This window comes from Bos javanicus, chromosome 14 (genome assembly GCF_032452875.1).
Source record: "Bos javanicus breed banteng chromosome 14, ARS-OSU_banteng_1.0, whole genome shotgun sequence".
Taxonomy (NCBI): domain Eukaryota; kingdom Metazoa; phylum Chordata; class Mammalia; order Artiodactyla; family Bovidae; genus Bos; species Bos javanicus.
This window is the reverse complement of record NC_083881.1, coordinates 53,903,456-53,975,544: the sequence shown is the minus strand read 5'-3', so window position 1 is coordinate 53,975,544 and position 72,089 is coordinate 53,903,456.

Sequence of the window (72,089 nt, the reverse complement as noted above, 5' to 3'; positions counted from 1 at the left end):
AAAGTGTTTTGCAGGTTCAATAAAGGAAAAAAACACAGTCCCTGACTTCTGAAAATTGATCTCAGGCTCACATCTATACCTCAGTGTTATTACAAATTTATCTGATGCTTACAGCTAAGCCACGTTATTCTCCTGTTGAAGATAAACAAGCTCACAAAGCATTTTCTTCGGGCAAGGCAAGAGTATTTTGTAACCCACAAAACATCAAACATCTCCTTTTCCCACTAAATGAGAAACCACTGTTTTTTTTTTTTTTTTTCAGTTACAACTATAATCTAGTTTTTCCTGCTTATAGACAAGAATAATTTAGCAAGACATGGTAGACTTTCTCCAGCCTTCTGACAACAATTAGTCTAGAGGGAAACCCTGTTTCCTTAGATCCTCCAAAATTACCCAACCAAAGCTGAAAACCTTAAGTGTTCCCTAGAATGCTTGCTTACTAGAACACCCCAAGTTTCCCCATGGTGTGGGTTTTCCCTCAATGAGATGAGTAATAAACCCACCTTGTTTAACTGTTACAGACATGCACCTGGTGGTCTTTGGCTGAAAATTACTGATAAATGTCTTTCAGAGTAGATGGCTGGCTGACTACAGACTGGCCCCAGCAGATGGAATCACTTGATAAACTCATTTATTTTAATTAAAAGTTTTAATTGGAGTAGAGTTGCTTCACAATATTGTGTTAGCTTTCACTGCACTACATCGTGAATCAGCTATATGTATACGTGTATCCTTTCCCTCTTCAGGCACCTCCGGTACACACCTCCTCGAGCTCATCACAGAGCATGGAGTGGAGCTCCTGTGCTCTACAGCAGCTATAAATAGATAGCTAGTGAGAAGCAGCTATATAGTACAGGGAGCTCGGCTAGGTGCTCTGTGATGAGCTAGAGGAGAGTTATATGGGAGGTGGGCTTCCTTGGTGGCTCAGACGTTAAAGAATCCGCCAGCAATGTGGGAGACCTGGGTTCCATCCCTGGGTTGAGAAGATCCCCTGGAGGAGGGCATGGCCATCCACTCCAGTATTCTTGCTTGGAGAATTCCCATGGACAGAGAAACCTGGTGGGTTATACTCCATGGGGTTGCAAAGAGTCTGACTGAGACTAAGCACAGCACAGTATGTAAATACACTTTAATCTTGCAAATTCAGAGACCACAAAGTTGCTCACAAAAATTATTGACCTTATATCAGTTGCAGTCCCTGTCAATTGACAATTCATGACAGTGAATCCTAGGATGATCCCTAGGATGATCCCAAAGTACCTGAAACTCAAGTCCTCTGGCTAGCTGCTTTTTTTTTTTTTTTTAGCAAGCAAGGTTCTATGGGGAGCTGAACTACAAAATTTTACCTAGATGTTTTGATAAAGCATGAAATAATACACAGTAGAAATGGGCATGGGAAAAGCATGCTTAAAAGCATCAAGGAAAAATATAGTCTGACTATTAAATCCTTTGAATGGAGGACACTCTTCTTTGGACATTGCTTGAAAGAGAACTGTCACTATTTTATGTTGAGATTTCTTCCTAACCTTGCTTTCCTTTCTGATTGGTGTATTTTTCTTTAGACAGTAATGCATGGTCAGGTTAATTGAAATATCACTAGCTTAGACACATGTATTTATCTTAGAAGATTTACTCCTGTCTTCTGAAAATCATTATGCATTGATTTATATATTAAATCTCAGCAGGAATATTATTTCTTTGAAGACACCTAATTTTAGCTATCTCTCCCTTTCATGCTCTATAGTTAAAAAGGATTTTATACACATTATAACTTAATGTAGTTTGAGTCTTTGATGTTTCTTCTACTAACCTGATATTTCACTAGACATTTACAAAATTTTTCTCTCCTAGTGTATGTGTCTACTATGTCAAACTCTAAAATACACAACTGGTTCTTTCAGACTGTTCAATCAAGAAATATATTACTATATGTGCACACAAAAATATGACATGTTTCTTATTTATCTTTCAGTGTATATAGACCTAATATCCGTTATTTTCTTTCTCTGGTCACCTTTTATTTTTATGTCCACACAGAGTAACACTCCATCCTATATGACTGGAAGAATTTTTAATTATTTTGCTTTTCTCTGAGCATGTTAATATGCCCTAGTTATCACATTTCACTTTTACTTCATATTGTTCTATGAGACATCCTTCTGATTATGCATAGCAATTTTGTTATAAGGTCTCTTTTTTTCTTATAATAAAATTCTTCTTTACCAAGAAAACTATATATAATCAAATTCAAAATATCTACATAATTATCTTGGTTTAGCAAGTAAGAAGTAATTGCAATAGTGTATATACATGCACACACACATATATATATAGTAACTTCACTCATGATAGAGGAAATACTTAGTAATGTCACATAGCACTGACATGTTGTAAGAGATTTTCATACATTCCATCACATTAAATGCTTCTGAAAACTATGAAAGGTACTTTTTTCATTTTACAATTAATATAGCTAATTGATTGATCAACCCAATTACAAAGTTACCATGAGACAAAACTTGGATTTTGAGTCAAATGAATTAAATTACTGATTTGTCATAATCACAACAATTTTAATTAATTATATAAGAGAATCACACATCTTAATAGGGAAATAGAGGAACAAAAGACCAGTATAAATAAATGCATAACAGAATAGCTAACAATTATCATTATTATTTGTTTAATGTATATGATAAACAGAACACAGTGCTGTGTTTTACATTAGTTATCTCCTTTAATCCTAAAACAAAAAACAAAAAACTAGTGTAAGCTATTTTATAGGTTAAGAAAGTAATATTTAGAGATCTTAAAGTACTTAAATGTCTACTATAATAAATTTGTGGATTTGAAATTTAAATAACATTTTTTTTATTTTTCTCTTTTTAAATTATGAAAGTATGATAATATATTTAGAGGAGACTTGGAAAATACAAGACAAAGTTATACATAGTCCCACCATATATCACAATATTTTTAAGTAGATAAATTAAGATTTTTAGCTGGAGTTTCAATATCAAACTCTCAAAAATTAACAGAATGAATATATAAAAAAGTAGAAGGATATGCTGGGCTTCTCTGGTGGCTCAGATGGCAAAGAATCTGCCTGCATTGCAAGAGACCCAGGTTGAGTCCCTCGGTGGGGAAGATTCACTGGAGAAGAAAATGGCAACCCACTCCAGTATTCTTGCCTGGAGAATAACATGGACAGAGAAGGCTGGCAAGCTATGGTCCATGGGGTTGCAAAGAGACATGACTGAGCAACTAAACACACACAGAAGGGTATGGTAGACCTGAAAAGCACTATGACCCTACTTAACACAATTAAGATTTATACAATTTTCACACAACAGTACAATACAGATTCTATTCAAATTCCTATAGACTATAAACTAGGAGATACTGGAACATATCCAGGGAAATAAGACAAGATGCAAAAATTTCATGGTTTAAAGGTAATGAAATCATACAGAGTCCTCAACATTTCTAATCCCCTAATTTGAGCACTAAAGCACAATGGTTAATCCCTGTGATTCAGTGTGAGCAATGACTTAGACTTCACAAGGAGCCAGGCAAATACACAACCAGTTTATGCACAGCTGGTTAAAAGTAACAAGCACTGTACTGAATACCTTAAATGCAGTATTTCAGCTAATTCTTAGAATTCTTACATTCTGTACTATATAGAGATACTGTTTAAAGCACCATTTTACAGATGAACAAACTGTACATTGGGGAGCTTAAATAAATTGGTCAGAATCACACATGGCATATGGGGGAATTTGTATGTGAACCCAGAAGTTTAGACTGGAAATTATCTAATCTGTATAACAAATATGCTAAATGACATCCTAATTCCAATGACTTACATTGAAAGGATGATTAAAAGTGAAAAATATGTTCCAGATTTAATGAAATCACTATAATGGACAAACCCATTTACTTTGGTTTATATATTTATTGGTTAATCCAATATTAACTGAGTACCCACTACATGTCTGAGTACTAACAGACCGATGCCAGTCACTCAGTCCTGTCCAACTCTTTGTAGCCCCACAGACTGTAGCCCACCAAGTTCCTCTGTCCATGGAATTCTCAAGGCAAGATCTCTGGAGTGGGTAGCCATCTCTTCTCCAAGGGATCTTCCAGACCCAGGAATCAGACCTGGGTCTCCTGCATTGCAGTGAGATTCTTTACCATCTGAGCTATGAGGGAAGCCTCCCTAGACACCAAGCACAGGTATTACAAGTGATTCAAATAAAGAGAGGCCAGATTTCTCTCCACATGGAACTAATACTTTACTCAGAGAAAACTGATAATAAAAAAATAAACAAAATGATTGTATAGGGTGAATAATAATAATACATCAAAAAGAGTAATTCACACAAAATTGCTAATAGTTTGAAATAAGGAGAGGGGGAAAAAAGATGGAAATTAAAAAAAAAAAATCTAGACATAGACCTTGAAAGGAATTTGTTGACTGACCAACTGTGGAGGTAATAGGAAAGTAAGATATGTCAAGGATGATTTCCATTTGCATTGAGCAAATGAATGGATTATAGTTCCACTTAGTAATATGGAAGAGCCTAGAAGAAAAACCAGTTTTAAGGGAGTGGCAAATTAAACATTTTGAAGAAGTTACGTTTTAGATAACACGTGTAAATTGTGGGATCAAGTAAATATTTGGGATAGGAGACTGGAGGGCAAAAGAGAGGGCATTTTTGAGATATGATTTTTGGAGTCATCAACATAAGACAGTTTATGTTTATATCCTTTACATGGTTTCTCTAACTACATTATTTTTATACCTAGCTTTCATTTGGTAATCTGCTTTCCTAATTCTCCTTAGAGAACTTTCTTAAAAATTTGGTAGATGGAAAGACACTAGTCTAGGATTTTTATTTTCATTTTTAGCACTTAATTGCACTCTGGTTCCTAATCTAACCAATCAAAGACCAATTAGAATAACTTGGAGGAAAAAAAAGGAAAAGGTTAAAAATGGGAAAACAAAAACAACACAAAATACCAGAGCTTGCAGATAAACTCTAGATTTTTCTTCTTTTGGGAACAGATATAGTAAAGACAATTTTCCTTTGTTACAACATGTGGATCTAGATCCAAGATCTACACTCATACATTTAGAAATTTTCTGGTTCCTCTCACTTTTATCTGTAATTTACATTTACAAATCAATATAATGATGTCATTCTTTTGTCTGTCTTTGAATTAGTTGTTATCTTGAAATAATTGCTATTTAATCCATAAACTAATTCTCTTTCCATGTGAAATGCAAAGATCAGTTCAGTTCTGTTCAGTCGCTCAGTTGTGTTTGACTATTTGCGACCCCATGGACTGCAGCACCCCAGGCCTCCCTGTCTATCACCAACTCCCGGAGTTTACTCAAACTCATGTCCATTGACTCGGTGATGCCATCCAGCCATCTCATCCTCTGTAGTCCCCTTCTCCTCCAACCTTCAATCTTCCCCAGCATCAGGGTCTTTTCAAATGAGTCAGTTCTTCACATCAGCTGGCCAAAGTATTGGAGTTTCAGCTTCAACATCAGTCTTTCCAATGAACACTCAGGACTGATCTCCTTTAGGATGGACTGGTTGGATCTTCTTGCAGTCCAAGGGACTCTCAAGAGTCTTCTCCAACACCGCAGTTCAAAAGCATCAATTCTTCAGCACTCAGCTTTCTTCACAGTCCAACTCTCACATCCATACATGACTACTGGAAAAAACACAGTCTTGACTAGATGAAATTCAAAGATAGAATAGGCTTAATATTTAAGGTAACTGAGAATGAATAAGACTGCCAGGTTAATATTATAGTCTTTTTGAGGAGACACCGATAAACTATCCTCGATGTGAAAATGTAAACTCAGAAATTCTGTTGTCCCTGCTAATATTTTGTTGAATACAAAGCATTCATGAGTATGATTAGAGGTAAGTAAGCCTATGCACTGACCTACCTTATTAATCAAAATGTGTTAGTATACAAACAATAAATACTAGAAAGGGTGTGGAGAAAAGGGAACCATCTTACACTGTTGGTGGGAATGCAAACTAGTACAAGCAACTATGGAGAACAGTGTGGAGATTCCTTAAAAAACTGGAAATAAAACTGCCATACAAACCAGCAATCCCACTGCTGGGCATACACACTGAGGAAACCAGAATTGAAAGAGACACATGTATCCCAGTGTTCATCGCAGCACTGGTTACAATAGCCAACCTAGGCTAGAAAGCATCATAGCTTCCTAGGAAGCAACCTAGATGTCCACTGGCAGATGAATGGATAAGAAAGCTGTGGTTCATATACATAATGGAATATTACTCACCCATTAAAAAGAATGCATTTGAATCCGTTCTAATGAGGTGGATGAAACTGGAGCGTATTATACGGAATGAAGTAAGTCAGAAAGAAAAACACCAATACAATACACTAATGCATATGTATGGAATTTAGAAAGATTGTAACAATGACGCTATATTAGAGACAGCAAAAGAGATACAGATGTATAGAACAGTCTTTCTGACTCTGTGGGGAGCAGGAGAGGGTGGTATGATTTGAGAGAATAGTGTTGAAACATGTATATTATCATGTATGAAACAGATTGCCAGTCCAGGTTTGATTCATAAGACAGGGTGCTCAGGGCTGATGCATTGGAATGACCCTGAGGGATGGGATGGGGAGGGAGGTGGGAGGGAGGTTTAGGATGGGGAACACATGTACACCCATGGCTGATTCATGTCAATGTATGGTAAAAATCACTACAATATTGTAAAGTAATTAGCCTCTAATTAAAATAAATAAATAAATAAATAAAAACAAAATATTTAATTTGTTTTTTGAAATAAATGAATATGAGACAGCAGTGAACATACCTCTGTAGCCTTAAAGTTGTATAAATTAATTAAAATATTAAATAACTGGCTGTATATTCTTCTATTTTTTAAATATAAAAATATATTTATTTAATAATCTGATACTATTTTTCAGAACTATTAATGTAAATTGACAAACAGTTTTTTAAAAGATCACAGGCAATATAATTAAAAACTGGCTTAATATTGCCAAATAATCAAACAGCAGATGTTTTTTATAAATATATATGCATGTATACATATATATATGTATACATATATAAAGAAAAAGAGAAATTTTTAAGCCAAATAAACTCTTTATAAATATTCTGAAGTTCTGAAGGCCAATTTACTATTATGCTTTATGCTTCATCACAAATGGAACCAACAGATTGCTGCAGGAAATCAACTGAATAGAGAACTATTAAAAACTGAGAAATTCTTTACTACAATTCTACTTAGCTCAGGTGTCTCTCTAATTATGAGATATCATGAACATTCACAGCATTCAATATCTTTCAATATTGTCTTTGAATGAGTTGGGACACTCATTAAATATTATTAAGACAGGATGAAAGTGTTCTCAGTGAATTAACACTTTTAAATTACACTTATCTGTGGGTTCATTATTTGATTATTGGGAGCACTTTTATTTCCAAGCAGCTTATTAGTAGAAGAACACTCTTAAATATATGAAGAAATGAACTTCGATCATCATGTATTAAAAAAAAAAATGAACTCCCTGTCTCATTCATTCTAAGACAATTTAAAGACTCCAAAGTGGGGTTGAATGCTACAATTACTGTTGGCCAGACATAAGACCTACAATAGTTTTCTTTGTACATATGCTCACATTCAAGCTTGCAAACAGTTATCAGAGGCTGCTTGGAAGATAATCCTGGAGATGAGAGTGGAGCATTATTTTAAGAAATGTTGCATCATAAACTCTTTAATGATGATGAGGTGTACTGAGGAACAACTTGAACTTCCATTATCTAAATTAAAATGAACTCTTAACATGAAGAAGATTTAGAAATACCTTAATTTATCTTTCTTTATACGTATGTCCCAGTAAATAAGTTTTGGCAAAGATGTGGAGGAAAGGGAATTGTGCACTGCTGGTGGTATGCAATTTGGCAAAGCTATTATGGAAAATGGTGTGAAATTTCCTCAAAAAACTAGAAACAGAACTATCATATGATCCAGCAATCTCACTTCTTGGTATATATTTGAAGGATGTGAAAAATGCTATTTGAAATAGATATCTGAATCTCAATGTTTACTGCAGCATTATTCACAGTAGCTGAGACACGAACAGGATATAAATGTCCATCAAGAGATGTCGATGAATAAAGAAGATGTGATATATAAACATAGAATATTATCCAGCCATAAAAAAAGAAAAGCCTGCCATTGGTGTCAATATGGATGTAACTTTAGGGCATTCGCCTAAATGAAAAAAGGTAGACAGAAAAAGACAAACACCGTATGACTTCACTCACATGTGAAATCTAAAAAAAGCCAAACACAGCAGTACAGAGGAGAGAGGTGGTTGCTAAAGGCTGTGGGGTAAGAGAAATGACGATGTTTGTCAAAAGATATAAACTTCTAGTTATGAGATGAAATAATTCTGGGGAATCTTATGTATAGCATGGTGACTACAGTCAACAATACTGTATTGTATTCTTGAAATCTGCTAAGAGAGTCCATCTTAAACATTCTCACCACACACACACACACACACACACAGGTAACTGTGTGAAATGATGGGTGTGTTAACTGACCTTATAGTGGTAATCATCTCACAATATATAAATGTGTTAGATCATCACATTGTATACATTAAACTTAAAAAAATATATTAACTCAATCTCAGTAAAAGGGGAAAATAAGTCTTGAGAACTGTTTCAATACGTATAAAATAAAAATTTTAAGTAACAAGAAAAAACTGTATTATTTTTAATTGGCAGTGCTTTTTATTTATTAGTGGTATACACAATAATGAGTTTATGACTAATTGAGTCAATAAAACAATTAAATGTGGAATTTGATTAGATAAAACTCTTTCTCTTCTTCTGCCTTGTCCTTCCTCTGGCAGAACATACAGCCCTGTAAATCTGGACCCTACAATTTAAGTTGAAGCATGCTGGAAAACTCTGTCAATAATTACTATTGTTTTCTTTTTCCATAGTTTCTCCATATCTGTTCCCTGTTTCAGTACTTTTAGTGTCCACATGTATTTTTAAATTTATTTTCCATAACTTATGGTAAATTACAAATTTAGTGAAAGAGATTAATTAAATTAAATTGAAAATTTTGCAGAATAGTTATATTTTCTGTCTTTGAGTAATCTACTATTTTCTCCCTCACAATTTGCTTGTATTTAATGATATTTTAAATATTTTGGGGGCCACTAGGATATGTGTCTGTTTTTAAGCCAGTCCTATATAGTTTTGCTCACTATAGCTTTTTGTAATACGTTTGAAATCAGGAGATGCGATGTTTCCAATTCTTTTCATCTTTTTTAAGATTGCTTCGGCTGTTCTGGATCTTTTGTAGTTCCACATTAATTTTAAGATTGTGTATTCTATTTTGTGAAAAATACCATTGGGATTTGATGGGAATTGAATTTAACTGAATTTAATCCACAGACTGCTTTTGATGGCGAGGACTTTTCAACAATATTAATTATTACAATCCATGAATGTGGAGTATCTTTCCATTTATTTATGTCTATTGGCTCACAGACTCAAGAGTCCCCAGAGTGAAACCTGAAATGGGCCCACATATAAAGACTCCTGTATTCTTGGGCTTCCCTAGTGGCTCAAATGGTAAAGAATCTGCCTGAACTGCAGAAGACCTGGGTTTGATCCCTGGGTTGGGAAGATCCCCTGGAGGAGGGCATGGCAACCCACTCCAGTATTCTTGCCTGGAGAATCCCCATGGAGGGGAGTCCATGGGGTTGAAAAGAGTTGGATACAACTGAGAGACTAAGCACAACAGGTAGAAAGGGCAAGATTTTTTGGGAGGTGGGGGTTGGTAGAGTCTTCATTGTTTTTTTACATAAAAAAATCAGGAGGACAAAGGCAAGCTATGTACTAGTATTGTGAATTATTTTAGTTATAAGAGGGAAATGAAGATTATGATACTAGTCTTATGAAAGGAAACACTAAGGCAGATATTGTTATTACTCATATTCCTATTATTGAATCTAGGTAGTCCAAAAGAAGTACTATCTATGGCTTTACTATTACTTTTTATAAGATTTGGAACCAAGTCTTTATAGAGTTAAGACTTTGTTCTGGAGTCATCATTTTAGGTTTTCCTCAGATATATTCCAAAAAAAGAAAATAAAAATAAAAACCACCAATTGTCTATCTTGGTCAGGCAATACAAATCAAATACTTATAAACATTTTCTCACACTTATGTAAGATTTATTAGAGATTTCAAACCTCTTTTAGCAAATAATAGATACAAAGTTGCACATTTTAATTTGTTTGATGGATGATTTTTTTTTCTTCTACTGGTGACTTAGGATAATTCATACATTGATTACTTCTCTGTCTTACTGCCTTTTTAGGCATAGATGGGTTCAAGGAAATAGCAGATTCTACTGTCTGCTTTAAATGATTTGTGGCAGCAAATTTTTTTGAGGAATGTAAACATGATCACATTTTTACTTATGCTTTGGGTAATTTGTTTGATATAGAGGTAACTTTACTGCAATTACAAATAAACATAAAACTTCAGAACTGATTCAGAGGGAAACTGTTGGAATTTTGTGTTACAATATGAAAAATACTGATTGAAATAATAAATTCCTTTGTCACTATAAGTTAGATAGTGAATGAACTGTATAAATGTGCAAATATTTATACACTTACAAATGTTATTTTATACCCTTATTATTAATATTTTCATTTTTGGAATACAATAGGTCAAACTTCATGGTAAAGTCTAACTGCCTGATGATTTTTAAGGACCAGCATAACCTTATTAAATCTGAATAAAATAGAATAAAAAGAGAAGTGAGAGGATAAGCAACCATTAGGAAAATGTTTTCTGTATAATATTCTCCAAAAAGGGGAAGTCTGTTTTAAACAATACTCTTTAACAACTGTAATACTTTTTTAGAGTTCTGAGCAAGATAATGGTGTGAGCAGAGAAATCTAGTTCTTTATCTCTTCCTAACCTCTGCCATGAGAAATATCAAATGGCAACCCACTACAGTATTCTTGCCTGGAGAATCCCATGGACGGAGGAGCCTGTGGGGCTATAGTCCACGGGGTTGCAAAGAGTTGGACACGACTGAGTGACTTCACTCACTCACTCACTCAACCTCTACCATGAGAAATAGAAATAACCTCAGATATGCAGATGACACCACCCTTATGGCAGAAAGTGAAGAGGAACTAAAAAGCCTCTTGATGAAAATGAAAAAAGAGTGTGAAAAAGTTGGCTTAAAGCTCAACATTCAGAAAACTAAGATCATGGCATCTGGTCCCATCACTTCATGGAAAATAGATGGGGAAACAGTGGAAACAGTGTCAGATTTTATTTTTCTGGGCTCCAAAATCACTACAGATGGTGACTGCAGCCATGAAATTAAAAGACGCTTACTCCTTGGAAGGAAAGTTATGACCAACCTAGATAGCATATTGAAAAGCAGAGACATTACTTTGCCAACAAAGGTCCATCTAGTCAAGGCTATGGTTTTTCCAGTGGTCAGGTATGGATGTGAGAGTTGGACTGTGAAGAAAGCTGAGCACCGAAGAATTGATGCTTTTGAACTGTGCTGTTGGAGAAGACTCCTGAGAGTCCCTTGGACTGCAAGGAGATCCAACCAGTCCATTCTGAAGGAGGTCAGCCCTGGGATTTCTTTGGAAGGAATGTTTTACAAATTGTAAAAACTAGGCTTCTAATACAGTGTGTGGAACAATTAAATGATATACAATACATAATGATATAAACACAAAAGTGTTCAAATGGTACTGATTTTTGATTACTAATTGAAGTGTGCTCCTGATTTAATACTTTACATGAACATCTTAAAAGAATGTTCAATTATTAGCATAAACTGAAAAGGAAATTTATTTCATCATGTAAATTTAAACTACAAAAACTTCTAAAAATTAGACCTAAAATAATATTTCTTTTCTTAAAGTGCATTTTGTACTATGGAGAGACACATATATATAATACTTGATGATATACATACATTTGATGAAAAAAATAAAACTAAGCCATGATAGCATATGCCTTTGTTCTTATCTTACAAATGCTTTAAAAATGATTAAACTATTTTAAAAATGATTAAACTATTTTCTAATCCTGAGAACTGTTTTGTAACTTTAATTTTATTGGGGTATAGCTGATTTACAATGATGTGTAGGTTTCAGGTATTCAGCAAGGTGATACAGTTATACATATACATATATTCATCATTTTTTGGCTTCTTCTCTCATATAGGCTATCCCAGAATATTGAGTAGAGTTCCTTGTGCTTTACAGTAGGTCCTTGTGAGTTTCATGAGGATAATTTCCTTATAATTTGCATTAAAAATCCCATTTTATTTTTCTTAGTAAAAGAACTACAGCACTTGAAAAAAATTACTTCTTTTAGTAAAGTTTATCAACTAGACTTACGAGCCTTTCAAAGAAGACCTTAATGCTCTGTAGATTTAGAAATATTTAAGGAATGATTTAATAGTAATAATGTATTGAATAAGATAATCATTTTAATGTCTGCCAACAATATAAACACATTATAAGTCATTATGTTTAAAAACTCTAAAATTCTCTGAATATATATAATATCTACCTTTTTAGTGTTCATATAATTATTACTATTTCAAGATTTCTGTGATTTTTCTTCTAAAGTAAACTTTTGAAAATATTAATAAGTACTGACTTCAAAATATAGGATAAGTATAACTTCCTTTTTATTTAGCATACAAATTCATAATTATTGATTTACTCATGTTTCAAAGTTTCAGATAAATATATCTTTAGAGTTTTAATTTTGTGACATGTTTATTGAATTCAGGAAATTTGTTTTGAATAATTGCAAATGGTAAAAATGGTTAAACTCTCATTTTATTTTTCCCATTGGGTCACTTTTATGTGAATATCAATTATAGGATCTAGCTTTGAAATTGAGCATGCAGTCCAACAAGTACATGATCATTTGTTTTGATCAACATACATTTTGTTATTCATTATTAATCTTTTACTAAAGAAGACAGAAAGTATATGTAACTAAAAGCAAGATTATTCTTGACCTTCAAGGATGACCAACTTAATTTGAAGAAATTACCCTTTAGTGACCTTTAGATGAACAGAAATATTTTTTAATACTGAATTTCTCAGACACAGAAGCAAGATTGAAAATAAAAATGCAAAATTGCAGTCTATTTAAATGAATTAAATGGAAAGTACAATTTAACATATATTATCTTAACTGGATTTAAAATTTTTAAAATAAAAATTAAGTGACTCTATTTAGCAAAAAGCAAACTCTTTAAGGGAAATATCTAAATATGAATAAATGGTTGGGACACCTACACTAAAAAGACAGATATTTATTGTCTACACTGCACACGTTGGTAATCTATTTATATTTTTTCCTTTGATTATCATGTTCCCTTGGAAGTCAACAAAATCATTAATCCCCATCTTAATGGGGATAAATAGGAATAAATTGCTCCAAAAAATTGTGCTCTTGCAAAAATGTGCTCAGTTGTGTCCTACCTGGCAACCCTATGAACTTTAGCCCATCAGGCTTCTCTATCCATGGAGTTTTCCAGGCAAGAATACTGGAGTAGGTTGCTGTTTCCTTCTCCAGGGGATCTGCTGGACCCAGGGATCAAACCCGAGTCTCCTGCACTGGCAGGTGAATTACCAGTGAAGGTGGTGAAGCCCACCTTCACTGGGCAGGTGAAGCCCAATTGTGCAGCTATAGAAATGCTTTAATATTTTAGGGAGAACAATGGTTTCTGATACTTAATGTTATTTTTAACAGAAAATTAATCAATAATCTATTTTGTTTATGTTACTTTTCTTATGATTAGCATGTATATTTCAAGTGTGGTCCAAGTTTGAATTTCATTTTATTAAAGCTGGAAAAATAATACTGTAATCATTAAGAGTTAAACATTTATCAAGAATAAATAGAGACCAGAGGAGTTTTTACTGAGCTTTGTAGATTGTATGAAAGTTTGACATTACTCACATTACCAAAAAAAAAAGAAAAAGAAAAACTACAGGTCAAATATCACATCAACCCATAAATTCAGGATGTATAAGAATAAGCTGGAAAAGAGTTCTGTAATTCAATACAAAATGTCGTGATATTTTCAAATTGTAGAAAATGACCTCTGACAGAAACTGTTCGACAAATTGACACAAGATGAGCATGTCCTGCTGGTCACACTGCTTTTGAAGCCTCTGCTATCATTCCAGACTAGTACATTTGCAGTATTGCCTCTTTACCTTTCAGTCAGCCAATTCAATCCCTTTGCTGAAATGGAATAACCTTTTATCTCTCAGAGTATTTCTTATCATTCCCTTCAGATTTCCCACCAATTGTGAGTCTATGTTGGGAAATTAGAACTTTGTCTGTTTTCTCAGTATTGATGAGCCAATTGCCTTATAATGACTTCTAAAATGCCATTTTCAAGAAGTTATTTACTATTCAAAACAATTTAGTGGCACTTTGGGAGGTGTTTGGCAAAAGCAGCAAGAAAATACAGCCAAGATCTAAATGAAATAATCTTCCCTTTTCAGTTGACTACTGAAATTCAAGTATAGATAACATATAAAATTATTTGCACTTTTATAGATATTTTCCATAATCTCTTCATTCATTTTATTTTTCATTTTTTGACAGTTTAAAAAAACTTTATTGAAACATAGTTGATTTACAAAGTTGTGTTACTTTCAGGTGTGTATATATATATATATTCTCTTTATTTTTTTATTTTATATATATACTTTTTAGATCTGCTTTCCTTTTTTTTGTTTATTTTATATTTTAACTTTACAATATTGTATTGGTTTTGCCATATATCAACATGAATCTGCCACAGGTATACACGTGTTCCCCATCCTGAACCCTCCTCCCTCCTCCCTCCCCATACCATCCCTCTGGGTCGTCCCAGTGCACCAGCCCCAAGCATCCAGTATCATGCATCGAACCTGGACTGGTGATTCGTTTCATATATGAAAAAATACCAAGAAGACAATGTTAGAACTATGTGACCAAGATTTTAAACCAGCATTGGTAAAAGTAGTTCGCTTCTGAATATGAGTGAAATAAAAAAAATTATAAAGATTCAGCAAAGAAATACTCCGAGATATCTTAGCTAATTCATAAAACAAATGAAGAAGCAAGCAGAAACAACAACAAATAATCATTAAAGTGTAGGGGAAGGGATCAGTATCCAGAGTTGTGACAATCTATTATGCAATGGGTCCACTTCTCAAATCAGTTTTCCACACTTCAGTGATTGTAACATAGTTACCTGGGTACAATATATACCTGATATTTTCATCACACCTAATCTTATCTGTCACTACTCTTTCTTAAAATAGTAAAGAAAAATTAATTATGTCTACTATTATTTTTTGTTTTGTGTTTACTGGATGCAAGATATATACTAAACATTGTATAACTAGATCAAATGTCTGCTTTTGGACTTAAAATATGCAAATAGAAAACAAAATATAGAAAATCAGAGTAATGTACTGCACAAGAGAGAGAGATGTGAAACAAACAATGCATTCTGATTGGTTTGTTCCTCTTGTTTTGGGAGCAGATTGTGATACTTTCCAGAAAAGACAATAATAGGAAGGTAATGATTATCTTCAGGGAGCAAAAAAGAAAAAAGTTATTTCTTAGCATATTTAGGAAATTGCTTATACTAGAAGAAGAAAGTAAGTGGATGTTAGAGCAATGTGTATGAAATGAAAGTAACCAGTAACTATGTGTGATAATAGATAAAGAGTAAAGCAGAGTTTGGCTATCTTGAATTTGAAACCTAGTGTTTTTGTGTACTGACAATTTTGACTATATAAAAATTTTAATGCTTGATTTTTTTTTAACCAATGAAAATTCATTTTTTGAATAAGACCCCAATGATATATTTGTCCTGTTATATTAGATCAGACAACATGAGGATATCTGCATCAATAAATATTTTGCATGAAAAAATGAAATCAGCACACCATAATTTTCCCAACTTGTAAATTTCTCCCAATGTGAAAACAAATATATCAGTTTCAATTTTGCCTTGCCTTTATCTTCGGTTCACTTTGCCAACAGGAAGCCATTATCCTACAACACAAACTAGAAAACTACAATCTTTCTTTTTAATTTTTCTTTGCTCTGTCAGAAGTTCATAAATAAAATACTACATTTCCTGAGCTTGGGTAAATTCTTCACAAATAAACACAACCAGAAGCCAAAATATAAAACAATTGCTAAACGAAATGAGCTGCTTCAATATATCAAGAATCAATTTAATATTTTTTTAACTCATTTTGGAAACACTCTTTTTGAGAAAGGCAATAATAAAAGAATCGTTGTCTTGGTCTGCCATTGTAATATCTTTTGTGTCAGCAGAAATTTCCATCACCTAAACTGTTGAACTGCCAAAAATTTTCAGCTTTGCATATGAGCAGAATTAATCTTGGGAAGTGATAGGAAAAATGTAACATTACATTTTGAGGATAACTATTTGTGTCTACACTTAAACCTTTTGCAATATAAAGTACTTTATGGCTCTAAACTTTAATGAATAAATATATGTAGAATGATTATTTTACCAATATTAAATAACTGTACCTTATACAGAGATTATATGAAAATATAAATTACATTCTTTTTAGAGTAGCTTAATTATTTAGGAATACTCCAAAACTTCCTCTGGTACATAATCAAATCCTGATTTGCCCAAAATTTAATATTTACTTTCATAAAGAGTTGAACCTCTAATGCTTATATTCTATTTTAAACCATTCTTCAATTTAAGGTTGTTATTCACCTACCTTCAGTTCATTAAGAGGTTTTAAAATTTGTGTTTGCTTGTCTTCATCAAATAATAACTCGTGATTAAAACCTATATATTATTCAGATATGAAAGTGAGTGAATTATCAAGTATAAACACTGATAAATGAATAGATTAAATATTAACTGAAGTGAAATCAATATTAATGAAAATGTAAGTCTTATATTAATCATAAATAATAAAATTGCCATCATTTTATTCTTCAATTATATTGAGAAATTTTATTATTTAGAGATCATTCTTGTATTCCTAAATCTGAAGAGAAAAGGAGGAACAGAAATAATAATTATTGACTATTATTAAATCATATAACATTTTCAATTATCATTAAATGAAAAAAATTAGTATCACTTGTTATGGTTCCTATTCTTTAACATATTCATTGTAAACACTGAAAGAAATGAAAAAGCACACTATATATATAGTGTCATTATTGTTTGTTCTGATTTTGTTTTTCAGTGAATCAGTTATATCATTAGGTTGTGTATACTGAATAACTGCAGTGTAAGCAGAAACTACTTCGATTTTCAAAATTGAATTTGGTTTCTTAGGTTGATGTCATACAGCCAACAAACGTCAGAAAGGATTTGAAGTCAAGTCTATGAGAACTGCTGCTAAGTCAATTCAGTTGTGTCCGACTCTGTGTGACCCCATAGACGTCAGCCTACCAAGCTCTCCCGCCCCTGGGATTCTCCAGGCAAGAACACTGGAGTGGGTTGCTATTTCCTTCTCCAATGCATGAAAGTGAAAGTGCAGTCACTCTGTCAGGTCTGACTGTTAGCGACCCCATGGACTGCAGCCTACCAGGCTCCTCCGTCCATGGGATTCTCCAGGCAAGAGTACTGGAGTGGAGTGCCATTGCCTTCTCCAGTCTATGAGAACAGGTATCTTTAAATCCTCTCTGGTTTTAGAAAAGGCAGAGGAACCAGAGATCAAACTGCCAACATCCGCTGGATCATGGAAAAAGCAAGAGAGTTCCAGCAAAACATCTATTTCTGCTTTATTGACTATTCCAAAGCCTTTGACTGTGTGGATCACAATAAACTGCGGAAAATTCTGAAAGACATGGGAATACCAGACCACCTGACCTGCCTCTTGAGAAATCTGTATGCAGGTCAGGAAGCAACAGTTAGAACTGGACATGGAACAACAGACTGGTTCCAAATAGGAAAAGGAGTACGTCAAGGCTGTATATTGTCACCCTGCTTATTTAACTTATATGCAGAGTACATCATGAGAAACGCTGGATTGGAAGAAACACAAGCTGGAATCAAGATTGCTGGGAGAAATATCAATAACCTCAGATATGCAGATGACACCACCCTTCTGGCAGAAAGTGAAGAGGAACTCAAAAGCCTCTTGAGGAAAGTGAAAGTGGAGAGTGAAAAAGTTGGCTTAAAGTTCAACATTCAGAAAACTAAGGTCATGGCATCTGGTCTCATCACTTCATGGGAAATAGATGGGGAAACAGTAGAAACAGTGTCAGACTTTCTTTTTTTGGGCTCTAAAATCTCTGCAGATGGTGACTGCAGCCATGAAATTAAAAGACGCTTACTCCTTGGAAGGAAAGTTATGACCAACCTAGATAGCATATTCAAAAGCAGAGACATTACTTTGCCAACAAAGGTCCGTCTAGTCAAGGCTATGGTTTTTCTTGTGGTCATGTATGGATGTGAGAGTTGGACTGTGAAGAAGGCTGAGCACTGAAGAATTGATGCTTTTGAACTGTGGTGTTGGAGAAAACTCTTGAGAGTCCCTTGGACTGCAAGGAGATCCAACCAGTCCATTCTGAAGGAGATCAGCCCTGGGATTTCTTTGGAAGGAATGATGCTAAAGCTGAAACTCCAGTACTTTGGCCACCTCATGCGAAGAGTTGACTCATTGGAAAAGACTCTGATGCTGGGAGGGATTGGGGGCAGGAGGAGAAGGGGACAACAGAGGATGAGATGGCTGGATGGCATCACTGACTCGATGGACGTGAGTCTGAGTGAACTCCGGGAATTGGTGATGGACAGGGAGGCCTGGCGTGCTGCGATTCATGGGGTCGAAAAGAGTCAGACACGACTGAATGACTGAACTGAACTGAACTGAACATCTATATATTTTTTCCCTCCTGATAGTATAGTATCTTTGAATCTTTCTTTCTGTATCTTAAAAAAGTGAAGATAGGAATGAATTAAAATAGGAGAGAGAATGCTCTCTGTATTCATGACTGGCTCTATCACTTGGCACACGGGTTCTGGAAAATCAAATGTACTCCAACTACTTAAAATAGTGTTTAGACCTCAATATGATGTCACTCACCTCCTTCAGGTTTTGCTTAAATGTCAGTTTTTGATTGAGTATAAAGAAGGGAGAAGCAGAAATAAAAAATGAACAAATGTATTTTCTTATACCAAATTATTTTCTACCAAATAAACATCATATGAAATGTTTAAGCTAGTGGTTCTGAAGTTCATCTTAGAAAGCTTAAAGTGTTTCTTGAGATGAGGCAGTCTGAAGATCAAACTATTTTTTGTAAAAATATTAAGACAATATTTAATGTGATGAAGCTATTACTCTGACAGTTGGTGGAAGATGTGTACTCTTTAGGGGTTCCTTTGTTAGAATTTTCTAAGGTAGCAATTTTAGGATATAAATATATACATTTTCAGATATTAATGTATGTATTACTCAGTACTCCTGATGTACTCTTAATAGCAATCTTCACTTATATGTGTTATAATTCTGTAATCACATTTTTATCCAGAATTTCGATATTTTGATGCATCACAGTTTTCCTTTAATCCATGCGGAAGTTGTTATTGTTGTTTAGTCATGTCTGACTCTTTGAGACTTCATGGACTGTAGCATGCAGGGCTCCTTTGTCCTCCACTATCTCCTGGAGTTTGCACAGATTCACAGATTCACATATTGAGTCAGTGGAGTTATCTAATCATTTCATCCTCTGCCTCCCCCTTTTCCTTTTGCCTTCAATCTTTCACAGGGTATTTTCCTTTTGCCTTCAATCTTTCACAGGGTATTTTCCCATGTCAGCTCATCACATCAAGTGGTCAAAGCACTGATGCAAAGCTTCAGCTTCAGCATCAGTTCTTCCAATGAATATTCAGTGTTGATTTCCTTTAGGATTGACTGGTGTGATCTCCTTGCAGTCCAAGGGACTCTCAGGAGTTTTATACAGCACTGTAATTCAAAAACATCAATTCTTCAGTGCTTCTTTATGGTCCAACTCTCACATCCTAAAATGACTGCTGGGAAAATAATAGCTCTGACTACACAGACCTTTTGTCAGCAAAGGGATGTCTCTGATAGCTTTCCTTCCAAGGAGCAAGTGTCTTTTAATTTCATGGCTGCAGTCACTGTCCACAGTGATTTTGGAGCACAAGAAAATAAAATCTGTCACTGCTTGCACTTTCCCCCTTCTTTTGCCATGAAGTTATGGGAGCAGTTGCCATGATCTTAGTTTTTTCATATTGAGTTTCAAGCCAGCTTTCACTCTCCTCATTCACTTTCATCAAGAGGCTCTTTAGTTCCTCTACACTTTTCTCAGATTTTTCAGAGTAAAATTTAGATCCATCAAAACAGAAGTACCATTTTAAGTATCACAGTTGTGAACTGGGTGATGATATCTATTGCTTCTGACATAAAAGCTTGCTTAATTTGCATCTGCAAGAGATCTAATTTTTATTGACTCTGCTCTTCAGACAACCTTGATGCAAAGTGTGATATTGTAATCATTATTTTGAGGCAAAGAAAATCAAAAAATAAAAATGTCTAAGCAATGGCAACTACACAGTAGAATAGAATATATACTTTCTTCTTAGTATACAAATATATACAATTTAGCAACCAGTTACACATAAGAGGGAGGTGACTGAGATTTTGGGCATAGTATGTGTCTTACAGTCAAAATGAAGATAGATGGTTCCATAACCAATCTATGATATATGTGTATATATATGTATATACACACATACATATTATGCATTATACATATATGTATGCATGTATAATATATGTATATTATATATTAACATATCATACATATTATATATAGACTTATTTCTGGGTTTACTACTTTACTTTAAAACTGCAGTTGATAAATCATTAAATATTTTGGAATTTTATCAAATATCATACATTAGGTAAATTGCTTGATAATTTGAAAGTTTATTATATGGTAATCAAAGGTGATCAAATTACTGCTGCCTGCTGCCAAGTCGCTTCAGTCGTGTCCGACTTTGTGCAACCCCATAGATGGCAGCCCACCAGGCCCCACTGTCCCTGGGATTCTCCAGGCAAGAATACTGGAGTGGGTTGCCATTGCCTTCTCCGATCAAATTACTTAGGTGGGTTTATTATATTTATCCCACAGTTTTACTAATAGTTGATATTGCTTAATAATATTTGAGCAGAAATTAATGAATTTATTATTATTAATAATATTATGGTGGATGACTAAAATTGTTTATTCTTTTCATCTCAACTATGCCTTGATATGTAATGATATAAATTATAAATCTTTATTAACAAAGGACTTGATATTCTATACTATGTTATATTAGTGATAATATATTTACTCTTTAAAAGAGCCTATCTTATATTCCACAATATTTCAATAAGTAGTCTTAGACTACTTACGTTTTTATATATTTTCACTACTTAGTTTTAATTTAAGCAAGGAGCTTTTTGACACTATCTGTATAAATAAGAAAATAACTACTTTTAAAACATTAAGATATTCTAGCTTATTCATGAATAATTACATACTATCTTAAATTCGGAGAAGGCAATGGCAACCCACTCCAGTACTCTTGCCTGGAGAATCCCAGGGACAGGGGAGCCTGGTGGGCTGCTGTCTATGGGGTCGCAGAGAGTCGGACATAACTGAAGTGACTTAGCAGCAGCAGCATCTTAAATTGCCTTCAACTATTTCCATGTGTGAATTTTATTTCCCTCACCAGAAACAATTCCTTGAAAGAAGGAAAGGTCATAGTTAATCTTTCATATGATCAAAGGTTAGAATGGTTTAGTGTGCCCCAGACAAATAAATCATAATCTCTTTTCTGTTCAATATTAGCTGCCTTTTAACTGAATTCCATGACTTCAATTTCACACTGTACTTTTTTTTTTTTTTTAAATACTTCAGTCGGTATGATTTTGATAAAATGCAAAGCTATTCATGTCTTCCATCTGATGAAAATATTTCTGTGGATCTCATATGCCTATAAGATCAAAAAAGAAAAACAAAACAAAACTGTAGAATGACAAGATCCTTTAATGATTCAAACATTCACATTTCTGCCATCTCCTAGAACTGATCCTTCTACTTAGAAGGCAGATCTTCTCCAATTTTTGCTCAATTGCTAAGTTGTATCAGACTCTTTGTGACCTTATGAACTACAGCAAACCAGGCTTCCCTGTCCTTCACTATCTCCTGGAGTTTGCTCAAACACATGCCCACTGAGTCACTGATGCCATCCAACCATTCATCCTGTGTCATTGGCTTCTCCTCTTGCCCTAAGTCTTTCCCTACATCAGCCTCTTTCCCAGTGATTTGGCTCTTTGCATCAGGTGGCCAAGGAATTGGAGCTTTAGGTTTAGCATCAGTCCTTCAAATGAACATTCAGGGTTGATTTCCTTTAGGAGTTGTTAGGGGAAGCACACTGAAACCACTCACCCTGGTCAGACACTATAGCAACCATTCGCATGAATTTTTTTGACAGGAGGTCCTGGTAAGGAACAGGAACTAATAAGCCTCCACCAAATGGAAGAGTTCGGGAAAGGTCGAAAGGATACACCACATGTCTGACCACCTCCCAGAATCCTTCTCTGTAGCATCCATCTTGGCTGAACAAGGTGTGCACCACCAGGAAGGACTCTGAGTCAGAATGACTGGCTAAAGACAACCCAGAAACTAATCCCATCACCATAAAACCCAAGACTGCAAGCCATGTGACAGAACTGTTCTCCTGGGTTACTTACCCTACTGCTGTCCACCCAGGTGCCCTTTCCCAATAAACTACCTTGCTTTGTCAGCACATGTGTCTCCTCGGACAATTCATTTCTGAGTGTTAGACAAGAGCTCAGTTTCGGGCCCTGCAAGGGGTCCCCCTTCCTGCAACAGAGTGACTGGTTTGATCTCCTTCCGGTCCAAGGGACTCCAAAGAGTCTTCTCCAGCCTGATAGTTCGAAAGCATCAGTTCTTTGGTGCTCAGTCTTCCTTATGGTCCAACTCTCACATTTCTACATGACTATTGGAAAAACAATAGCTTTGACTATATGGGCCTTTGTCAGCAAAGTGATACCTCTGCTTCTTAATACACTGTCTAGGTTTGTAATAGCTTTTCTTCCCAAGAGTGTGTCTTTTAGTTTTGTGGCTGCAGTCCCTGTCCACAGTGATTTCTGAGCCCAAGAAAATAAAATCTCTCATTGTTAACACTTCTTCCCCATCTCTTTGCCATTAAGAGATAGAATCTGATATCATGATTTCCGTTTTTTGAATGTTGAGTTTTAAGTCAGCTTTTTCACTCTCCTCTTTCACCCTCATCAAGAGGCTCTTTAATTCCTCTTCAGTTGGTGACCCTAGAGAGATATCTGCATATCTGAGGCTGTTGATAGTTCTCCTTGAAATCTTGATTCCAGCTTGTGATCCATTCAGCCTGGCATTTCGCATGATGTACTCTGGATATAATTTTAAAAAGAAGGGTAACAACATACAGCTTTAATGTATTCCTTTTCCGATTTTGAACTAGTCCATTTTCCATGTCTGGTTCTAACTTCTGGTTCTGCTTCTTGTCCTGCATACACATTTCACAAGAAACAGGTATAGTGGTCTGGTATTCCCATCTCTTTAAGAATTTTCCACATTTTGTTGTGATCCACACAAAGGATTTAGCATAGTCAATGAAGCAGATGTTTTTCTGAAATTCTCTGCTTTTCCTATGATCCAGTGGGTGTTAGCAATTTGATTTCTTGTTCCTCTGCCTTTTCTAAATCCAGCTTGAACATCTGGAAATTCTTGGTTCATGTACTGCTGAAGCCTAGCTGAAGGATTTTGAGCATTACCTTACTAGTATGTGAAATGATTGCAATTGTATGATGGTTTGAACATTCTTTGACGTTGCCCTTCTTTGGGATTGGAATGAAAACTGACATTTTCCTGTTCTTTGGCTATGCAGAGTTTTCCAAACTTGCTGGAGTATTGAGTGCAGCACTTTAACAACATCTTTTAGAATTTTTAACACTGAATTTCCCTTAAAGAACAAGTTCACATTAGTTGTTCCAAACTGGAGAACAATAATACCAAAGAAGTTCTAGCAATGTTTTGAACTTTCTAGGCCCCACATCAGACTTCCCAACCTTAAGTTCCTGCAAAGGGACTGGAAATCCCCAGGAATTCTGACTTTGAAGGACAGAGAGATTTGATTACAGAACTCCCACATGTCGGGGGGAACAGAGACTCTTGGAGGGCACAAACAAAGTCTTGTGTGCACCAGGACCTGGGGGAAAGGAGTAGTAACCCCACAAGAGATGGAGCCAGACTTTCCATGAATTTTTGAGGATCTCCTCCAGTGGTGTGGGTCTCTGGTAGTGGCCTGTCATGGGGACGGGGCACTGGCAGCAGCAGTCCTGGGTGGCATGGTGTGTTGGCATAAGTCCTGCTTAAGGAGGTCACTATTAGCTCTACCATGAACTATGGACTGAGGTTCATGACATTGTACAGGAGACAGGGATCAAGACCATCCCCATGGAAAAGAAATGCAAAAAAGCAAAATGGCTGTCTGGGGAGGCCTTACAAATAGCTTTGAAAAGAAGAGAAATTAAAAGCAAAGGAGAAAAGGAAAGATATAAGCATCTGAATGCAGAGTTCCAAAGAATAGCAAGAAGAGATAAGAAAGCCTTCCTCAGAGATCAATGCAAATAAATAGAGGAAAACAACAGAATGGGAAAGACTAGAGATCTCTTCAAGAAAATTAGAGATACCCAGGGAACATTTCATGCAAACATGGGCACAATAAAGGACAGAAATGGTATGGACCGAACAGAAGCAGAAGATATTAAGAAGAGGTGGCAAGAATACACAGAAGAACTGTACAAAAATGATTTTCACAACCCAGATAATCACGATGGTGTGATCACTAACCTAGAGCCAGACATCCTGGAATGTGAAGTCAAGTGGGCCTTAGAAAGCATCACTAGAAACAAAGCTAGTGGAGGTGATGGAATTCCAGTTGAGCTATTTCAAATCCTGAAGATGATGCTGTGAAAGTGCTGCACTCAATATGCCAGCAAATTTGGAAAACTCAGCATTGGCCACAGGACTGGAAAAGATCAGTTTTCATTCCAATCCCAAAGAAAGGCAATGCCAAATGCCAAACTGCACAATTGCACTCATCTCACATGCTAGTAAAGTAATGCTCAAAATTCTCCAAGCCAGGCTTCAGCAATATGTGAACCATGAACTTCCTGATGTTCAAGCTGGTTTTAGAAAAGGCAGAGGAACCAGAGATCAAGTTGCCAACATCTGCTGGATCATCAAAAAAGCAAGAGAGTTCCAGAAAAACATCTTTTTCTGCTTTATTGACTATATATTTGACTATATTGACCAAAGCCTTTGACTGTGTGGATCACAATAAACTGTGGAAAATTCTGAAAGAGATGGGAATACTAGACCACCTGACCTGCTTCTTGAGAAATCTGTATGCAGGTCAGGAAGCAACAGTTAGAACTGGACATTGAACAACAGACTGCTTCCAAATAGGAAAAGGAGTATGTCAAGGCTGTATATTGTCACCCTGCTTATTTAACTTCTATGCAGAGTACATCATGAGAAACACTAGGCTGGAAGAAGCACAAGCTGGAATCAAGATTGCCAGGAGAAATATCAATAACCTCAGATATGCAGATGACACCACCCTTATGGCAGAAAGTGAAGAGGAACTAAAAAGCCTCTTGATGAAAGTGAAAGTGGAGAGTGAAAAAGTTGGCTTAAAGCTCAACATTCAGAAAACGAAGATCATGGCATCCGGTCCCATCACTTCATGGGAAATAGATGGGGAAACAGTGTCAGCCTTTGTTGTTTTGGGCTCCAAAATCACTACAGATGGTGACTGCAGTCATGAAATTAAAAGACATTTACTCCTTGGAAGGAAAGTTATGACCAACCTAGATAGCATATTCAAAAGCAGAGACATTACTTTGCCAACAAAAGTCCATCTAGTCAAGGTTATGGTTTTTCCAGTGGTCATGTATGGATGTGAGAGTTGGACTGTGAAGAAGGCTGAGCGCCAAAGAATTGATGCTTTTGAACTGTGGTGTTGGAGAAGACTCTTGAGAGTCCCTTGGACTGCAAGGAGATCCAACCAGTCCACTCTGAAGGAGATCAGCCCTGGGATTTCTTTGGAAGGAATGATGCTAAAGCTGAAACTCCAGTACTTTGGCCACCTCATGCGAAGAGTTGACCCATTGGAAAAAACTCTGATGCTGGGAGGGATTGGGGGCAGGAGGAGAAGAGGATGACAGAAGATGACATGGCTGGATGGCATCACTGACTCGATGGACGTGAGTCTGAGTGAGTCACCAACTCTGGGAGTTGGTGATGGACAGGGAGGCCTGGCGTGCTGCGATTCATGGGGTCGCAAAGAGTCGGACTGAACTGAACTGAACTGAACTGAAAGCACCTGTGGACTCAGTGACTTTGTTGCCCCAGGCCAAACAACAAACAGGGAGGAAGCATCAGCAGACAACTGGATTAAAGATTTACTGAGCATGGCCATGCTCATCACAGCAAGACTGTTTTTCCTTATAACCAGTCCCTCCTATCAGGAAGCAAGAACTATAATCCCACAGCTCCAGACCTAAAACCATAATTACAGAAAGCTAATCAGAATTATCACATGGATCACAGCCTTGTGTAACTCAAAGAACCTGTGAGCCATGCCATGTAGGGTCACCCAAGACAGATAGGTCATGGTGAAAAATTCTGACAAAACGTGGTCCACTGGAGAAGGGAGTGGCAAACTACTTCAGTGTTCTTGCCTCAAGAACCCCATGAATAGTATGAAAGAGTAAAAAGATATGACACCAACTGATGAGCCCCCCAGGTTGGTTGGTATCCAATATGCTACTTAGGAAGAGCAGAGAAATAGCTTCAGAATGAGTGAAGAGGCTGGGCCAAAGCAGAAATGTCACTCTGTTGTAGATGTGTCTGGTGGTGAAAGTCAAGGCAGATGCTGCAAAGAACAATATTTGCATAGGAACCTGGAATGTTAGGGCCATGAATCAAGGTAAATTGGATGTGGTCAAACAGAAAATGGCAAGAGTGAAAATTGACATTTTAGAGATATTCTCCTGACTCCTCAGCAAATTAGTAAATTACTCCTTAACAGTAACTATCACCTGTCATTGTTTTTCTCATGTCAAACAAGATGATTATGGTCTTGTTGACATACAATTCAGTACTTCACTATAACACCTGACCATGAAGAGAAAAAGTAAAAAGGGCCTCCCTGATGGCTCATATGGTAAAGAATCTGCCTGCAATGCAGGAGATGCGGGTTTCCCCTAGAGAAGGGAATTGCTACCCACTCCAGTATTCTTGCCTGGAGAATACCATGGACAGAGGATCCTGGTGGGCTACAGTCATATGACACAGTAATAGTGTATGTGTACATACATGTGGGCATGTACACACACACTAACACACACACACCATCACATATTTATAAACACAAAGATTAACAAGAACATACCTCTCTGTCTGTCTCACACACAAAAACACACAAGTGATTCAGAAATTATGAAATTATGAGCCCTTCAAAGTTAGAGATGTCCTCATTCATATTTTTATCAATGGTCTCTAGTTGTCTAAATCAGTGTTCATTTGTATTCATAGGAAATATGCTAACTTTAAATGCATAATATTCATGATTCTTCATTCTTTAACTAATTTACAAATATCCATAGAGTATATGCTACATGTCAGGAGCAAAACTGGGTGCAGGAGTTTAAATGGGTTAAAGGGAGACCCCCTCATTTCCTGTGAGAAGCCTGCAGGGCAGTGGGGGACTAGTGTAAATTAAAAATAAAAATAGTATTCAGTTCAGTTCAGTTCAGTCGCTCAGTTGTGTCCGACTCTTTGTGACCCCATGAACTGCAGCACGCCAGGACTCCCTGTTCATCACCAACTCCCGGAGTTCATTCAGACTCACGTCCATCGAGCCAGTGATGCCATCCAGCCATCTCATCCTCTGTTGTCCCCTTCTCCTCCTGCCCTCAATCCCTCCCAGCATCCGAGTCTTTTCCAATGAGTCCACTCTTCGCATGAGGTGGCCAAAGTACTGGAGTTTCAGCTTTAGCATCATTCCTTCCAAAGAAATCCCAGAGCTGATCTTCAGAATGGACTAGTTGGATCTCTTTGCAGTCCAAGGGACTCTCAAGAGTCTTCTCCAACACCACAGTTCAAAATACTATCTATATATATGTATATTCAGTTCAGTTCAGTCGCTCAGTTGTGTCCGACTCTTCGCAATCCCATGAACCGAAGCATGCCAGGCCTCCCTGTTCATCACCAACTCCCGGAGTCCACCCAAACCCATGTCCATCAAGTCGGTGATGCCATCCAACCATCTCATACTTTGTTGTCCCCTTCTCCTCCTGCCCTCAATCTTTCCCAGCATCGCGGTCTTTTCCAATGACTCTGATCTTCACATCAGGTGGCCAAAATATTGGAGTTTCAGCTTCAACATCAGCCCTTCAAATGAACACCCAGGACTGATCTCCTTTAGGATGAACTGGTTGGATCTCCTTGCAGTCCAAGGGACACACAAGAGTCTTCTCCAACACCACAGTTCAAAAGCATCAATTCTTCAGCGCTCAGCTTTCTTCACAGTCCAACTTTCACATCCATACATGTCCACTGGAGAAACCATAGCCTTGACTAGATGGACCTTTGTTGGCAAAGTAATGTCTCTGCTTTTGAATATGCTATCTAGGTTGGTCATACCTTTCCTTCCAAAGAGTAAGGGTCTTTTAATTTCATGGCCGAAATCACCATCTGCAGCAATCCTGGAACCCAGCAAAATAAACTCAGCCACTGTTTCCACTGCTTCCCCATCTATTTGCCATGACGTGATGGGACCAGATGCCATGACCTTAGTTTTCTGAATGTTGAGCTTTAAGCCAACTTTTTCACTCTCCTCTTTCATGTTCATCAAGAGGCTCTTTAGTTCTTCTTCACTTCCTGCCATAAGGGTGGGTCATCTACATATCTGAGGTTATGATATTTCTCCCAGCAATCTTGATTCCAGCTTGTGCTTCCTCCAGCCCATTGTTTGTCTTGATGTACTATGCATATAAATTAAATAAGCAGGTTGACAATATACAGCCTTGACGTACTCCTTTTCCTATTTGTAACCAATCTGTTGTTCCACATCCAGTTCTAACTGTTACTTCCTGACCTGTATACAGGTTTCTCAAGAGGCAGGTCAGGTGGTCTGGTATTCCCATCTCTTTCAGAATTTTCCACAGTGTATTGTGATCCACACAGATGAAAGTGAAAGAGGAGAGTGAAAAATTTGGTTTAAAGCTCAACATTCAGAAAACTAAGATCATGGCATCCAATCCCATCACTTCATGGCAAATAGATGGGGAAACAGTGGAAACAGTGGCAGACTTTGTTTTTATGGGCTCTAAAGCAGAGAAGGCAATGGCACCCCACTCCAGTACTCTGCCTGGAAAATCCCATGGATGGAGGAGCCTGGTAGGCAGCAGTCCATGGAGTCGCTAAGTCGGACACGACTGGGCAACTTCACTTTCACTTTTCACTTTTCACTTCCATGAATTGGAGGAGGCAATGGCAACCCACTCCAGTATTCTTGCCTGGAGAATCCCAGGGACAGTGGGGCCTGGTGGGCTGCCATCTATGGGGTTGCACAAAGTCGGACCCGACTAAAGCGACTTAGCAGCAGCAGAAAAATCACTGCAGATAGTGATTGCAGCCATGAAATTAAAAGACGCTTACTCCTTGGAAGAAAAGTTATGACCAACCTAGATAGAATATTCAAAAGCAGAGCTATTACTTTGCCAACAAAGGTCCGACTACTCAAGGCTATGGTTTTTACAGTGGTTATGTATGAATGTGACAGTTGGACTGTGAAGAAAGCTGAATGCCACAGAATTGATGCTTTTGAACTTTGGTGTTGGAGAAGACTCTTGAGAGTCCTTTGGACTGCAAGGAAGTCCAATCAGTCCATCCTAAAGGAGATAAGTCCTGGGTGTTCTTTGGAAGGAATGATGCTAAAGCTGAAACTCCAATACTTTGGCCACCTCATGTGAAGAGTTGACTCATTGGAAAAGACCCTAATGCTTGGAGGGATTGGGGGCAGGAAGAGAAGGGGATAACAAAGGATGAGATGGCTGGATGGCATCACCAACTCAATGGACATGAGTTTGAGTGAACTCCGGGAGTTGGTGATGGACAGGGAGGCCTGGTGTGCTGCAATTCATGGGGTCACAAAGAGTCAGACACAACTGAGCGACTGAACTGAACTGAACACAGTCAAAGTCTGGCATAGTCCATAAAGCAGAAATATATATATGTATATATTTAAATTAACTAATATCTCTTGACTCTGATAAATGTATTTTTCCTCAGTTCTCCCCTCTTGATGCCTTTAATACTTTTTGTACTTTCACTTTCTCTCAGTCAACCTCTCTGGCATTATTTAGACTATTAGTTTTGTCTCAACAGTAATGGCACTTTGTTCCTCACTACTCATCCTAATGTTTTCTATAGCCACTCACTCTCCATCCTTGTTAGATGTGTGGAATCCTAGCATCACTATCTATTTTCCCATTTTAAAAAGCTATATGATCTTTATAAACTGTGTAGCCCAGCAGTTAAAGATGTATATTTTCTTAAAGTATTTTACCATTGATTACCCTCCAGAAATCCTTTGTGGTAAATAATCCATATGTTTTCTCCTTCCCCCCTCTCCCCACCCCCATTACAAAGCTGTCTACTCTGGATCTCAGTCTTACCAAAAGGCCATTCATACAGATTTAATAGAAATATTGAGGACAACCAAGGAAATGAATCCTTAGCTGCTTTTATACTCATCTCAAGCACTACCTCTAGTGTCATTTCCTTTTCCTATTTCAGTGTAAAGTTGCAACTCCTTTACTCTAATGCTACACATTTAAAAATATGGTTCATATCTTCATCTGCCTGTGCTTCCCCTGAGCTATAATTATCAAACTGAATCAAATACCATTTCAAATCCTTCTTTTAGATAATTTGATGAGGTAAAAAATACGTTGACTTTCATTTGGAAGTATTTTTCATTGAGTCAGGCTCTTTTCATTAATTTAAGATGCATATGGTTGTGCTTACACATTCCTGTTAAAATCAGTGTGGATCCAGTGGCAAAAAATAATTGGTTTTTCATGGACAATAGAAAAAAGGAGCTGTATGGAAAAATATATTTCCTTTTTAAACTAATTTAAAGCTTGCCTAGTTGATGTTGCAGGTAGAATGCTTGCATGAGATCTGATTATAGAACTCAACAGTGACAACCTAATGTGCTTTTGAAGATTTTCCTTCTTCATTGCATTGAGCTCGCACCAGAAGTTTCTAAAGACAGATCATTTGTCAGTGTCAACTGAGATTCATCTTAAGATGATTTTGAAGAGGTGAAAAAAAGTTTCCTCATAATTTGTGTTAGTTAACTATTTAGTTGAAACTTTTTATAATTCACAATAAGAGAGAAAATCCAAGCTAGGAATGGAAACAGTTCTTCTTTCCCAGTGATGACTTTCAGAAACACGGCAGGTATACAAGATATAATATGACTTTAGTGATTGATATATATGGGGCACAGTGTTTCTTTTGCAATACATATGGTTTTTACAAGGTTAAAAAGGCTCTCTCACTACTATAGTTATTAGGTTACTGCATATTCACTCACATTTTCTTGACTTTCATTTATATAACTTTTCTTGAAAAACAGATTTAAACATACTCCAAGGAATAGTCTCTCCAGTGATGAAAACTTACAGTACATAAAATATCCATGACAGTTAAAGTAGTCCAGGACATTTAGATCCATGGTTTCATAGTGTGGTTCTACATCTAACTAACAAGAAATATTTTTTAATAAAAAATAATCTCCAATAATACTGAAAATGAGATATTGTTAAGAGACTAAGAAAACATTCTTTTAACATTTGCAAAACGATCCTTTTAAAATTCACATCTAATTTAGGTATACTTTTTCCCAAATAAAAGAACCTCACACACCATTACATGCATTATACACTGATATGATGAATGTTAATTTATTGCAAATTCCAGAAAACACAAACTAACAGTATGCACAAACTAACAGTTGCTTGTCTGTTTCCTTTCTCCCATGCGTTTGTGCTCCACTATGTATTTGGAAGCAGGTAGCTGGGATTCTGAAAAGTATACTTCCCAGAAGCCCTTCCTGATCTCCAATGAAGCTTTGTCAGTGGGAGTTGTTTGCTGGGGGTGGGGAGTCATCGGGAACGAAAATAAGTGTTCTCTATCTGCTTCTTCCTTCTGTCAGCTTGGCATCAGTAACAGAAGGGAGCATCACAGAACTTCTTCCTAGGTTCTGGCATCAACACCCTGAAATTTTTGGCTGTGCCTCCACCCCAACTGATTTACTTTCTGTCCTTATGATTTTTCTATAATTGGGAACATCATATAAATAAAATCATATAGTATGGACCTTCTAAAGACACTTCTTTCACTTATCCTATGCATTTGAAATTCATCCATGTTGTTGCCTTTATCAGCAATTTGTTCCATTTTGTGTCTGGGTTCTATTTCCCTGTAAGATGTGAAATGGTTTTATATATTCACTCACCAGTTTGAGGCAATTATGCATAAAGCTGATATAAATATTCACAAACATATTTTTTGTATGATCACACATTTTTATTATCCTGGTCTAACTACCTTGGAGCAGGATTGCTGGGTCATAAGAACCCGCCTGTCAATGCAGGAGATGTAAGAGAGGTGGGTTCAGTCCCTGGGTTGGGAAGATCCCCTGGAGGAAGGCATGGCAACTCACTCCAGTATTCTTGCCTGGAGAATGCCATGGACAGAGGAGCATGGCAGTCTACATTCCATAGGGTCACAAAGAGCCGGACATGACTGAAGGGGCTTAGTACAAAGTAAATATATCTCAAATTAAAAAAAAATCTGCTGTTTTCCAAAGTAGCTGTTCCATTTTGCACTTCTGAAAGCAATGTATGAGGGTTACAGTTGCTCCTTACCCTCACTGAAACATTATTATTATTTTTTTTTATTTTAAGCATTAGAATGGTTTTCAATGACCTAAAATAATTTGAAGAAAATATGTGATTAAGTTGCAGGGAAAAAAATCATGTTTTTATTTCATTCTTAATCAAAATTACTTACTAATGGAATATGGTGTTTGTTGATCACTGTATATATAGCTTCTCAAATGTTGGAATCCAATCCCTGTCATCCATGCTTCTCATTTCACATAGTGGATATGGGTTCTGAGTAGGTTTTTGTTTAATATTTATTTTATTTATTTATTTGACTGTGTTGGGTCTTAGTTGAGCATGTGGAATCTTTAACTGTGGCATGCAAGTTCTTAGTTGCAGCATGTGAGATCTAGTTCTCTGCTGCTGCTGCTGCTGCTAAGTTGCTTCAGTCGTGTCCGACTCTGCGACTCCATAGATGGCAGCCCACCAGGCTCCCCCATCCCTGGGATTCATCGGGCTAGTTCTCTGACTAGGGGTCAAATCCAGGAGCCTTGCATTGGGAGTTCCAGCGTCTTAGCCACTAGACCACCAGGGAAATCCCAAGATTTATACAAAATGCATTTTTTAGTACTATTTGTATTAACACATTGTTAAGGAGTTTTGCTTTGTCCAATACACCTGGCATAGTGCTTGAGGCCAGTATCTATACACAGGTTGTTACTTAATACCAGAAATGTTTCTAACTTGTTCCCCCTATGTCATGATCTCAAACAAAAATGGTCAGTGCATTCATTCCATTTCACTGTTTTTTGCTAAATTCTTTGCAAAAGAAAAAAGAAAAAAAAATCACAATGCATTACTTGATGATTTTGATAATGTAGATTAAAACAGAAGTGTTAAATTGATAGGAACATGAAAGCTAAGTCAGGTCTTTAAAAGAAAAAGAAAATCTCCTTACATTATTTAACAGCCCAGAGAACTTGCTGTCTAAACAATAAACTTAGTATTGTGCAGTTATGCAAATAATTTAAATTCTAAAATTTATTTTCAAAATGGCAATTCAACTAGGACAATCAGTCATGCATATAATAATGTCTATTCTAAGATAAGTATCATTGTTCGGGTATTAAAGATCATGAACACACATTTTTATCACAAGGTATAAAATTGATCAATGTAATTTTAAAACTATGACCGTATAAAATTAATTTGAATTGACTAAAGTTAGAAAATTAAAATGGATACTCATAAAATTTTGGTTCTAAACCATTTCATATCTCTTGAACTGTCACCGTGAAAAAGTCAAATAGTCCTTACAACTCTACTTTATTTTTTCATACAATTGTCATGATTCTTAAATAAGTATTAAAGTTCTTAGGAGAATGACTTGTACAGGCAACTATCTTCAGTTTGGCATGTCAAAATCCTATTAAATATTTTCAATGGTATTTTTCATTATCTACAAGACAAATTTCAAGCATATTTATAAATAATTTAATAATTTTTAAGGTCCCACCTCAATCTTTTCAAACTTTTTTTAGCAAGTACACATTAAACAGAATTATACATATTCTCTAAGTATTCATTGTACCTTTATAAATCTCTGTATTTGACATGCCTTTCAAAACTAATTTCTGCACATTCAAATCTAAAAACCCTAGATTAAATGTCAGTTTTTGTAAAAAAAAGTGAGTTCTAATATCATCTCTTCATTTAGATTCTGCCTTTCTATTTGGTTTGTCACACATATCATTTTGTCTGTATCTTTTGTACAGTCTACTCAAGAGTTCATATCTTTTACACATTTGCACTATTTTGTGCTTTGAAATGTATTCTTTACTTAGATTTTAAAACATGCCCCTTTTTAGTACACATGTACTTACTAAATGGGTCAGCTAATTATTAATTGTTTAAATAGATTCATCAATTGGCATATAAATGATTGTATGCTATGATAGAGTAAGTTAATAGCTTATACTAAAGCAAAGTTTAGCTTTATTGGAGTTGAAACAGTTCATTAAGTTTTGAAGCAGAGAGGGCCAGAGAGACTGAAAAGAGGCAAAAAGGTAACTCCACAGCCACACTGAATATTCAAATATTTGAATGGCTTCTTTGATGAACACACTCAAAGCAGTCACATCATCTTCAGAACTCTTTTTGAGACAGCCATTGCACATCCTTGACTACTTTTCATCCATAAACCTCCAACTATAAGATACCTCTTTCCAAATCCATTCTGGTGAAAAGAGATTCTGATATTACACTGTAGCGGGTTGTATGAGATTGTTGCTGCTGCTGCTGCTAAGTCGCTTCAGTTGTGTCCAACTCTGTGCGACCCCATGGACTGCAGCCTACCAGGCTTCTCCGTCCATGGGATTCTCCAGGCAAGAACACTGGAGTGGGTTGCCATTGCCTTCTCCTTGTATGAGATTAGACCAAGTTTATTGAATTCTCTTATGTGAAATCAGCAAACAGTATAAACAAATATATCAAAAACATCACCTATGTGTAAGTGTATACACACACACACACACACACACACACACACATACTGTGAATTTTAACTTTTAACAACTCCCTAAGAGTAAGGTTAACCTCATATCACATGTGTTATAAAACAGGTTTATTTTTAGACAGAGCCACAGATTAGGATTATTCTTTAAATCATGTATTGAGAAACAGTTATCTGAAGACAGAAAATGAAGAATGCCAGACAGAGCACAAAAAGACACATAAGCAAAAGCAAGGATCTGAATTAACTTTAGTCTGGCTTCATAGAGAACTCTAAAGCTCTAATTTATCATAAAGGTGGTTCTCTGTCGAGGCAAGCAAGGAGACAACTATCATTCACCCAGCCAGTCACTGCCCATTCTCTGTTTCTCATGAGTGAGGCAAAGAAATCTTCTTTTCAAGGCAGCTCCTTTACAAAGGAGGGTATTCTTTGCAGAAGGAGACAGCTGTGTATCTTCAGGGTCCAACACAAACAAAAGCTAAGGGATGAGTATACCGACGATGAAAGTGAAAGAGGAGAGTGAAAAAGTTGACTTAAAACAGCCTTCTTAAAACTAAGATCACGGTAACTGGTCCCATCACTTCATGGCAAATAGATGGGGAAACAGTGAGAAACTTTATATTTTGGGGGCTCCAAAATCACTGTAGATGGTGACTGCAGCCATGAAATTAAAAGACACTTGCTCCTTGGAAGGAAAGCTATGACCAACCTAGATGGCATGTTAGAAAGCAGAGACATTACTTTGCCAACACAGGTCCATCTAGTCAAAGCTATAGATTTTCCTGCAGTCATGTATAGATGTGAGAGTTGGACTATAAAGAAAGCTGAGCACTGAAGAATTGATGCTTTTGAACTGTGGTGTTGAGGAAGACTCTTGAGAGTCTCTTGGACTACACAGAAATCCAACCTGTCAATCCTAAAGGAAATCAGTCCTGGTTGTTCATTGGAAGGACTGATGTTAAAGCTGAAACTCCAATACTTTGGCCGCCTGATACAAAGAACTGACTCATTGGAAAAGACCCTGATGCTGGGAAACACTGAAGGTGGGATGAGAAGGGGACGACAGAGGATGAGACGGTTGGATGGCTTCACTGATGTGATGGACATGTGTTTGAGTAGGCTCCGGGAGTTGGTGATGGACAGGGAAGCCTGGTGTGCTGAAGTCCATGGGGTCACAAAGAGTCAGACATGACTAAGTGACTGAACTGAACTGATATTGATAAAAAGAGGTGAACAATTCTTTGCCTTTTTCTCTTTTGAACTATTTTTAGAACTGACTGTTGGGATTCTGACTGCAATTTCATTGACTGTACAACATAACTTGAGTACTACTGAAAAATTTATGTTAAATAATTACTTTATGCAGGTACACTGTATTTATTTAACTATTCTTCCAATCAACTTTTATAATTTCTTAGACATCTTTGGTTAAATGTACTGTTCTTTTTTCCTCCTTGGCCCTGCACTGATTTCACAGGATTGCATGCTTAAAGAACTCTCAAGACTCTACAAAGTATATTTTTATATAGAATTAATAAAGGTGATAGACATAGTACAGTTTCAGAAAACAAGCATAAGCAAACATGAGAGTCCCAAGAGATTTCCAGGTACAGCTTCAAATACAGGATCTTTTCTGAGGAATACAAAATGTGCTTTTCTCTGGATTAGCAACCACCAAGAAGAATCTAGATTAAGAAGAAATCAGGTGATGGTTTACAAAAAGTTGTCCAGAATTAACTTTTTGTAGTGGAGAAAGATAAAAGAGTTGTCAATCTTTGCATGATTCTGAACATTTGTGATGGATTATACAGTAAATGTAAACGTTTCTTTAAAGCTATCCTTAAACCGTTTTAAATAATACAACTAGTATTTTCAATAAATTGATTCAATGTAACAATTAACTGATTACTGACAAAAGCTAGATCCTCCACCTAGTAATTCTCTGATTATTAACTACATTGTGGCTCAGATGGTTAAGCGTCTGTCTACAATGTGGGAGACCTGGGTTCGATCCCTGGGTCAAATCCCCAGGAAGTTCCCTGGAGAAGGAAATGACAATCCACTCCAGTACTATTGCCTGGAAAATCCCATGGACAGAGGAGCCTAGTAGGCTACAGTCCATGGGGTCGCAAAGAGTCGGACACGACTGAGTGATCTTCACCGTAAAAAAAAGAATTTCAAAGAATAGCAAGGATAAGAAAGGCTTCCTAGGTGAATAATGTAAAGAAATAGAGGAAAACAATAGAATGGGAGGCCAGAGACCTCTTCAAGAAAATGCGAGATACCAAGGGAACATTTCATGCAAAGATGGGCACAATAAAGAACAGAAACGGGATGGGCCTAAAAGAAGCAGAAGATATTAAGAAGAGGTGGCAATAATAACCAGAAGAACTATACAAAAATGATCTTAATGACCCAGATAATCACGATAGTGTGATCACTCACTTAAGAGTCAGACATCCTGGAGTGCAAAGTCACTATGAACAAAGATAGTGGAAGTGATGGAATTCCAGTCTAGCTATTTCAAATCCTAAAAGATGATGCTGTGAAAGTGCTGCACTCAATATGCCAGCAAATCTGGAAAACTCAGCAGTGGCCACAGGACTCGAAAATGTCAATTTTCATTCCAGTCCCTAGAAAGGCAGTGCCAAAGAATATTCAAACTACCGTACAATTGCACTCATTTCACATGATAACAAAGTAATGCTCAAAATTCTCCAAGATAGGTTTCAATAGCACGTGAACTGAGAACTTCCAGATGTTCAAGCTGGATTTAGAAAAGCCAGAAGAACCTGAGATCAAATTGTCATCATCTGCTGGATCACTGAAAAAGCAAGAGAATTCCAGAAAAACATCTATTTCTGCTTCATTAACTATGGTAAAGCATAGTCTGTGTGGATCACAATAAACTGGAAAATTCTTAAGGAGATGGGAATACCAGACCACCTTATCTGCCTTTTGAAAATCTCTATGAAGGTCAAGAAGCAACAGTCAGAAATGAACATGGAACAATGGACTAGTTCCAAAATGGGAAAGCAGTACATCAAGGCTGTGTATTGTCACCCTGCTTATTTAACTTATACAGAGTACATCATGTGAAATGTCAGGGTGGATGAAGCACAAAATGGAATTGAGATTGCCAGGAGAAATATCAATAACCTCAGATATGCCGATGACACCACCCTTATGGCAGAAAGCTAAGAGGAACTAAAGAACCTCTGGATGAAAGTGAAAGAGGAGAGTGAAAAAGCTGGCTTAAAATTCAACATTCAAAAAACGAAGGTCATGGCATTCAGTCACATCACTTCATGGCATATAGATGGGGAAACAATGGATACAGTGACAGACTTTATTTTCTTGGGATCCAAAATCACTTCTGATGGTGTTGCAGCCATGAAATCAAAGACACTTGCTTCTTGGAAGAAAAGCTATGACCAATCTAGATAGCATATTAAAAAGCAGAGACAGTACTTTGCTGACAAAATTCTGTATAGTCAAAGCTATGGTTCTTCCAGTAGTCATGTATGGATGTGAGCGCCAAAGGATTGATACTTTTGAACTGTGGTGTTGGAGAAGATTCTTGAGAGTCCCTTGGACTGCAAACAGATCAAACCAGTTAGTCTTAAAGGAAATCAATCCTGAATATTCATTTGGAAGGACTGATGCTCAAGCTAAAGCTCCAGTACTTTGGCCACCTGATGTGAAGAGCTGACTCATTAGAAAAGACCCTGATGCTGGGAAAGATTGAAGGTAGGAGAAGGGAATGACAGCAGACAAGATGGTTGGATGGCATCACTGACTCAATGGACATGAGTTTGAGCAAGCTCTGGGAGATGGTGAAGGACAGGGAAGCCTGGCATACTGCAGTCCGTGGGGTCACAAAGAGTCAGACATGACTGAGTGAATGAACAACAACAGCAGTTTTTTTCTGATTATCTTCCATCAGAATAAAATCTTATGAGGTTTTAAATTCAATCTCTTAGGCATTTAATTGAAGGTTTTGTAAAATCAAATTAATCTTAGCAATTGCACAAGAATTATGCCAAATAAGAGATATATTGTGAATTAAGCTTGATTATTGCAAAATAACTCAGTTGAAATTACAACAGTATGTTCTATGCTGTGTTCAGTCACTCAGTCATAGCTGACTCTTTGCAAACCCATGGACTGTAGCCCACAAGGCTCATCTGTCCTTGAGATTTTCCAGCCAGGATACTGGAGTGGGTTGCCATTTCCTCTTTCAGAGGATCTTCCTGACCCAAGGATCAAACCCATGTCTCCTGTGTCTCTCACATTGTCAGGCAGATTCTTTACCACTGAGCCACCTTGGAAGCTCATTATATATTCTAGCCCTTTTAAAAAGTGGAATTGTCCATAATACAACTCTTATCTATGGATTGATATCAAGGGCAAAGACTAAGTTAACTCTGAATTATAAATCTTTTGTGGGTATAGCCATGTATCTTTGTATTGCCTTCTTCTTCTGAGTAAAAAATTACCACAAACTTAGTCGCTTAAAACAATATAAATTTATTATTTTATCCTGTGGGTCAGAAGTTTGACACCAGTGTCACTGGGCTAAACTTAAGTTGTTGGGAGGTGAGTACTTCTTTCTGCAAGCTCTATGTAAGGGACTTTTTCCTTGCTCCTTCCGGTATTGGTAGAATTCAGTTCCTTGTGGTTGTAGGGTTTCTGCAGGCAATCAGCTAAGGACCATCCTCACTTCTTTAGATCACCCACATTCCTCAGTTCCTTGCTGTCCCCTTCCAGATTGAAAATCTGTAAGGGCAACTTGTGTTTCTTTCTTTCATTCATTTTTGCTTCAGAGTTTTCCTTCCTTCTCATCTCTCTCTCAAAAAGCCAGAAATAGTTCTCCACTCTTGTAGAGTAAAATAATTAAATTGGTCCCACATAGATAATTCAGGATGTTATTATCATCTAAAAGCTTGTACCCATATTTACAAAGTCCCTTTGTTCATGTAAGGTAATATATTTATAAATTCCAAGGATTGGGCACCATTACTTTGCTGACCAAAATCTGTTTCATAGTACAAGATTGTACTGATAAGGTTCTCAATGGAGCTTATTTTAAGTAATTTTTTTCCCCCATTGGTAAAATGTGAGTCAAATCTAACAGATTAGTAATTCCTAGTAACTCACTACTGGATGTAGTTTTTGTTTGTTTATATACAGAACCTTGGCATTCAGAGAACACCAGTGCAATTTACATTTTACTTTTATGAATTCCCTCAAGCTATGGGATCATTAATCTCCCACAAATCTTTTTCTTCAGCTTCAACTGCCAAACTTCTAGGTTACTGTCCTTGAGATACCACTGCTTGCCTCTGAGAAGCACCCTTAATAGATCCTCTTAGACTTCTGTGTCTGCTCTTTCCAAAATTTGTTCCCTAGTTTACCATATAACTATCTGTTGAGCTTACACATGCTGTATTTCTACACCTATATTCTATTTCTAAATCTGTATTACATCTTCAAGCTTCTTGTCACTTTTTTTCTTTTGCTTTACTCACAATGGTCTTGCTGTTTTTCAATATACCAGTCTTTCTCTTTCCTTCACTTCAGTTCAGGTGTTCAGTCGTGTCCAATATTTGCAACCCAATGAATTGCAGCACACCAGGTCTCCCTGTCCATCACCAACTCCCAGAGTTTACCCAAACTCATGTCCATTGAGTCAGTGATGCCATCCACCATCTCACCCTCTGTTGTCCCCTTCTCCTCCTGCCCTCAATCTTTCTCAGCATCAGGGTCTTTTCAATTGAGTCAGCTCTTTGCATCAGGTGGCCAAAGTATTGGAGTTTCAGCTTCAACATCAGTCTGTCTAATGAACACCCAGGACTGATCTCCTTTAGGATGGACTGGTTGGATCTTCAAGGGACTCTCAAGAGTCTTCTCCAACACCACCGTTCAAAAGCATCAATTCTTCAGTGCTCAGCTTTCTTCACAGTCCAACTCTCACATCCATACATGACCACTGAAAAGACCATAGCCTTGACTAGATGGACCTTTGTTGGCAAAGTAATGTCTCTGCTTTTTAATATGCTGTCTAGGTTGGTTATAACTTTCCTTCCAAGGAGTAAGCGTCTTTTAATTTCATGGCTGCAATCACCATCTGCAGCAATCTTGGAGCCCAGAAAAATAAAGTCTGACACTGTTTGCACTGTTTCCCCATCTATTTGCCATAGTGATGGGACTGGATGCCATGATCTTAGTTTTCTGAATGTTGAGCTTTAAACCAACTTTTCACTCTCCTCTTTCACTTTCATCAAGAGGCTGTTCAGTTCTTCACTTTCTGCAATAAGGGTGGTGTCATCTGCATATCTGAGGTTATTGATATTTCTCCTGGAAATCTTGATTCCAGCTTGTGCTTCACCCAGCCCAGCGTTTCTCATGATGTATTCTGCATAAAAGTTAAGTAAGCAGGGTTACAATATACAGCCTTGACGTACTCCTTTTTCTTTGGGGGTTTTCATTGGCTGTTTCTTGAGCTTTCAGTGCTTTTCGACAAATGTAATCTCCATTGAATTCAAACTTTATTCAAGACATGCCCTCAATGGGGTTTTCATGCGTTGTCATCAAGGCAAGTTATTTAGTCATGTCCAACTCTGCAATCCCATGGACTGTAACCCGCCAGGCTCCTCTGTCATTGGAATTTTCCAGACAAGAATACTGGAATGAGTTGCTATTTCTTACTCCAGGGGATCTTCCTGACTTAGGGATCGAACCCATGTCTCCTGTGTCTCCTGCACATTTACCACTGTGCCACCTGGGAAATGTCTTTGTTAATTCTTGTTTGGTTTACCCTCCATTTAAGTTTAAAATTTATTTTTATGATCCTTTTAGCAATTTTCCCTGGCTTTGGAAGCAACTCGCCTCACTGAGGATAGAACTTCTTAATCTCTTTCCTTTATCCTGTTTTATTTTATTTTCCTTTGACATTTAGTGCATCCTGATTATATTTGTGGCTCTATTTTATTTACTTCTATTGTCAACTCCTAGACTTACCCCTGGGAACTTTGTTCCTATCTAGTGACAGTGCCTAGAACTCACTCTAAGTTCCATTTTATAGTTTTTTCCCTACTTCTGTTGCTAGTGCCTGCCGGGAGCCAGTGTGAGGAACTCTGCCCATGGCAAAGGTCATGAGGAAGGAGGCTCGGCATACACAAAGGTGGGATCGAGCCTCAGGAGTCCCCCTGGAAATTCTTGAGCATCTGCCCCCAAAACCAGAGTCTGCCTACTTTACTGCTTTGTGCTCTCAGCTATACCTCTGACTTTACGGGGGGCTGTCCCCCACCACCTCTCTCTGAAAAAGAGTTAACTTACAGCTCCAGTTAATAATAATTCCTGGGTGTGACAGGAGTGTTTCAACCTACAAACTCCTCTGAAGGTTCTCTAGCCTACCTGACAGGTTTGTCCGGCCACATGTGATTGCTCACAGCCTCCCAACCGTGAGAGGCATGAGATGCTTTAAACCTTCTAAAAACAGATTCTTTTGAGAAGTTAGGAAATTATTAGTGTAGTATAGCGGGATGATTAAAAATTGTATTGGTGAAGAGTTTTTTCATTTGTTGAGCCAATGTTTGCTGCTAAGTCTCCACATCCCCTGCCCTTATACACATTAATGAATATATAGAAGAAATAAGTATTAACCTTTGATATTAATCACGTTAGACTTTAATCTAAGCAGATTCTTTCCTTAATTAAAACCCACTGCATCCTCACCCTATAGGAATATAACTTTATCTGGTGCCTTTGGAAGGTGGTGTCTGCTTTAAGAATATTCTTAAATTTATTAAGAATAAATCACCCCTGGAGAAATAAGTGTTCTGGTTGACTGACCACTGTCACAAGGAGAGGGTCATAAATTGTCAGCAGGCCCCCTGGCCAGAAGATGATGTAACACCCCTAAGACCTTGTATACATCTGTATGAAGCACCTGATTTTGATAAAAGTCAGGATTGCTGACCCCGCGTGACTTTTGTATTACATCTCTGTGTATAAAAGTGGACCCTGGAAAATAAAGAATGGGATCAGTTCCTGGAAAGACTGGTCTCCCCATGTCGTTCTTTCTCTCACCTTCTTGCTGAATTCCAATCTGGAGCGTGGAGGCTCGTCAAGCCTATTAATTATGCCTGGGCTTCTAAGATCTGACCGGGGAGGCCTTAGTGTCTCCTCTCCTTCGGGAGAATGGGAGGACGCCTGAGGCCTACGTAGGTGACGCAATTCCTTGTCTTGGAATATTATTGGTTTTTCCATGTAAACCAAGTTATTCAGCCTCTTTTCTCCACTGAATTTTCCTACTGAGCTATCCTTATTTAACCACTCTTTATATCTTTAATTAACATTTAAATAAGCTATTGTTTCCTGATCACCGACACCGTCCCCGCTTCGAATTCCCTGGATCCACCGGGGCTGGACCCCGGCAAGTGCCTAGAATTATTACCACATCACTACAAATAATTGTTGAACTAAAAGTTTAAATCCTAATATGCACTATGTATTCTACCTTGGAAGAGTTTCTTATCCCCTCTGAGTTTCATTTCACCTTTCTCTAAGAAGAAAAAAATAATTCCTCCAAACCAACACAGGTTTTTGTAATAATAAAATTCACAATATATGTGAAGATTGAAAGTAAAGATAGATGTAAAAAATACTAGGTCCTCTTCTCTTGTAAGTCAAATAGTGAGAAAAAATAGACTACTATAATCTCATGAAGGCAACTGATTTGTTATTCAGTATTGGCAAGGCAGAAAACTTTCTTAATTTCCAATTCAACAAATAATTATAAAGATTACTGAAAAAAGAAAACATTTGGGTCATGATGGACAGGAAATAAATTCTGAGAATCTAATGAGGTTTGTGTAGCTATTCTTTTTAAACTTAGAGTAATCTGTAAGGTGGTTATTGAGAACACACTAAACAACTTGGTATGTTCTACTTTGTACAAAACCAGAGTGAAGAAAATTAGCAGGTAGTTGTTATGGGTTGTATTGTGTCCTCCCATTTGTATGTTGAAGCCCTAACCCCAGTACCTCCAAATGTGACCTTATTTGGAGAAAAAAGCTTTACAGAGGTAATCAAACTGAAGTGATGTCATTAGGGTGGGACTTACCCAGTAAGACGAATGTCCTTATTAGTAGGGGATATATAGAGACAGACAAAAAGAGAGTGGGAAGACTGTGTGTACAAAGGAAGAAGATGGCCATGTACATGATGACGACAAATGGCTAGAACAGATCTTCCCTCACATCCCTCAGAAGGAATCAACATTGTCGACAGGTTGATTCCTGTTAGCATCTAGAATTCAAGACAAAATATTTATGTCATTTAAGCCACCCCCTGAAGCCCTAACTAATACAATAGGCCTAAGCACATGCTGTCTCTTTGCAAGACAGTTTTAAAATTGTTATTAGGAATTTCATGTAAACATTTATTTATGAATAGCCACAATCCTAAGAATTCCCTGTTTCAGCCTATTGATCAGAGTCTGGCAAAATCTGAATTTATCTTTGTCTTTTCTTTCATTTATTTATTCCTGTTCTCATTCCTTCCCCTGAAAAGATCAGAGCTGTTCTTTATTGAGATGGACACCAATTCAGGAAAGGGTACGGAGGCAGGATGGAAGATTAGCCCTGAAGTTACCTGTGGTCACTGGATGAACTTCTATCTCAAGTTTGGTTCAAAGAACAAAACTGATGAAGCCATACATACACCAAGAAATTATCAACTGCTTTATTACTTACAAAATGAAGCATTCTGATAAGAGCAGGGTATGCCTCCCAAATTGATCTCAAATGGTTTCAAAGGGCAAGGATATGACACTGATTGACTTGATTTTTTTTCCCCAACTTTTCTTAGGAATTAGGGCCAGCTTGAGTTCCCACATACAGGCAGGGGCTTTTGTGGTTTGAATCCCTCTATGGCATCAGAAGAGGGAACATTATGTTTTCGCATGTGGAACAGATGCTAAAGAGAGAAAGGCGAGACTTAAAAGCTGACAGCAGTCAATCAGCAAAAAAGGAAGTCTGACTCATTACAATGAGAAAAGAAAGAAGTAGAAAATTTATCATCATCATTCCTCCCACAACCTCCTTAGCCTTCTGATCGTATTCTATTTTTTTTTCCCAAGGAAATGGAAGATTTCTGATTTTTAAACTGTAACCTAGTCAACCAGAAAAGGAAACATAACTTGATTGGGAGAAATAAGTTGTAGTGTTAGTAAGGAAATGAAACTATCATGGGTTCCTCAGAAGAAAAGAAACCATTTACAGAAACTAATTCAAACTGAGAATCATAAGTTGAGGTAAATTATACTCTTGAAAGAAAAGTTTTCATTGCTTTAAATTCCTTGAGGCATGGACCACTGAAATAATAATATTCAATACACTGTTTTCTTGGGTCTTAAAATTTGATATTGTAGAATACTAGCAACCAGGGTGACACATTTAAGTCCTGCATTAAGGAATATATAGGAGCAAATCTTATATGAAATTTCTAAGTGTTTTATTATATTAACTGTTAAATAATGGAAGCATTGAGAAATGTGTGCCATAGAGTTAATAAGCAGCTTGCTTGTCTTTTCATCAGCTAAAATTTAATGGCAAAATCTCTCTGAATTGTGGATAGAAAAAAGACACAGAGGTAATCTTATTTCACATCCCAAATATAATGAGGTATATGGAAATCTTATGAAAAGATAATATTTAATAACTTAATTGCCACCTTAAGGCAAAATAAATATACCATCACAGATTAAAATGTGTTTATTTTTCTATCTTTATTGAGATATAATTGGCATATAACATTAAGTTTAAGATGCACAATGTAGTGATTTTATATATGTTATTGCTAATGATTATTATGGTAAAGTTAGTTAACATGTCCATCACCTCACATAATTACAATTAGTTACAGTTTTCTGTGTGTGTGTGTGTGTGTGTATATGTGTGGTGAGAACTTCTAAAGTTTACTCTCTGAGCATCTTTCCAATATGCAATACAATATTATTAATTATAGTTACCATGGTGCACACTACATCCCCCAAACCTAATCATCTTATAACTGGAAATTTGTACCCTTTTACTACATTCACCCATTCCCTCACCCTCTAACCTCTATCTCTGGCAACCACCAATATATTCTCTATTTCTGTGAGTTGGATTTTTTAAGATTCCACATAAAAATGATAAGGGACTCATACAAATTAATAGTAAAAAAAAAAAAAAAAAAAGGCAGAAAACAAAAAGCCCCAAATAACCCAGTTAAAAATGGGCAAAGGACTGAAATACACATTTTTTCCAAAGAAGTTGGTCAAAAGTCCGACAAACACATGAAAAGATGCCCCAAATCACTAATGATCAGGGAAATGAAAATCAAAACCACAATGACCTCACACTGTTATCAAAAAGAGAAGAGATGAAAGTGTTGATAAGAATGTGGATCAAAAGGGAACCCTTCCGCACAGTTGGTGGGGATGTAAACTATGTAAATGTATACTTCGGCCACTATAGGAAATAGTTTAAACGTTCCTCAAAAAGTTAAAAATAGAACTACCATATGATCCAGCAATCTCACTACTGGGTATATATCCAAAGAAAATAAAACTAGGATATTAAAGAGACATCTATCTGTACCCCGTGTTCATTGAATCATTATTCACAATGGCTGAAATATGGAAATTACCTAAGTTTCGGTCAATAAGTAAATAAGATGTGTTATATGTGTATATATATATGTATACATATAAATACACAACCACACAATGGAACACTATTCAGCTTCTAGAAAGAAGAAAATTCTGCCATTTATGACAACATGGATGGACTTTGAGGGTATTATGCTATATGAAATGTATTCAAATTTAAATATTATATTCAGATATAATAGATACAAAAACTACTTTTATGTTAAACTATTGCTGCTTTTCTGTTCATGGTCCACATTAAAGATATTTATTTCTCTTGGGTAATTTTTCCCCATTCCCAAAGCTAGTCAGATTATGAATTCTTCTTTGATTTCCTAGGCATGCGGCTGCTGCTGCTGCTGCTAAGTCACTTCAGACATGTCTGACTCTGTGCGACCCCATAGACGGCAGCCCACCAGGCTTCGCCATCCCTGGGATTCTCCAGGCAAGAACACTGGAGTGGGTTGCCATCGCCTTCTCCAAGGCATGTGGCTAAAAGCATTGAAATCATATTTATATTCCTATTTTTATACAGAATACTTTACCTTCATTTTCTCCTTCTGAAAAAAACAAGGATGTGTTTTCTAAATGACTGTTGACGATTTCTATCCTTGATATACTATGCTGTGTTTCGTTACCCTATGTGTCATCATGATATTAGTCTTACTGCTTTGCTTTTATTTCTCATTTCCAAAATGGGAGATTTTCTCTTCTAAGTGTTGGTAATATTTTTGGATTTTATTATTTCTTTTCTGAATTTAAAAATCTTCCATAAAATCTCATTTCAGTATTTTCCTCCATAACTTATCTAACATGACTGGTCATTCCCACACTTCCACTGTAGGAGGCACAGGTTCAATCCTGGTCTGGGAACTAAGATCTTAAAACCCACATGGTGTAGCCAAACAAAAAGTAAGAAGAGAAGATTGGGCAAAACAATTTTTATTGAGTATGAGAATAGACATGTGATTTTAGAAATATTCACATTTCTTATCTTTCTGTGAATAAATTATCTTTTTCCTTCAGGACACTTTCATAGCTTGTGTAAGTATTGCCATGTCATCTACCACTTCCTTAATGTGTCTTTGTTGACATTATTTGTTGGACAGTCACAATAGATCGCAAGTTAAACAAGGACAGTTTCTGTATTGTCCTGTTCACCATTCAGCTGTAGAGCCTGTCACAATGCCTAGCACTCAAGGAGTACATAATAAGTTGAAGCAGACGGTTAACAGCTCACCCTTAGCCTTTCATATTGCTTCAGGAAACATATAGGAGTTTACTGAATATGAGATAAAATGAGAGTCCTGCTTAAGTTTCTATGTACTGAACAAAGTGCCCTGTTTGTCAAGATTGTTTATTGAGCATCTGTCACTGACAAATAACTTTTAATTCTTGAGTAACCTATAATTAATGAAGGACTTCTACTTGATACAATTATACTGCAGTAAAGGATAAGAGAGTCACATAATCCTGCCATAGAATCTTCATGGGGCTATGTAACTAGAATGATATGAAGTAGGAAGACCTTCTGATCTGATGACTTTTCTTTATCAACTCAGACTTATCTCCAAGGTCATGCAAACCTAATGTGACAAAATTAATTCAGAACCCTCAGCTAGGAATCTCAAAACTTCCATTATGTTAGGGCAGTGCATGTGGGCTGCTGTCTACTGTGATTTCTCAAGGCAAGGTAGCCATGATACTGGATGAGGCCCATTTTGTCTCAGGAATTTAATTTTCTAAGAAAAATTAAAGCTCCTGCCACACACACATAGAAAATGCTTTATTTTGCAACCATAGCTGTGGTTGCAAAAATAATCATAGCAGTTAACTCACTGAATACATACAGTAATAAGAACAGACATATCAAGTTAAATAACAATACTGAACAAAATACATATCTGATCTGTTATGTTGTGCACATGTTTTAAAATACAAATTTTTGTTACATTTGGTAAAACAAAATATTTAGGTTATTGTTAGTGGGTACTATGAGTAGTGGTTACTATTTGTTAGTTGAAACTCTTGTACATTTTAAACCTTGCATGGAGAATTTTTTTGGTGATTACATAAAAAAGAAGCACAGAACATCTCTGACAGATAGTTTTAGTTGTCACTGTTTTAAATAGGAAAAAACATAGCTCAGAACATCCAGAGTAAAATATATTAGACTTGAAAGGGTTAAAATCAAATCCAAGCCTAGTAGGATTTGACTCTAGATCTTAGAAACTTCATTGTCACAGTGGTGTATTATCTAGGTGACATATTAGGTTTTATAAATGTGTTTTGATTTTAATACTCATTTCTAAATGAATTCCAACCTTAAAATTTACATTATAAGGTCCAAGCTTTTATTTCTATTGCAGAATCATCATAGAGTATTATTGCTTATACCATGTCTTTGAAATTTATTTTGGTTAAATGTAATAAAGCATTATTTTCACAAAGATTTTTTAAAATGAATCAATAGCATCATTTAATATAATTTAATTTAGTTTATAAAATAAAACAAATAAATGAAGCAGACTCAGTCCAATACCATAAAACACCCAAGTGTACATGCATGCACAAATAATGTAGTAAAATAAGTTTCAGTGTGATATTAACATTAACAGCATAATCATGTCCTAACATTAATTTTACTCAGTTCTTAAGAATATTTTTACCACTTTCTGTTCTTTAATTTTGTAAATGGAGAGCTGAATTATTATTGAAAAATTTTATTCTACATCAATTATCTATCAATTAAAGAAAAAGCTCCAAAAATTTTTACTCTTATTAAGATATCCTTTACACTTCTGTTTTTAAAGTATTAAATTGTTAGCAAATAAGCCCTTTGTATGATGTAGTGCTACTGGTTTAAGTTTATTACAATTCTATAAATACAGATTGGCATTCTAGAAACTCAAAGTTAAAGTCAGGATTTTCTTCATTTTATCAGATAAGATAGCACTTTTCATTAACATACAATGAGTTCAGTTAATAAATCTGTGACCATTTGAGTCACACAGAACTTTAATGATAACTGACATTGCTGAATTTCTAACAAATATTTATATTTCTATGGTGTACTTTGCAATGATTTTGTTCAATAAATTAATTTCTGGATATGACAAAGGGCCATGCTGCAAGAGCTGAAAGATTACTCTATTAGTAACAACTGATTATACTTATATAGTTTGCATTTGCAAAATTTTGGAATTTTTGCATGCATTTCTTAAGCATGGTGAAATATGTAAATAAGTGACACAGGACTGTAGAAAGCTGACCAAAGATAAATACCAACTATGTAAGGGAATGTTCTTATTAGCTGAGATGACAGAAACACACTAAAACAATGTATATTATAGAATCATTGGTTCAGAATCACACTTTTTTTTAAATTTATAAGCTTATAATAACTTGGTTTTCCTTAGAACTGGCTTAATTCTAAATATAGAAACTAAAACCCTAAAGTCTAAAAAGAAAAAAATACGAATTACATGCTAAATTATAACCATACAAAAAAGAATGGGAAAATTATGTAAGTTAAAAAAGATGATATTTCAATGTTGATAAGTAAATATATTAGATACATACAGGATTCAGACTTAGATAATAATGGGGTTAGAAAGCCTGCATCAATGAACTTTTTCATGCCATCTAGGGGAAACATCTGCTAGATCAAAAATAACAAGTTAGTATAAAGACAGAAAATGCAAATAAAGGAAATAGAAAAACAGCAAGATAAAAATTCACTGTTAAGAGCAACTACTCCAAATTATGTTTGCAATGGACGTAACCATATTTCACTAGCAAGTAATCTAAAAATTTCTGAGGTGTTAAAATCAGAAACAAATAAGGAAACTTCTACAAAATAGCCAGTGTGATCTGCTTTAGCAACTTCAGATCTTACTCAGATCACTCATGCCACATCATGTGTACTAAGTTCCCCTTTACACATGCAATGACAGCTGCAATTGTGAGCACACAATATTTCCTCATAAATATGTAACCTCTTACATTCATTGTATTTCCCCGCCCCTCCACAATATTCCCTACTTTCTGGCCTTTGTTCTTTGTGCTCTCTTTAGCAGGCATTCCTATCTTTGAAGAGGTCCAGTTATGGTATAATAGAAATGCACACTGCACCTTAGGAAAAAAGTGAAGATGCCAAAAGGAACACAGAGAGAATTCTATGTTTAACATTTTTGTCCTTCATTGAAATATAAATTTTATTTAATCAAAGTGAAAAGTGAAAGTGAAGTCGCTTAGTCATGTCCGACTCTTTGCGACCCCATGGACTATGTAGCCTACCAGGCTCCTCTGTCCATGGGACTTTCCAGGCAAGAGTGCTGGAGTGGATTCCCATTTCCTTCTCCAAGGGATCTTCCTGACCCAGGAATCTAACCTGTGTCTCCCACATTGCAGGCAGACACTTTACTGTCTGAGCCACTATCAAGGTAAATGCAAATCAAAATCACAATGCGGTATCACTTCACATCTGTCAGAATGCAATTAGCAAAAAGACAACAAATAATAAATGCTAGTGAATATGTGGGGGAAAGGAAACCCTTGTACACTGTTGATGGGAATGTAAATTGGTAGAGTCACTATGGGAAAGTGTAAAAGTTTCCTCAAAGAACTGAAAATAGCTATACATGATTCAGCAATTTCATTCTTAGATACATATTGGAAGAAAACAAAAACAATAATTGTAAAACACATATACAACCCAATTCCCAATGTTCACAGCAGCATTACTTTCAATATCCAAAATACAGAAGTAACTTACGTGTCCAGCAACTAATGAATGAAAAAAGAAGTAGCATGCAATTGAATATTGTGGGCATGCGTATTCGCTCAGTCACATCCAAATGTTTGAGACCCTGTGGACTGTAGCCCGCCAAGCTCCTCTGTCCATGGGATTTCCCAGGAAAGAATACTGGAGTAGGTTGCCATTTCCTCCTTCAGGGGATCTCCCCCACCCAGGGATCAAACCCATGTCTTCTACATCTCCTGCATTGGCAGGCAGATTCTTTAGCCCTGAACCATCTGGGAGGCCCACAGGTAAATATTTACCCAGACAGTTTTTTAAAGAGATGAATCATGGCATTTGCAACAACATGGATGAACCTGCAAGGTGTTATGCTTAGTGAAGTAAATCAGACAAAGACAAATACTGTTTGTTTTCACTCAACTGTGAAATCTAAAAAATGAATTAATATTAAAACAAAGAACAACAATAGAAAAAACAGAAACAGACTCATTGACACAGAGAATAAACTACTGGTTATCATTAAGGAGGGGTTGGAGGTAGGCAGGATAGAAGGAGATTAAGAGGTTCAAAGTAGTAGGCATAAAAAAAACTAAGATACAAGGATATAGTGTACAGAAAGGTATTATAATCAATCTTTATAATAAAATGGAGTATTGCTGTTTCTTCTGTTTAGTCAATAAGTCGTGTCTGACTCTTTGCAACCCCATGCACTATATCCCTGCAGGCTCCTCTGTCCAATTTTCTAGGCAAGAATACTGGAATGGGTTGCCATTTCCTCCTCCAGGGGATCTTCCCGACCCAGGGACTGAACAAATGTTTCCTGTGTCTCCTGCATTGCAGGTGGATTCTTTACCCACTGAGTCATCAAGTAATCAACTCTACTTCAATTTTTTAAAAAATATAAATGTATGCAAAATCAGGGCTTATTTTTTAAAGTATAATATGAAGCAAAAGACATGATATTAAAATAATATTTGAAATAAGATTTTATCCATGAGGAATTATTTTTCCTTGAGACAACAGATTATAGGTCAAAAAATATTCATGCTCCAGACAATTCAAAGAGAGGAGAGGTGAGGACACAGGTGGCTTTTTCTTGCTGTATAAGAAACTACTCCAAAACTTAGTGACTTCAAACAATATATATATATATATATATATATATATATATATATATATATATATATATATATTTTGTTTTTTTTCTCACAAAGGTATAGTTTGACTGCATGGTTCTTGTATTGGTCTTGCCTGGGTTCACCCATGTGAATATTCATAACATAAGAATATCCCACATGGGTCAAATTTACCCTTTTCTTACTGGAAGCATGAGGGAGGTTTCTCAGATCTTCACCCTGGGAAACTGGAAGAATGCCTGGAGTTAAAAATAATCACAGTGACAGCAAAAGCTGAATCCCTGGGAGTTTTTAACACTTAAGCTACTTCCCAGGATGCCACCAATTGTTCATCAACTACCTTTTAAATTTCCTTCCCATTCTAGCTACCATGTCTTTTGTTCCTAATAAGTTAGGTTTCTCTGTAGTTCCCTGTCTCTCTGGTTTTAGGGGTGGCACTTTGTCATGTAATTTTGATTCTCTGATGTATCTAAAAAGAGCTCTTGATTTCAGTTTATTAGCTTTTTCATTGATAGAAGAGTAGAAATGATGACTTCCAAGCTCTTTGTATATTCCAGCAGAAACAGAAACTTTGAAATGTGTATATTTAAATAAACAAAACTAATACAATTATGTAAAGTTTAAAAATAAAATAAAATTAAAAAAAATAAATAAATAAAGGTTTTAAAATTTTAAAATGGTTTGGAGAGTTCAACACATTTCAAAAATCAAAATCTGCAACTGAAAGTAATTTTAATGGTAAATATAAATACCCCATTCCACACCGTTATGATAAGGAAACATTGTACAGGTTGACTGCAGCATTTATGCACATGCTTATGGTGTAAGGAATACTATCTAGAGATACAAGACAATGATTTTCAATTTTCCTCAGCCTAAAATCTATTAGCACCACAGCAGGTGTCAAATAGCACGTTTCTTTTTTTCCCCTATGATCCTTTTGGATGCGGTGTAGTGTAAATTCAGCTATTATAAACCTGCCAACTATTAGGAACTAAGCCAGTATCTTACTTCTTGCTTTCAAGCAAGAAAATTTGTGAACCTGGCATATGAAAACATGTTTTAAGAGTGAAAAACATGTAGTTAAGTGAATTCATAAAAATATATCACTGAATTATAATATAGTGATCTTAGACAAGGAAAATCAAAATAACTGTACATATTGCATATAATAGCTTTGGGCAAAGTGAAAGTGAGTGAGACATTAAAATTCATAAAGTTTTCACTAAAGGGGAAGGACAGGTAGAAGATGGCAAAGTCAGAGAAAAACAACACGCAAACAAAAAATAGTGTTATTTAAAAAACAGCATTAGAAGAACAAAAGGAGCAAAGAAGTCAGAGGATCATCTAAGGAAGTCTTTATTTGCCTTTGATGGTCCAAGAACATGTAAGCTAATTCTTATGGTCCTTCTTAGATTGTCATCCATTATTCCAAAGTGTCTCTAATCCCATTCATTTGAAATTTATTTTGGTTTATAATTTAATATTGCCAAATAAATTGGCTCTTGCCGTCTACTTTACAAGGATTAAATCAAGTGCCACTGCGGCCTTCAACCTTCAACGCCCCATGAAAAGAATTCAGGGTGGAGGTCAGGAATGAGGTACTCTGTGCTATGAGAAAACATGGCAGAACACGTCTTCAGACAGCCATTTTTAGGAGAAGATTTTATGAGCCCAATTCTTGCATTTGCTCATATATAGAAAAGCACTAAAATCATCCATGGAGACATCTGCTCATCTTGACTGGCAGTAGCCTTCACAAGAGTACAGCAACCTTCTGCAGAAAACGTGTGCTTGATTGCATGGACCACCCCTCCTTTCACCAAAAGCACATATATACTGACCTCCCCCCTACTTCCACAGAAGTTTCTCAGAGCTATCTGAAATGCTGCCTTCAGAGTTATATTCATTTTGTCCCAAATAAAACTTAACTCAAACACTCAGGTTGTGCTTTTTTTCCTCAGCCAACAACACCTTGAAATATTTAAAATTTAAATGTGCTTATCAGATCCTGAAACCTTAGGGCTAAGAAGTTCAAAATGCTATTCAATTAAACTAACCTATTAATATTTTTGAGAAAACAAGAATTTTAGTATTGGAAGCTACCCATTCTTTCAACTGTATATCTTCATCTGTTCTGCACTAATTAATAATTTTAATGTACTACACACTCCTTGGGCATACTGAACTTTCAAGAAATCAAGATGTTTTCAGGAAGTCCAGCTACTACAACTAAAGGTAATTGCCCCAATGTGATCAGATATAGTTACTGGAAGCTGTGATATAAATAAGAGGCTACAATCTGAGATGTTTGATATAAAGAATACAATGCCACCATTTATCTCAACTTCAAGAAACTATGCTTGAGTAAAAGTGGAAGAAATTCACAATATTACATAATCTATTAATAGTATTGGTTCTATTTCTTTAAGCTACAATTGAAAAAACATTAGCATATACCTACAACAAAGATGACTATTACCACCACTAGAAAATCCTTAAGTTATTCATAGTGAGAATATCAAAATGGAGGGAAAATATTTAGGTGATTGTGAGGTAGTAGATTCAAGTATTCTCATAGTTATAGTCTCATAAATTAAAAAAAGAGCACATGTATGAAAAGTTAACCAGACATGACTAACTTTATAAATACCAAATTCAGTTCAGTTCAGTTCAGTTGATTCGCTCAGTTGTGTCACACTCCTTGTGACCCCATAAGTCGCAGCACGCCAGGCCTCCCTGTCCATCACCAACTCCCGGAGTTCACTCAGACTCACGTCCATCGAGTCAGTGATGCCACCCAGCCATCTCATCCTCTGTTGCCCCCTTCTCCTCCTGCCCCCAATCCCTCCCAGCATCAGAGTCTTTTCCAATGAGTCAACTCTTTGCATGAGGTGGCCAAACACTGGAGTTTAGCTTTAGCATCATTCTTTCCAAAGAAATCCCAGGGCTGATCTCCTTCAGAATGGACTGGTTGGATCTCCTTGCAGTTCAAGGGACTCAAGAGTGTTCTCCAACACCACAGTTCAAAAGCATCAATTCTTCAGCACTCAGCTTTCTTCACAGTCCAACTCTCACATCCATACATGACCATTGGAAAAACCATAGCCTTGACTAGATGGACCTTTGTTTGCAAAGTAATGTCTCTGCTTTTTCAATATGCTCTCTACGTTGGTCATAACTTTTCTTCCAAGGAGTAAGTGTCTTCTAATTTCATGGCTGCAGTCACCATCTGCAGTGATTTTGGAGCCCAAAACAATAAAGTCTGACACTGTTTCCACTGTTTCCCCATCTATTTCCCATGAAGTGATGGGACCGGATGCCATGATCTTCATTTTCTGAATGTTGAGTTTTAAGCCCACTTTTTCACTCTCCTCTTTCACTTTCCTCAAGAGGCTTTTGAGTTCCTCTTCACTTTCTGCCAGAAGGGTGGTGTCATCTGCATATCTGAGGTGATTGATATTTCTCCCAGCAGTCTTGATTCCAGCTTGTGCTTCTTCCAGTCCAGTGTTTTTCATGATGTACTCTGTATATAAGTTAAATAAGCAGGGTGACAATATACAGCCTTGACGTACTCCTTTTCCTATTTGGAACCAGTCTGTTGTTCTATGTCCAGTTCTAACTGTTGCTTCCTGACATGCATATAGGTTTCTCAAGAGGCAGGTCAGGTGGTCTGGTATTCCCATCTCTTTCAGAATTTCCCACAATTTATTGTGATCCACACAGTCAAAGGCTTTGGAATAGTCAATAAAGCAGAAATAGATGTTTTGCTGGAACTGTCTTGCTTTTCGATGATCCAGCAGATGTTGGCAATTTGGTCTCTGGTTCCTCTGCCTTTTCTAAAACCAGCTTGAACAACTGGAAGTTCACGGTTCACGTATTGCTGAAGCCTGACTTGGAGAATTTTGAGCATTACTTTACTAGCGTGTGAGATGAGTGCAATTGTGTGGTAGTTTGAGCATTCTTTGGCACTGCCTTTCTTTGGGATTGGAATGAAAACTGCCCTTTTCCAGTCCTGTGGCCACTGCTGAGTTTTCCAAACTTGCTGGCATATTGAGTGCAGCACTTTCACAGCATCATCTTTCAGGATTTGAAATAGCTTAACTGGAATTCCATCACCTCCACTAGCTTTGTTCATAGTGATGCTTTCTAAAGCCCACTTGACTTCACATTCCAGGATGTCTGGCTCTAGGTCAGTGATCACACCATCGTGATTATCTGGGTCATGAAAATCTTTTTTGTACAGTTCTTCTGTGTATTCTTGCCATCTCTTCTTAATGTTTTCTGCTTCTGTTAGGTCGATACCATTTCCGTCCTTTATCAAGCCCATCTTTGCATGAAATCCCCCCTTGGTATCTCTAATTTTCTTGAAGAGATCTCTAGTCTTTCCCATTCTGTTGTTTTCCTCTATTTATTTGCATTGATTGCTGAGGAAGGCTTTCTTATCTCTTCTTGCTATTCTTTGGAACTCTGCATTCAGATGCTTATATCTTTCCTTTTCTCCTTTGCTTTTTGCTTCTCTTCTTTTCACAGCTATTTGCAAGGCCTCCCCAGACAGCCATTTTGCTTTTTTGCATTTCTTTTCCATGGGGATGGTCTTGATCCCTGTCTCCTGTACAATGTCATGAACCTCAGTCCATAGTTCATCAGGCACTCAGTCTATCAGATCTAGGCCCTTAAATCTATTTCTCACTTCCACTGTGTAATCATAAGTATTTGATTTAGGTCATACCTGAATGGTCTAGTGGTTTTCCTTACTTTCTTCAATTTCAGTCTGAATTTGGCAATAAGGAGTTCATGATCTGACCCACAGTCAGCTCCTGGTCTTGTTTTTGCTGACTGTATAGAGCTTCTCCATCTTTGGCTGCAAAGAATATAATCAATCTGATTTCGGTGTTGACCACTGGTGATGTCCATGTATAGAGTCCTCTCTTGTGTTGTTGGAAGTGGGTGTTTGCTATGATCAGTCCATTTTCTTGGCAAAACTCTATTAGTCTTTGCCCTGCTTCATTCTGTATTCCAAGGCCAAATTTGCCTGTTACTCCAGGTGTTTCTTGACTTCCTACTTTTGCATTCTAGTCCCCTATAATGAAAAGGACATCTTTTTTTGGGTGTTAGTTCTAAAAGGTCTTGTAGGTCTTCATAGAACCATTCAACTTCAGCTTCTTCAGCGTTGCTGGTTGGGGCATAGACTTGGATTACTGTGATATTGAATGGTTTGCCTTGGAAACGAACAGTGATCACCTTGTCATTTTTGAGATTGCATCCAAGTACTTCATTTTGAAATCTTTTGTTGACCATGATGACTACTCCATTTCTTCTGAGGGATTCCTGCCTGCAGTAGTAGATATAATGGTCATCTGAGTTAAATTCACCCATTCCAGTCCATTTGAGCTCGCTGATTCCTAGAATGTCGACATTCACTCTTGCCATCTCTTGTTTGACCACTTCCAATTTGCCTTGATTCATGGACCTGACATTCCAGGTTCCTATGCAATATTGCTGTTTACAGCATTGGACCTTGCTTCTATCACCAGTCATATCCACAACTGGTTATTGTTTTTGCTTTGGCTCCATACCTTCATTCTTTCTGGAGTTATTTCTCCACTGAGCTCCAATAGCTTATTGGGCACCTACTGACCTGGGGAGTTCCTCTTTCAGTATCCTATCATTTTGCCTTTTCATACTGTTCATGGGGTTCTCAAGGCAAGAATACTGAAGTGGTTTGCCATTCCCTTCTCCAGCAGACCACATTCTGTCAGACCTCTCCACAATGACCTGCCCGTCTTGGGTGGCCCCACGGGCATGGCTTAATTTCACTGAGTTAGACAAGACTGTGGTCCTAGTGTGATTAGATTGACTAGTTTTCTGTGATTATGGTTTCAGTGTGTCTGCCCTCTGATGCTCTCTTGCAACACCTACCGTCTTTCTTGGGTTTCTCTTACCTTGGACGTGGGGTATGTTTCCACAGCTGCTCCAGCAAAGCACAGCCGCTGCTCCTTACCTTGGACGAGGAGTATCTCCTCACCGCCACCCCTTCTGACCTTGAATGTGGAATAGCTCCTCTAGGCCCTCCTGCGCCTGCGCAGCCACCATTCCTTGGAGGTGGGGATGGTCCTCCCGGCTGCCGTCCCTGGCCTCGGATGCGGGATAGCTCCTCTCAGCCATTTCTGCGCTGTCACAGCCTGGCACTCTCGGCTTAATACCAAATTAAATACTAATAAAAAATAAATTAAATAAAAATAACTAATAATAAATAAATTAAATACTAATTTGAATGCTTATTGGTATTTTTTACATATAAAATAGTTATTTTCTCAACTTCAGTCAAAGCATCTTTACTCAAGGCATATCACAATTACAGGGTAAGTTTGAAAACAAAAAGACATTTATCATGTAGAGAGAGAGATGATGAAAAATGAATCAAAATCTTTATAGTCCTGGGGCAACAGTCGCCTTTCCAAAGAGAATTATCTGTAGATAACTCTACCGTACAGAGAGGGCAGAGGGAAGCTATTTATTACTAGAAGGTCTGTCACATAAAATATTCTTAATTAACTGGAGTTCTGTTGTATTTCTCTAATGCTTCTTCCCAGGTGGCCTACAAAAGCTTTAAAGTATATAAATCTACAGATATTTATCTGAACTGAAATTATGTATGATACTTTTGAGCATCATCTAAATTCTCACAATGAAAGTTTTCCTTTCCTAATGTGTGGTAGTGTAGTACGGGCATGTGAGCATAGGTACAAAAATTAGAATATCTGTAACAGTTTTAGTAAATTACAAGCTGAGAGTCTCCTCAAAGTCTGAACTCTTGGTGTTTTAATAATTAGGTAACAATTATTTATAATTAACATATTAAATGTTAGTGTGCAAATGCTTTAATTAAAATAACTTTCAGTCAGTTCAGTCGCTCAGTCGTGTCCGATTCTTTGCAACCCCATGAATTGCAGCACGCCAGGCCTCCCTGTCCATCACCAACTCCTGGAGTTCACCCAAACTCATGTCCATCGAATTGATGATGCCATCCAGCCATCTCATCCTCTGTCATCCCCTTCTCCTACCCCAATCCCTCCCAGCATCAGGGTCTTTTCCAATGAGTCAAGTCTTTGCATGAGGTGGCCACAGTATTGGAGTTTCAGCTTCAGCATCATTCCTTCCAATGAACACTCAGGACTGATTTCCTTTAGAATGGACTGGTTGGATCTCCTTGCAGTCCAGAGAATTCTCAAGAGTCTTCCCCAACACCATAGCTCAAAAGCATCAATTCTTCGGCACTCAGCTTTCTTCACAGTCCAGCTCTCACATCCACACATGACCACTGGAAAAACCGTAGCCTTGACTAGATGGACCTTTGTTGGCAAAGTAATGTCTCTGCTTTTTAATATGCTATCTACGTTGGTCATAACTTTCCTTCCAAGAAGAAAGCATCTTTTAAATTTCATGGCTGCAATCACCATCTGCAGTGATTTTGGAGCCCCCAAAAATAAAGTCTGACACTATTTCCACTGTTTCCCCATCTATTTCCCATGAACTGAAGGGACTGGATGCCATGATCTTCATTTTCTGAATGTTGAGCTTTAAGCCAACTTTTTCACTCTCCTCTTTCACTTTCATCAAGAGGCTTTTTCGTTCCTTTTCACTTTCTGCCATAAGGGTGGTGTCATCTGCATATCTGAGGTTATTTGGATTCAATCTGTTGTTCCATGTCCAGTTCTAACTGTTGCTTCCTGACCTGCATACAAATTTCTCAAGAGGCAGGTCAGGGGGTTTGGTATTCCTATCTCTTCCAGAATTTTCCACAGTTTATTGTGATTCACACAGTCTAAGGCTTTGGCACAGTCAATAAAGCAGAAATAGATGTTTTTCTGGAATTCTCTTGCTTTTTCTATGGTCCAGCAGATGTTGGCAATTTGATTACAAGACTGTATATAGTTTGTAGCTCTTAAATTTCAAGGAATTTAAAGCTTTTGCTTAGTGAATGTTTTTCTACTGGTTAGTCCAACTTTAACATACAATCTCTCCTATCAGAATGGATGTTGATTTTCTTTCCTTATCTCTCCTTGTTTTGCTACATGACAACAGGTACTTCATGACCAATGATATAAGAAAATATATGGTAAATTTGTTGCAATGAAAATGTATTTAAATTGAACCTCTGATCATTTCACCTTTCAAAACATTACATACTTTTTTCTAAATTTCTAAAGCAGAGACCATATGGCTAGTCACCTAGAAAGGCAGTGGCAAGGCGTGCTTGTGGAAAGGACAGAGATATAAGATTGAACTTCCTACAGATTTTAAGTTTTTACACATAAAATGTTGCTATGAAAATTGTCAATTCACAAATAAATTTTTCTTTATATTGGTTTGTACTCTTTTGAAAGACAAAGAATATATCAATTTCAGCTTTTTTTTTTCCAGAATTTAGAGCATTGTGGAATCTAAAATATTTCCCTAGAAATCTTTACAATTTAGGACATCAAAAATATTGCATTTATACATACATAATGGCACCCCACTCCAGTACTCTTGCCTGGAAAATCCTATGGGTGGAGGAGCCTGGTAGGCTGCAGTCCATGGGGTCGCTGAAAGTCAGACACGACTGAGCGACTTCACTTTCACTTTTCACTTTCATGCATTGGAGAAGGAAATGGCAACCCACTCCAGTGTTCTTGCCTGGAGAATCCCAGGGATGGGGGAGCCTAGTGGGCTGCTGTCTATGGGGTCGCACAGAGTTGGACACAACTGAAGCAACTTAGCAGCAGCATGTATTATATATATTTATAATACTTATGTAATTATAGTTAATTTATTTATACATGTATATACTTATATCCTTTATTGGAAGTTGTGTGATATACCTTGAAGCTGTGGTAAGTGTAATTTCTATTACTTTTAGCAGAGATTTGTTTTTCTAATAAATGTACATCTAGAAATATAATAATAATGCATATAAATATACAATAATTTTCCTTAATATGAGTTTTCTGGAAATAATCTAAAACAAGGTTAGTCTCTACTAATGAATAATAATAATATTTATACAATGTTATAAAATTATTATGACAAAATGTATTAAACTCCCACTCTGATTAGACAGCAATATCACATTTCTACAAATATGGGAGCAATTCAAGTGCTGTCATCATATTTACTGAAAGAAAAACATTAGTGACATTTCTAAGAAAGCAGATGAAACATTATGTAAAAATTACTTGTACTCCTAACTGAATGTCCATTGATACTTAATTTTTTTTGAGATGCTCATGCAATTCTACTAAAGATATAGAACATTATGCCACTGAGATTAGATTATCTACAACTCGTTCTTTTACTGCAAGTGGCATATCTGAACCAACTTTTCTGTAACTTGTTCTATTTTAAACCATATGTCAATAACCTTCACTATTATGTAAGTTTCTGATCAGAAATTGTAATCTGCTTTTTGACAGAAAGAAATTTTTAAAAATTTGCTGTAACTTGAAATAAGGCAGTTAAAATTTTAACAGAACTGAGTTTAAAGTATATGCTTTAAATATGGTAGTAACAATTTTAGAACATAGTCCAGATAACTGTCAGGTACATAACTAAGGAAATTTTTTAAAAAATCAAGCTACTATCCACCAGGAATATTTTATCACATTTCCTATTTATAGGATATGTCAATTTAATAAAGTACCTTCCACAAAATCTGGGGGAAAAACAAGCAAAACTGTAGCCCAATAAATGTCCTTCAATTCTTTAAACTACCATATAATACCATAGATTTATCCTTAGAATATCATACCTTATTTTAACTATTTAGCAATACAAATTGATATCCAAACCTCTTCACTTTAAAATACTCTTCTGAATTGCTTTTGTCACAAATAACTATAGCATCACATCGACATATTGCTGCCAAAATTCAGTTCTTGATTTTAGTTATTTTGTGCCATTTAGATTCTGACTGCATGTTTTAAGTTGAACACTTACACACACACTCTGTTTTTACAGTTATCTGAAGTCAAGTCTCTGAACACATGCACAAATTTCCCAATAGATCTTCCTTTCAGGAAGATTTTAGTCAAATTCTGTACATGAACACATTGTACAACTGAGAACAGTACTTGTTATTTGTACTTGCTTATACTTGCTACCCCGAATATATCACTCAAAGTTTGTTGAATTTGCTCCCAGGGCTGAGACTTGTCTTATAGACAATTTACTTAAGAGCTTTATTTCCTAATCATCATGAAAACATTTGTGAGCTTAAGTTCCTAATTAATATCAAACATTAATATGTAAACAGTGAAGAAAAAACAAAGAATTATCTGGGGAAAAGACTAATTAGTACCACAAAAAGATCTTAAGCAGAAGAACAAGATTAGATAAATAAAAATGGAAAAGCATATCACACAACTATATGGGCTTTGTGATACCATAGTGTTAAACCAAGATCAATCTATATGGAATATCTTGAGTCTAGAGGTATAAAAATGAAGTCCTTTAGTCATGTCCAACTCTTTGCGAACCCACGGACTGTAGCCCACCAGGCTCCTCCATCCATGAGAATCTCCAGGCAAGAATACTGGAGTGGGTTGCCATTTCCTTCTCCAGGGGATATTCCCGACCCAGGGATTGAACCCGGGTGTCCTGCATTGTAGGCAGACGCTTTACCATCTGAGCTACCAGGGAAGCATATCTTGAGTCTAACAATTGGTAATTATCTGCTGTTTCACCTAGGGTATGAAGTCTGAGAATGTTTCCCTATCTATTAAATATAGATACAACTATTAATAGTAGTACAACTGTTCTCTTGAAATATCACATGTAAAAATTTAAGGTCATTTTATATTTTGGATATTCTTAGCTTCTGGTAGAATTTTTTTAATGTTAATTTTTACATGAAAAGCCAGTGATAAGCTGCCTTGTTATTGATTGTGCAGAGTACATTATATGTGCCTTGAAATAGAAATGGACTTTTTTATTTACTAAGCAAGTAAATAAAGAAGAACATTTGATAATTTGATAATTCAAACATGAACAAGAAGATATGTCATTTGCCTTTTGTCACTTTGCTCTTAAGAAAGACATTAGTAAGGTGATAGCTTTTTTTGTAAAAGTGAAAATCCTCTTTGGATTGGTTTGAGTTAGCAAAAACAGGTATAGTAATTCTCCCTCATCTCTTGGGGATATGTTTCAAGATCCGCAGGGAATGCCTAAAAGCGTGGGTGCACTCAAACCCTCTGTATACTTCCCTATACTTTTATTCTATACTAACAGATGAATAGTGTACCCAGTGTGGATATGCTAGACAAAGGGATGAATCACATCCTGGAATGGGACAGAGTGAGTAGGCATGTCATTTCATCATGACTCAAAATGGGGTGCAATTTAAAATTATAAATTGTTTATCTCTGGAATGTTTCATTTAATATTTTCTAACTGCAGTTAACTATGGGTAACTCAAACTGTGGAAAACATAACTGAAGAGATAATTTCTATGCTAATGTAGGTCTTCCATGAAAGCAAAAATGCAGTTTTTCCATACATGAGCATGGGATATCACTCCATTTATTTAATCCTTCTTTGATTTCACCCATCAGAGTTTCTGTTTTTCTCATGTAGATTCTGTATATACTTTTTGTTAGCATTATACCGATTTCACTTGGGGTGTACTAATGTAAATAGCATTCGGTTCTAAAGTTAAAATTGCACTTGTTTATCACTGGTATGGAGCAAAATGATTGCCTTTTGTATATTAACCTCATATCCTACAACTTTACTGTGATTGCTTACTAGTTTGAAGAGTTTTATTGTCAAATTGTTTGAATTTTCTATGTAGATGATTATGCCATCCATAAATAAGTTTTATTTCTTCTTTTTCAATTTACATTCTCTTTACTTTTCTCATCACATTGTACAATACTTCCACTATGATGCAGAAAAGGAATGCTGAGTGGGAAGATCTTTCCTTGTATCTGGTGTTAGTGGGGAAGCTTTGAGTTTCCCATCCTTAGGCAGTTCACTTCAAGTTCTAGTTTACTGAGAGTTTTTATTGTGAATGACTGTTGGTTTTGTCAAAACTTTAATCTGCCTGTAATGCTGGAGACCCAGGTTTGATTCCTGGGTCAGAAAGATACCTTGGAGAAGGGAATGGCAACCCACTCCTATGTTCTTGCCTGGAAAATCCCATGGAGAGTGTAGCCTGGTGGGCTATAGTTCATAAGGTCACAAAGAGTTGGACACAAGTGAGTACACATACAATATGAATCACATACTTGATTTTTTGAATGATGAATCACCCTTGCAAATCTGGAGAAAATCTTGCATGTTTGTAGTATATGATTATTTATACACGTTGTTGGATTAAACTTGCTTATATTTTGTTGAGGACTTTTGCATCTTTTTTCATGAGAAATATTGGTGTGTAACTTTGTTTTCTTGTAATCTCTTTGTCTGGTTTTGTTATAAGGTAATGCTGGCTTCAAGAATGAGTTATAAATTATTCCCTCTGCATCTCTCTTATAAAGAGATTGTATAGAATCTGCATAATTTCTTCTTTTGGTGTTTGGTAGTATTCACCAGTGAACTCTGGCCTGGAGCTTTCTGTTTTAAAGGTTATTAATTATTGATTTGATTTCTTTAACAGATACAGGCCTATTCAGATTTATTTACTTATTCTTTGTTAGTTGGGCTTCCCTGGTGGCTCAGAGGTTAAAGCGTCTGCCTGCAATGCAGGAGACCTGGGTTTGAGCCCTGGGTCGGGAAGATCCCCTGGACAAGGAAATGGCAACCCACTCCAGTATTCTAGCCTGGAGAATCCTATGGACGGAGGAGCCTGGTGGGCTACAGTCCACGGGGTCACAAAGAGTCAGACATGACTGAGCGACTTCACTTTCACTTTGTTAGTTTTGGCAGGATGTGTGTTTCAGGGAATTGGTTCAATTCACTAGGTTAGCAAAGTTGAGGGTATAAAGTTGTTCATACATTCCTTTTAATGTCCATAGGATCTATAGTGACGCCTTCTCATTAATTCCTGATATTAGTAATTTGTGTCCTCTCTTTTTCTCTTAGTTAGCATGATGCAAGCTTATTTATTTCATTGGTCTTTCCAAAGAAACCTCTTGGTTTCATTAATTTTTCTTTATTTTTCTGTTTTCATTTTCATTGACTTCTGTTCTAATTTATGTTATTTTTTTTCTTCTACTTACTTTGGATTTAATTTCTTGTCTCTTCCTAGTTTCCTAAGGTGGAAAATTAGATTATTGATTAGATCTTTGTTATTTTTTAATATAGGTATTCAATGCTATAGATTTCCCTTTATACAGAATCTCCTCAAATATTAATGCTTGGCTTCCATTTTTATTCAAAACTTTCAAAAAATTTTTTGAGATGCTCCTTTCACCCAGATGTTATTTAGAAATGTTTGTTTAATCTCGTCATATTGGAGATTTTCAATTTTCTTTCTGTTAGTGATTTTTAGTTTAATTTCTTTGTGGTGTGGAAACAGACATTGCATGATTTCTTTCTTTTCTTTTTTTTTTTTAATTTGTTAGTGTGTGTTTATGGACCTCAGTGTTGTCTATTTTGGTGAATATTCCATGCAAGCTTGAGAAGAATGTGTGTTCTGCTCTTGTTGGATGAAGAAGTTTGTAGATGTCAATTATATTTAGTTGATTGACAGCTTTTTTGAGTTAAACTGTGTCCTTATGGATTTTCAGGGCTTCCATGGGTGGCACATACAGTAAAGAATCTGCTTGCAATGCAGGAGACCCAGGTTCAACCCCTAGGGTGGGCAGATTCCCTGGAGAAGAGAATGGCTACCCACTCCTGTATTCTTGCCTAGAGAATTCCACAGACAGAGGAAACTAGTGGTCTACAGTCCATGGGGTCTAACAGAGTAGGACCTAACTGAGCAACTAACACCTTCACTTTTACTGATTTTCTGTCCATTTCCGGATCTTTTCTTTTTAAATAGAGGGATGTTAAAGTCTCTAACGATGACAATGTATTCTATTTCTTTTGTAATATTATTTGTTTTTCTTCATACAGTTTGACACTCTTTTGTTAGAACCATACACATTAAGGATTATTATATCTTCTTGAAATTATTGATTTCTTTATCATTATGTAAGGGCATATTGAAAAGCAGAGACATTACTTTGCCAACAAAGGTCCGTCTAGTCAAGGCTATGGTTTTTTCCAGTGGTCATGTATGGATGTGAGAGTTGGACTGTGACGAAAGCTGAGCGCCATAGAATTGATGCTTTTGAATTGTGGTGTTGGAGAAGACTCTTGAGAGTCCCTTGGACTGCAAGGAGATCCAACCAGTCCATTCTGAAGGAGATCAGCCCTGGGATTTCTTTGGAAGGAATGATGCTAAAGCTGAAACTCCAGTACTTGGCTACCTCATGGGAAGAGTTGAGTCATTGGAAAAGACTCTGATGCTGGGAGGGATCGGGGGCAGGAGGAGAAGGGGACGACAGAGGATGAGATGGCTAGATGGCATCACTGACTCGATGGATGTGAGTCTGAGTGAACTCTGGGAGTTGGTGATGGACAGGGAGGCCTAGCCTGCTGCGATTCATGGGGTCGCAAAGAGTTGGACACGACTGAGTGACCAAACTGAACTGACAGCTTTTGTGGTATCCCATCGTGTTTGGATCTTCTCTTATTTTTCTCAGTCTCTGTTTTCTTTCCTTTTTGATTTTGTAGATACTCTGCTAAATCATCTAGCTCAGAGATTCTTTCTTGGCTGTATTCAGTGTACTAATGAGCAGTTTCAAACAAGTGTACCATCAAAGCATTCTACATTTCTGCCACCCTATTTTTTTATTTTTAACATTTAACTTTTGTTTCATTTTTAGGATTTCAGTCTATCTGCTTACATTGCCATCTATTATATGGCGGTTCAAAACTAAGAGTGAAAAAGGCTCTATCTTCAAGAATATCAGTTCAGAAGTTAAAATTCAAACTACAATTGAGGTAGTGATGGATGATCTACTTCAGGAGTGGTGGAATTCAATTCTAAGGGACACATATTAGTGACAATTTAAAGTAAACATAAAACCACAGCATGACTAATACATTGAATTTATGTAATGGACAATAGAATAGTATCAAATATTGCACCATAAGCTGTATTGAAGATATTTTCTGAATACGTAATGCTTATTTTTACTCAAAATTGACTTCCAATAAAATTGGCGGTATGCTTTGTACTTCACTTTTCACAATTCATTTCTCTGTAAGAAATTGGACATCTTGTGTGTCATTAATTACTGAGATAATAAATTCCATATAAGATGTATGACAAAGTGAAGAAATAAAAACTGATCATCACTGTTGCTGCTGTTCAATTGCTAAGAAATGTCTGACTCTTTGCAACCCCATGGACTGCAGCACACCAGACTTCCCTGTCCTTCACTACCTCTCAGAGTTTTCTCAAACTCATGTCCATTGAGTTGGTGATGCCATCAACCATCTTGTCCTGTGTTGCCCCATTCTCCTCCTGTCGTCAATCTTTCCCAGCATCAGAGTCTTTTCCAATGTGTCAGCTCTTCCCATTAGGTGGCCAAAGGACTGGAGCTTCAGCTTCAGCATCAGTCTTTCCAATGAACACTCAGGACTGATCTCCTTTAGGGTTGACTGGTTAGATCTCCTTGCTGTCCAAGAGACTCTCAAGAGTCTTCTCCAATATCATATTTTTAAAGCATCAATTCTTTGGCGCTCAGCCTTCTTTATCGTCCAACTCTTACATCTGTACATGGCTACTGGAAAAACCACAGCTTTGACTAGACAGACCATTGTCAGCTAAGTGATATCTCTGCTTTTTAATACACTATCTAGGTTTGTCATGGCTTTTCTTCCAAGGAGTAAGTATCTTTTAATTTCATGGCTTCAGTCACTACTCACAGTGATTTTGGAGCCCAAGAAAATAAGGTCTGTCACTGTTTCCATCTTTTCCCCATCTATTTGTCATGAAGTGCTACCATGTGTCAGGTAAATACTTACCACTTAAAATCCTAGTGGGTAAGTGGAATCATCTAGTTCATATAAGTGGAAAAAAGAGAAGCTTAACTTAATGTAAAAGTTAATAAAATATTTATGACTCCAAATCCAGTTTTTTTATTGTTTTGTATGTTTTTTCACTGTGTATTATAGTGTCTGCCTCTAAAGATCTATTTTAGCCATCAGTGATTCACAAAAGAGGAATGGATATGTTACTATCAGGAGCACAAATGACTCAGAAGGAAACAAAGTAAAGGACAAAGGTCGAAGATATTGAGAGAGAAAAAAAGTGAAAAACTACAGGAGGTTGTTTACTGTCACTAGTACACAAAAATGATTCAATCACAGTTTTAAAATAAATCTACAGATATTTGCATTTATACAGTAAAAGCCTGTAATTTGAAATTCTATTTGGGTTACACAGATATGGAATATGCTGGTGACAATGTGACAACCCTTCTTTTGTCACACAAGAACACCTTTAATTATTGCCATTATCACACACACACACACACACACACACACACACACACAGAGGCAATGGTTATATAAGTTGAAAATTTCAGCAAAGACGTGTAAAATGTGCAGAGTAAATAAGAAATTTCAGCTTCTAGTCACCAAGTGTATTTTTACTTCAACAGCTCAGAAGTCACCTAGAGACTTTTTTCAAAAAAGAAAACTGGTGCTTATTTGGTTTGGAATGAAGTTAGAGTTTTGGGAGTTACGATGTTTGTGTTTGTCACAGCCCCGGAATAAAAGACTCCTCAATTTTTTCAGCTATTATAGGCCCATTCTGAAAGATGATTCAGTTTTATAAAAATAAAAATTTTACTGGAGCATTGAGGAAGCATTATACTCATACTCCAAATGAGAAATTTGAGTTGAATGTTATTGCTGTTAATCCTCTTGCTTACTGAGCAATGGCCATGTCATTTTCACCCTGGGAAAAAAAACCAGTAATCTGGGAGCTAATCTATGACTGAGCTTCTCATCATTAGTCGCTCCTGAAACAGATAAGTTGTTCCAGATCCAGAGAGAGACAGAAAATTTACCTGAAAAAGCCTGAAAAATCAATGATGATAATATCTAATTTACTTTTAAAAATAATTTCCTTTTCCATGAAAATTTTTAGAACTCCTGTTTGATGCCTGTCTTTTGGAATTCTGGAACTTTCGTACATTGCCTAATAAAATAAATTTAGGAGATAGGAAAAATAAAGTAATTCCTCAGATAAGAGGCTAGAAATTTCAAAAAGATTGGTATATAAGCTAAAGTGTTTATTCAAATCTGTAAATAATATAAAGTTTATTTATTTAACTTTTATTTTAAATTATCACCAGAATCCTGAGAAACCTGATTCAATTAACAATAAGAATTGAGGTAAGTTAATTATTTAAATATAAAAAAAAACATTAAAGTACAAAAATGTTTTAGATTATAACCAATTTTAGAGGTAGCAGGATACCCCAAGAATAAAAAAATTAAAAACAATAAGATTATATTTGATAACTAAGTATTTACAAATAAATAGTGTATAAATGTCAACAATTAAAAGTTAACATACAAACTCATTTATATTTAAGTCACTTTTAGAATTAATCAATTTTAAAAAACCTAAGTACAGAAATAAAGCAGGCAATTTCCAAAATAAAGGCAAAATGATAAGTAGTTATCTGTATATCCACTCTTTTCCCAGTCCAGCATTCAAGCCAACTATCCAGCTTCCATCTAGTGAGACTCCAGTATATTTCAGGCAATAATCATGAAATATGCTTATGCTCATTTGTAATGAATTAAATGAAATTTTAAAAATAAAATAACATGGCATAGCAACATATTACCATAATAAAGTGAAATTACAATGAAATGTAGTAAGGTGAAACACTGAACCAGATTTCATAAAATGAGGGAAGGCAAATGGATATTTTCATAAAATGCTCATCGAAAGCTGAATTGGTACAAACTTTCTTTAGGACTTCCCTGGTGGATCAGCTGGTAAAGAATTCGCCTGCAATGTGGGAGACCTGGGTTTGATCCCTGGGTTGGGAAGATCCCCTGGAAAAGGAAATGGCTACCCACTCCAGTATTCTGGCCTGGAGAATTTCATGGACTGTATAGTCCATGGGGTCACAAAGAGTCAGTCACAACTAGAGACTTTCTCTTTTTTCTTTAGGAAAAATCATCACATTTGATATTACCTTAAAAGAAGTGGGAATTCCTCCCTGTCTACAGATGGTATCCAATAGACTTCAATAGCTCTCCTTCACCTATGCATAGGTTACTTTTGAGGAGTTGCTTCTTGATACTGTTCTAATACTGTTTGTTTACAGGATGAGTTGACTAAAGATGCAAATACTGATGGGGAAAAGGAGACAACACAGGCCCCACCCCAAGCCAGCCACCCTCCTGCCCACTTTTGGAGCCTCACTCCCCACACACCCTTCATGCTCTTCACCTTGACTCTGTCTCTGCCCCAGTGCCCCCAGGCCCCTCAGCACCTGAGAAGGAAGATGAAGAGGATTATGATGCATAACATCCTCCATCTCCCCAGGCTACACTCTGTTTTAGTGGGTTTTAGTTGATCTAGGGGGAAGACAGAAGAAGGTAGGGTTGTTCTTAAGTTTATTAAGAAAAAAAAAAAAAGATGGAAATCAGGACATGGAAGGACCAACTCTTAAAATCATGGAAATAAGCATTGAGGACTGATCTTTGGATGTTTGATCTTCGTTATTAAATATCCCAAAGGGGCAGTTAGGAAAAAAAAAATGTCAAAAATAA